The sequence below is a fragment of the Aegilops tauschii genome, chromosome 5, assembly GCF_002575655.3.
Source record: "Aegilops tauschii subsp. strangulata cultivar AL8/78 chromosome 5, Aet v6.0, whole genome shotgun sequence".
NCBI lineage: Eukaryota > Viridiplantae > Streptophyta > Magnoliopsida > Poales > Poaceae > Aegilops > Aegilops tauschii.
Genome location: NC_053039.3, coordinates 64,057,044 through 64,129,132, shown reverse-complemented (window position 1 = coordinate 64,129,132; position 72,089 = coordinate 64,057,044). Strand labels below are relative to the sequence as shown.

The 72,089-nt window shown below is 45.2% G+C and overlaps 2 protein-coding genes and 1 non-coding gene across 3 annotated transcripts; 1 reads left to right on the top strand and 2 right to left on the bottom strand.

Annotated features, from left to right (window-relative positions):
• The first annotated feature begins 30,719 nt into the window (after positions 1–30,719).
• LOC109774757 (methylcrotonoyl-CoA carboxylase subunit alpha, mitochondrial) lies at positions 30,720–37,048 on the top strand. Its single transcript, XM_020333519.4, has 16 exons — positions 30,720–31,281; positions 31,661–31,782; positions 31,958–32,105; positions 32,312–32,449; positions 32,854–32,949; positions 33,034–33,093; positions 33,327–33,419; positions 33,656–33,767; positions 34,450–34,554; positions 34,635–34,771; positions 35,008–35,233; positions 35,316–35,479; positions 35,631–35,747; positions 35,847–36,089; positions 36,177–36,272; positions 36,756–37,048. The coding sequence occupies exons 1-16, from the start codon at positions 30,931–30,933 to the stop codon at positions 36,771–36,773; spliced, it is 2,226 nt and encodes a 741-aa protein (XP_020189108.1). The 5' UTR covers positions 30,720–30,930; the 3' UTR covers positions 36,774–37,048.
• A 195-nt stretch (positions 37,049–37,243) lies between these two features.
• TRNAE-UUC (transfer RNA glutamic acid (anticodon UUC)) lies at positions 37,244–37,317 on the bottom strand. Its single transcript has one exon. It is a non-coding gene; the product is annotated as a tRNA-Glu (tRNA).
• A 2,602-nt stretch (positions 37,318–39,919) lies between these two features.
• Positions 39,920–41,822, bottom strand: LOC109774758 (epoxide hydrolase 3). The gene is given in 5 exon segments (XM_020333520.4): positions 39,920–40,090; positions 40,092–40,350; positions 40,428–40,666; positions 41,184–41,360; positions 41,429–41,822. Coding segments are annotated over 5 exon segments (987 nt in total). The 5' UTR covers positions 41,732–41,822; the 3' UTR covers positions 39,920–40,081.
• Between the last annotated feature and the right edge of the window lie 30,267 nt (positions 41,823–72,089).

The following is a 72,089-nucleotide window of genomic DNA, read 5'->3' as shown; positions in this document are numbered from 1 at the left end:
CGGTGGTCCCGGTACAATACCGGTAACCCCCGAAACTTTCCCGGTGGCCGAAACTTGACTTCCTATATATAATTCTTTACCTCCGGACCATTCCGGAACTCCTCGTGACGTCCGGGATCTCATCCGGGACTCCGAACAACTTTTGGGTTTTCGCATACACATATCTCTACAACCCTAGCGTCACCGAACCTTAAGTGTGTAGACCCTACGGGTTCGGGAGACATGCAGACATGACCGAGACGCCTCTCCGGTCAATAACCAACAGCGGGATCTGGATACCCATGTTGGCTCCCACATGTTCCACGATGATCTCATCGGATGAACCACGATGTCGAGGATTCAATCAATCCCGTATGCAATTCCCTTTGTCAATCGGTATGTTACTTGCCCGAGATTCGATCGTCGGTATCCCAATACCTTGTTCAATCTCGTTACTGGCAAGTCTCTTTACTCGTACCGCAATGCATGATCCCGTGACTAACGCCTTAGTCACATTGAGCTCATTATGATGATGCATTACCGAGTGGGCCCAGAGATACCTCTCCGTCACACGGAGTGACAAATCCCAGTCTCGATCCGTGCCAACCCAACAGACACTTTCGGAGATACCCGTAGTGCACCTTTATAGTCACCCAGTTACGTTGTGACGTTTGGCACACCCAAAGCACTCCTACAGTATCCGGGAGTTGCACGATCTCATGGTCTAAGGAAAAGATACTTGACATTGGAAAAGCTATAGCAAACGAAACTACACGATCTTTTATGCTATGCTTAGGATTGGGTCTTGTCCATCACATCATTCTCCTAATGATGTGATCCCGTTATCAATGACATCCAATGTCCATAGTCAGGAAACCATGACTATCTGTTGATCAACGAGCTAGTCAACTAGAGGCTTACTAGGGACACGTTGTGGTCTATGTATTCACGCATGTATTACAATTTCCGGACAATACAATTATAGCATGAACAATAGACAATTACCATGAACAAAGAAATATAATAATAACCATTTATTATTGCCTCTAGGGCATATTTCCAACATTGAGCCATCATGACAAACAAGCAATCCAACACACGAGCAAACAAAAAGCAAGCGAAAAAGAGGCAAACGGAAAAGAGAGGGCGAATAAAACAGCAAGGGTGAAGTGGGGGAGAGGAAAACGAGAGGCAAATGGCAAATAATGTAATGCGGGAGATAAGGGATTTGTGATGGGTACTTGGTATGTTGACTTTTGCGTAGACTCCCCAGCAACGGTGCCAGAAATCTTCTTGCTACCTCTTGAGCACTGCATTTGGTTTTTCCTTGAAGAGGAAAGGGTGATGCAGCAAAGTAGCATAAGTATTTCCCTCAGTTTTTTAGAACCAAGGTATCAATCCAGTAGGAGGCTACGCGCGAGTCCCTAGTACCTACACAAAACAAATAACTCCTCACAACCAACGCGATAAGGGGTTGTCAATCCCTTCACGGTCACTTACAAGAGTGAGATCTGATAGATATGATAGGATAATTTTTTTGGTATTTTTGTGATAAAGATGCAAAGTAAAATAAAAGCAAAGTAAAAAGCAAAGGAGATAACTAAGTATTGGAAGATTAATATGATGAAGATAGACCCGAGGGCCATAGGTTTCACTAGTGGCTTCTCTCAAGAGCATAAGTATTTTACGGTGGGTGAATGAATTACTGTTGAGCAATTGACAGAATTTCGCATAGTTATGAGAATATCTAGGTATGATCATGTATATAGGCATCACGTCCGAGACAAGTAGACCGACTCCTGCCTGCATCTACTACTATTACTCCACTCATCGACCGCTATCCAGCATACGTCTAGAGTATTGAGTTAAGGAAAACAGAGTAACGCCTTAAGCAAGATGACATGATGTAGAGGGATAAATTCATGCAATATGATAAAAAAAAACCATCTTGTTATCCTCGATGGCAACAATACAATACGTACCTTGTTGCCCCTACTGTCACTGGGAAAGGACACCGCAAGATTAAACCCAAAGCTAAGCACTTCTCCCATTGCAAGAAAGATCAATCTAGTAGGCCAAACCAAACTGATAATTCGAAGAGACTTGCAAAGATAACCAATCATACATAAAAGAATTCAGAGAAGATTCAAATATTGTTCATAGATAATCTTGATCATAAACCCACAATTCATCGGTCTCAACAAACACACCGCAAAAAGAAGATTACATCGAATAGATCTCCATGAGAGAGGGGGAGAACATTGTATTGAGATCCATAAAGAGAGAAGCCATCTAGCTACTAACTATGGACCCGAAGGTCTGAGGTAAACTACTCACACTTCATCGGAGAGGCTATGGTGTTGATGTAGAAGCCCTCCGTGATGGATGCCCCCTCCGGCAGAGCTCCGGAACAGGCCCCAAGATGGGATCTCGTGGGTACAGAAGGTTGCGGCGGTGGAATTAGGTTTTTGGCTCTGCATCTGATCGTTTGGGGGTACGTAGGTATATATAGGAGGAAGGAGTACGTCGGCAAAGCAACAGGGGGCCCACGAGGGTGGAGGGCGCGCCCTGGGGGGTGGGTGCGCCCCCTACCTCGTGGCCTCCTATTTTGTTTCTTGACGTAGGGTCCAAGTCTCCTGGATCATAATCTTCCTAAAAATCACGTTCCCGAAGGTTTCATTACGTTTGGACTCCGTTTGATATTCCTTTTCTGCGAAACTCTAAAATAGGCAAAAAATAGCAATTCTGGGCTGGGTCTCCGGTTAATAGGTTAGTCCCAAAAAATAATATAAAAGTGGATAATAAAGCCCAATAATGTCCAAAACAGTAGATAATATAGCATGGAGTAATCAAAAATTATAGATACGTTGGAGACGTATCATTGAGAAGCCGCCATATCTATGAAAAATTGGAAAACATTAGTTAGTAAGGACAAAAACAACATGAAAATAATATTGGGAGACATGAAAATAATTATGAAATGTAGCCACGTACAGAAATGGTCCATCTAGGTATCCAAACATTCCTCTAGCATTACCACGGCCTCTACCCATGAAACCTCCTCTACCACGGTATCCAAACATTCCTCTAGGTCATCCATATCATTCCTGTATCGCTTTGTTCTCCTTCTACCCTTGGGTTGTACCATCATCTCCGGATCGGACCTAATGTTAGGACCATGATACTCTGGCCACTGCGATGCGTCCAGAAAAGGGTGGAATCTAGACGCCCATGTTAACTTATGAGTTTGCATGTTGAATTCATGCAACCTCACAACTACTCCATCGGAGATATCCACATTCCTGATGCGGGCCGCCGACATCATGTGTGAGCATGGCCAGTGGTACTTACTAGGCCGCTCACAAGTGCAATGTCTTGTCCTAAGAGCCACCTTAAATGAGCGACCACCATATGATTATCCATATCTAGTTGTCCCACCTGGCTCATCCACTTGGTATTTCATTTCTACATTATCGAAGCAAGTGACTCGCTGGATGGCTGACTTGTCTCTCTCAAACTCCAGCCACTCGGCAACCTTCTTCGGATAAATTTCATTGGGAGGCTTCTCACTATCAGCAATCAACTTGTCGATTTCATCGGAGTGCTTCAAAAAATACTCATTTAGCTTGTAAAAGGTATATTCCGCTATTGCCGTCACCGACAACTGACGGTCACCCTTCAAGACAAAGTTGAAGCACTCAACAAGATTGCTTGTCATGTCACCATATCTCATGCCTCCTTCGTCACATGCCCGTGACCACTTGTGTCTCTCATCAATATTCCTTTCTAAGAAATCTTTCCCACCTTCGTTTGCCTTCTCATAGATTTGTTCAAGCGTGTCGTGAATGACTTAACGGAGAAGGCTACACATGTGGAGTTAAGATCCTTGCAAAGATCCTTGTTCTTACAAGCCCTGTAAAAGTTTGCAACGAAGTGCCTCATACACCATCGGTGGTGAAGCCTCGCATGCCCTGGAATATGAATATCCACGGCCTTCAATATGCCTTGGTGCCGATCGGATATGATGCATACCTCCCTATTCGGAGGAATGACCGTGCTCCTAACAAGTCTCACGAACCATTCCCAGTTGTCTTGGTTCTCCACGGAGACCAAAGCAAATGCCACAGGCAACACCTGATCGTTAGCATCATGTGCCATTGCTATCATGAGTGTGCCCTTGTATTTCCCTGTCAAGAATGTCCCATCTATAGATAGAACCGGTCGACAATGCTCAAAAGCTGCAATGAATGGGCCAAACGTCCAAAAGGCACGACGGAACACTCCTTCAATATCTTGGACATAGTGGTACATTCCTAGGTTTCTATACGACATCGCTCCCAGCAACCTGGGTAGCATGTTGTAAGCCTCTTCCCATCCACCGTACAACATTCTGAGAGCGACTTGCTTGGCCTTCCATGTCTTCCCGTACTTGACCTTATATCCGAACTTATCTTCAATCCAACTCATCAACAACTTCACTTTAATGGTTGGATCTGTTGGGGAACATAGTAATTTCAAAAAAATTCCTACGCACACGCAAGATCATGGTGATGCATAGCAACGAGAGGGGAGAGTGTTGTCCACGTACCCTCGTAGACCAAAAGCGGAAGTGTTAGCACAACACGGTTGATGTAGTCGTACGTCTTCACGATCCGACCGATCAAGTACCGAACGCACGGCACCTCCGAGTTCAGCACACGTTCAGCCCGATGACATCCCTCGAACTCCGATCCAGCCGAGTGTTGAGGGAGAGTTTTGTCAGCACGACGGCGTGGTGACGATGATGATGTTCTACCGACGCAGGGCTTCGCCTAAGCACCGCTACAGTATTATCGAGGTGGACTATGGTGGAGGGGGGCACCGCACACGGCTAAAAGATCAAATCAATTATTGTGTCTCTGGGGTGCCCCCCTGTCCTCGTATATAAAGGAGCAAGGGGGGAAGTGCGGCCGGCCAGGAGGAGGCGCGCCAGGAGGAGTCCTACTCCCACCGAGAGTAGGATTCCCTCCCTTCCTTGTTGGATTAGGAGAAGGGGGGAAAGAGGAGGGAGAGAGGAAGGAAAGGGGGGCGCCGCCCCCTTCTCCTTGTCCTATTCGGACTAGAGGGGGGGCGCGGCCCTGCCCTAGCCGCCTCTCCTCTTCTCCACTAAGGCCCACTATGGCCCATTAAATCCCCCCGGGGGAGGGGGTTCCGGTAACCCCCGGTACTCCGGTAAAATCCCGATTTCACCCGGAACACTTCCGATATCCAAATATAGGCTTCCAATATATCAATCTTCATTTCTCGACCATTTCGAGACTCCTCATCATGTCCGTGATCACATCCGGGACTCCGAACAACCTTCGGTACATCAAAACATATAAACTCATAATATAACCGTCATCGAAACTTTAAGCGTGCGGACCCTACGGGTTCGAGAACTACGTAGACATCACCGAGACACATCTCCGGTCAATAACCAATAGCAGAACCTGGATGCTCATATTGGCTCCCACATATTCTACGAAGATCTTTATCGGTCAGACCGCATAACAACATACGATGTTCCCTTTGTCATTGGTATGTTACTTGCCTAGTTCAATCTCGTTACCGGCAAGTCTCTTTACTTGTTTCGTAATATATCATCCAGCAACTAACTCATCAGTAGCAATGCTTGCAACGCTTAAGTGATGTGCATTACCGAGTGGGCCCAGAGATACCTCTCCGACAATCGGAGTGACAAATCCTAATCTCGAAATACGCCAACCCAACAAGTACCTTCGGAGACACCTGTAGAGCACCTTTATAATCACCCAGTTACGTTGTGATGTTTGGTAGCACACAAAGTGTTCCTCTGGTAAACGGGAGTTGCATAATCTCATAGTCATAGGAACATGTATAAGTCATGAAGAAAGCAATAGCAACATACTAAACGAACGAGTGCTAAGCTAACGGAATGGGTCAAGTCAATCACATCATTCTCCTAATGATGTGATCCCGTTAATCAAATGACAACTCATGTCAATGGCTAGGAAACATAACCATCTTCGATCAACGAGCTAGTCAAGTAGAGGCATACTAGTGACACTCTGTTTGTCTATGTATTCACATAAGTATTATGTTTCCGGTTAATACAATTCTAGCATGAATAATAAACATTTATCATGATATAAGGAAATAAATAATAACTTTATTATTGCCTCTAGGGCATATTTCCTTCAGTCTCCCACTTGCACTAGAGTCAATAATCTAGATTACACAGTAATGATTCTAACACCCATGGAGCCTTGGTGCCGATCATGTTTTGCTCGTGGAAGAGGCTTAGTCAACGGGTCTGCAACATTCAGATCCGTATGTATCTTGCAAATTTCTATCTCTCCCACCTGGACTAAATCTCGGATGGAATTGAAGCGTCTCTTGATGTGCTTGGTTCTGTTGTGAAATATGGATTCCTTCGCCAAGGCAATTGCACCAGTATTGTCACAAAAGATTTTCATTGGACCCGATGCACTAGGTATGACACCTAGATCGGATAGGAACTCCTTCATCCAGACTCCTTCATTTGCTACTTCCGAAGTAGCTATGTACTCCGCTTCACACGTAGATCCCGCCACGACGCTTTGTTTAGAACTACACCAACTGACAGCTCCACCGTTCAATGTAAACACGTATCCGGTTTGCGATTTAGAATCGTCCGGATCAGTGTCAAAGCTTGCATCGACGTAACCATTTACGACTAGCTCTTTGTCACCTCCATAAACGAGAAACATATCCTTCGTCCTTTTCAGGTATTTCAGGATGTTCTTGACCGCTGTCCAGTGATCCACTCCTGGATTACTTTGGTACCTCCCTGCTAAACTTATAGCAAGGCACACATCAGGTCTGGTACACATCATTGCATACATGATAGAGCCTATGGCTGAAGCATAGGGAACATCTTTCATCTTCTCTCTATCTTCTGCAGTGGTCGGGCATTGAGTCTTACTCAACTTCACACCTTGTAACACAGGCAAGAACCCTTTCTTTTCTTGATCCATTTTGAACTTCTTCAAATCTTTGTCAAGGTATGTGCTTTGTGAAAGTCCAATCAAGCGTCTTGATCTCTCTCTATAGATCTTGATGCCCAATATATAAGCAGCTTCACCGAGGTCTTTCATTGAAAAACTCTTATTCAAGTATCCCTTTATGCTATCCAGAAATTCTATATCATTTCCAATCAACAATATGTCATCCACATATAATATCAGAAATGCTACAGAGCTCCCACTCACTTTCTGTAAATACAGGCTTCTCCAAAAGTCTGTACAAAACCAAATGCTTTGATCACACTATCAAAGTGTTTATTCCAACTCCGAGAGGCCTGCACCAGTCCATAAATGGATCGCTGGAGCTTGCACACTTTGTTAGCTCCCTTTGGATCGACAAAACCTTCCGGTTGCATCATATACAACTCTTCTTCCAGAAATCCATTCAGGAATGCAGTTTTTACATCCATTTGCCAAATTTCATAATCATAAAATGCGGCAATTGCTAACATGATTCGGACAGACTTAAGCATCGCTACGGGTGAGTAGGTCTCATCGTAGTCAATCCCTTGAACTTGTCGAAAACCTTTCGCAACAAGTCGAGCTTTATAGACAGTAACATTACCGTCAGCGTCAGTCTTCTTCTTGAAGATCCATTTATTCTCAATGGCTTGCCGATCATCGGGCAAGTCAACCAAAGTCCACACTTTGTTCTCATACTGTAACGCCCACGATGCGGCTATATCTCCCACGTGTCGAGGCACGACTTAGAGGCATAACCGCATTGTGGTTTTGTCGCAAGAAGGGTCATCTTCACACAATCCCATGTAATGAACAAGAATGGGATAAAGAGTTGGCTTACAATCGCCACTTCACACAAAACATAAATAAATCATACATCATACAAACATACACACATAGGTCCGACTACGGAACCAAAATAAAAGAAGACAACCCAACTGCTAGATCCCTGATCGTCCCAACTGGGCACCACTACTGATCAAAATGAAAAGAAACAACACAACGAACAAGATCTTCATCGAGCTCCCACTTGAGCTCAGTTGCGTCACCTGCACTGGTATCATCGGCACCTGCAACTGTTTTGGAAGTATTTGTGAGTCACGAGGACTCAGCAATCTCACACCCGCGAGATCAAGACTATTTAAGCTTATAGGAAAGGATGGTGTAATGATGTGGAGCTGCAGTAAGCACTAAGCATATATGGTGGCTAGCATACGCAAATAAGAGCGAGAAGAGAAGCAACGGAACGGTCGTGAACTAGCAATGATCAAGAAGTGATCCTGAACTCCTACTTAAGTCAAACATAACCCAGAAACCGTGTTCACTTCCCGGACTCCGCCGAGAAGAGACCATCACGGCTACACACGTGGTTGATGCGTTTTAATTAAGGTCAAGTGTCAAGTTCTCTACAACCGGATATTAACAAATTCCCATCTGCCACATAACCGCGGGCACGGCTTTCGAAAGATAATACCCTGCAGGGGTGTCCCAACTTAGCCCATTATAAGCTCTCACGGTCAACGAAGGATATTCCTTCTCCCGGGAAGACCCGATCAGTCTCGGAATCCCGGTTACAAGACATTTCGACAATGGTAAAACAAGACCAGCAAAGCCGCCCGATGTGCCGACAAATCCCGATAGGAGCTGCACATATCTCGTTCTCAGGGCAACACCGGATGAGACATCCTACGAGTAAAACCAGACCTCGAGTTTCCACGAGGTGGCCCCGCAGTCTACTCAGTTCGGACCAACACTCGAAGGAGCACTGGCGCGGGGGGGTCTAAAATAAAGATGACCCTTGAGTCTGCAGAACCCAAGGGAAAAGGGGATAGGTGGTAGCAAATGGTAAAACCAAGGTTGGGCCTTGCTGGAGGAGTTTTATTCAAAGCGAACTGTCAAGGGGGTCCCATAAATCACCCAACCGCGTAAGGAACGCAAAATCAAGGAACATAACACCGGTAAGACAGAAACTAGGGCGGCAAGAGTGGAACAAAACACCAGACATAAGGCTGAGCCTTCCACCCTTTACCAAGTATATAGATGCATTAATTAAATAAGAGCTATTGTGATATCCCAACATAAACATAATCCAACATGGAGCAATCTTCATCTTCACCTGCAACTAGCAACGCTATAAGAGGGGCTGAGCAAAGCGGTAACATAGCCAAACAACGGTTTGCTAGGAAGGTGACAAAGGTTAGAGGTTCATGGCAATTTGGGAGGCTTGAAGAGCAAGTGGTAGGTAGCGCGGCATAGCGATAGAGCGAACAGCTAGCAAGCAAAGATAGAAGTGATTTCGAGGGTATGGTCATCTTGCCTGAGATCCCGCAAGGAAGAAGAACGAGTCCATGAAGAAGACAAACGGACGTAGTCGAACGAATCCTCACAACTCCGGAACGAAACCGAAGCTAACGGGAGAAGCAAACCGGAAAGAAACAAACAACATAGTAAACAACCACCACAGAAACATGGCATGATGCACAAACAAGTATGATGCATGTCCGGTTTAATGAGGCATGGCATGGCAAAGTGCAACAAACAACACTACAAATTAAGTGGAGCTCAATATGCAACGAGTTGCATATTGACGAAACACCACATTCGAGTTATTTAGTTCGCTCTCATTATGAACCCAACAATATTAAATGTTGATTAACATGGCAAGAGCTGAAGCATATGAAGACTACCTAGCTAGGCAAGTTTAAATGAGGCCGGAACAACAAATAACAATTCCGGAAAATCCTCATATGCATATTTTAGATTGGTACTGTTCTGCCATAAACACCATTTTAATGTTGTTAAACAGCACAATAAAGTGCACCAAGCTAAACTAGTCATTTTTCTACCCCATTTGCATATAAAGTTTATTAAAATCCGAGCTACGGTTATTTAGTTATGAAATAAATCATTTTAACATGGCATTTATGCAAAATTAAATAAACAGCATTTTAAACATTTTAACATGGGATGAAAGTGGCAAATTATTAATCTACACAAAATTCTAAGCATTTTACATATATAAATTATTTTAAACCGATGCACAGTTGTGAAGTTATTAAATGCATGAAGTGCAAGGGTTTTTCTGTAAACATGCAGTTTCTCTGGAAATTAGATAAATCGCAGACATGGGAAAAAATACACTGGGCCGAATCTAAAACCGGAGCAGGCCCAACAGAAGAATAATCAAAGGGGCACTAGGGGGCCTCACCATGGGCCAAGGCCCAGTCGATGGAGAGGCTGGCTGGAGCCGGTGGCCGCTGGCCCAGGCGCTGGGGTGGAACGGACAACAAAGACGAGCGGCCGGGGATCGGCTCGAGATGACCGTGCTCTCGGTCAACAGGCAAGGGGTGGCGTCCCAGGCGCGCGGACGCGCGAGGCAGAGGGCGCGCTGGAGGTCTCCGGTGGCGTGGAGCTTGGCGGCGCGCGGGGCAGCACAAGGAGCGGGACGAGGCAATGGTCGTCGTCATCGGGCTCGATCCCGCCTGGATCAAGACGATGGCTGCAGCGGGCGATGGCGCTCAGCGACGCAGGGGAGGCAGAGGAGACTTCGCGTGGCCGACGTGGCTGGCGACGTGGTCAACGCGCAGGCAGAGGAGGCGCATGGGGCAGCAGCGACGGGGTAGAGCACTCGAACTCGAGCTCCCGAACGAAGACGAACACGGTGGCGGGCGCATGCGAGATCCGGCGACGCGGATTCTTTCCAGGACAGGCGCGGGAGACGAGATCCGACGCGAGGAAGTGGATTCGGCCGGGGACGACACCTTGGCGAAGCAGGGGAGGTCCGGGACAAGCTGTACGCGGCCTCCGGCAGCGGGGACGGGGCCCTGCCGGTGGGATCCGGCCGGGAACGGGCAAGGGAGACGAAGGTCGGCCGGGTCTGGTGGTGGAGATGAGGCCCCGACGCTAGCGCGATGCAGTAGCGGGGTTCGGACGGCCATGGCAGGACTCCTGCTGCTGTTGGACCATGAGAGGGAAAACGAGGTCAGGAGGGGGAGAGAGAGCGGAGGTGTGGCAAGAAGGGAAGGAGGGCGACGTAGCTTAGCTGCTAGTGGTACTCTTCGGCGGAGGGAGCTCTGGAGGTCGGCCGGCGACGGGTGAGACGAGGTGAGGAGGAGGCGCTCGGGACAGGAGCTGGCTGCGGGAGGAGCGGGACGAGGAGGAGCTCCTCTGGTTGGCCGGGTGGATCGAGGGGAGGCCTCAGGTGCCAGTTGGTTAGGAGAGAGGATCGGGAGGGATCCCGAGGAGGAAGATTGGACAGAGTGGCGGCGGCGGGCACGAAATGGAAGGATGGGACAGGATCCCTAGTTTCTAGGGTTGCCCACTATTTATATAGGTAGGGGATAGCTTAGGGGTATCCGGTCCCTCCGTTCATCATCGGACGGTCCGGGAAAATTAGGTTAGGGAGCCCAATTAAGAAAACGGAGATGTTTTGTAGATGTTTGGGGATGATCTGGACCCAACGGTAACAACAAACCGGGTCGGGTACGGGACAACTTTCGGACGCGCGGGAGGGGATCGCGGGCTGACGAGAGAGGTTAGTTGGTTTGACAAGAGGGAACCGAAAACACGGTTGGTCTCGGAACGGTGAATGAAGACAAGGGGGGAATGCGGCAACTACGAACGAATGCAAATTTTAAAACATGACGGCAACGAAGTACCGATGCAATGCAAATGATGCGATGATGAATGCAACACACAAATAAAACACAGCTGACTCGCAAAACAAGGAAGGCAATCGGAGCGTCGGTCTCGGGGCGTTACACATACATGGATCCCATCTCAAATTTCATGGCCTCAAGCCATTTTGCGGAATCTGGGCTTACCATCGCTTCTTCATAGTTCGTAGGTTCGTCATGGTCTAGTAACATAACCTCCAGAATATGATTACCGTACCACTCTGGTGCGGATCTTACTCTGGTTGACCTATGAGGTTCAGTAACAACTTGATCTGAAGTTCCATGATCATCATCATTAACTTCCTCACTAATTGGTATAGACGTCACAGGAACCGGTTTCTGTGATGAACTACTTTCCAATAAGGGAGCAGGTACGGTTACCTCATCAAGTTCTACTTTCCTCCCACTCACTTCTTTCGAGAGAAACTCCTTCTCTAGAAAGGATCCATTCTTAGCAACGAATGTCTTGCCTTCAGATCTGTGATAGAAGGTGTACCCAACAGTCTCCTTTGGGTATCCTATGAAGACACATTTCTCCGATTTGGGTTCGAGCTTATCAGGTTCAAGCTTTTTCACATAAGCATCGCAGTCCCAAACTTTAAGAAACGACAACTTTGGTTTCTTTGCCAAACCACAGTTCATAAGGCATCATCTCAACGGATTTCGATGGTGCCCTATTTAATGTGAATGCAGCCGTCTCTAAAGCATAACCCCAAAATGATAGCGGTAAATCAGTAAGAGACATCATAGATCGCACCATATCTAGTAAAGTACGATTACGACGTTCGGACACACCATTACGCTGTGGTGTTCCGGGTGGCGTGAGTTGCGAAACTATTCCGCATTGTTTCAAATGTAGACCAAACTCGTAACTCAAATATTCTCCTCCACAATCAGATCGTAGAAACTTTATTTTCTTGTTACGATGATTTTCAACTTCACTCTGAAATTCTTTGAATTTTTTCAAATGTTTCAGACTTATGTTTCATTAAGTAGATATACCCATGCTACCTCTTGAGCACTGCGTTGGCTTTTCCTTGAAGAGGAAAGGATGATGCAGCAAAGTAGCATAAGTATTTCCCATAGTTTTTGAGAACCAAGGTATCAATCCAGTAGGAGGCTACGCATGAGTCCCTCGTACCTACACAAAACAAATAACTCCTCGCAACCAACGCGATAAGGGGTTGTGAATCCCTTCACGGTCACTTACGAGAGTGAGATCTGATAGATAGGATAGGATAATATTTTTGGTATTTTTGTGATAAAGATGCAAAGTAAAATAAAAGCAAAGTAAAAAGCAAAAGGAAATAACTAAGTATTGGAAGATTAATATGATGAAGATAGACCCGGGGGCCATAGGTTTCACTAGTGGCTTCTCTCAAGAGCATAAGTATTTTGCGGTGGGTGAACGAATTACCGTTGAGAAATTGACAGAATTGAGCATAGTTATGAGAATATCTAGGTATGATCATGTATATAGGCATCACGTCCGAGACAAGTAGACTGACTCCTGCCTGCATCTACTACTATTACTCCACTCATCGACCGCTATCCAGCATGCATCTAGAGTATTAAGTTCATGAAAATAGAGTAACGCCTTAAGCAAGATGACATGATGTAGAGGGATAATTCATGCAATATGATTAAAAAAACCATCTTGTTATCCTCGATGGCAACAATACAATACGTGCCTTGCTGCCCCTACTGTCACTGGGAAAGGACACCGCAAGATTGAACCCAAAGCTAAGCACTTCTCCCATTGCAAGAAAGATCAATCTAGTAGGCCAAACCAAACTGATAATTCGAAGAGACTTGCAAAGATAACCAATCATACATAAAAGAATTCAGAGAAGATTCAAATATTGTTCATAGATAATCTTGATCATAAACCCACAATTCATCGGTCTCAACAAACACACCGCAAAAAGAAGATTACATCGAATAGATCTCCACGAGAGAGGGGGAGAACATTGTATTGCGATCCAAAAAGAGAGAAGAAGCCATCTAGCTACTAACTATGGACCCGAAGGTCTGAGGTAAACTACTCACACTTCATCGGAGAGGCTATGGTGTTGATGTAGAAGCCCTCCATGATCGATGCCCCCTCCGGCAGAGCTCCGGAACAGGCCCCAAGATGGGATCTCGAGGGTACAGAAGGTTGCGGTGGTGGAATTAGGTCTTTGGCTCTGTATCTGATCGTTTGGGGGTACGTAGGTATATATAGGAGGAAGGAGTACGTCGGTGGAGCAACAGGGGGCCCACGAGGGTGGAAGGCGCGCCCTGGGGGGGTGGGCGCACCCCCCTACCTCATGGCCTCCTCTTTTGTTTCTTGACGTAGGGTCCAAGTCTCCTGGATCATAATCTTCCTAACAATCACGTTCCCGAAGGTTTCATTCCGTTTGGACTCCGTTTGATATTCCTTTTCTGCGAAACTCTGAAATAGGCAAAAAACAGCAATTCTGGGCTGGGCCTCCGGTTAATAGGTTAGTCCCAAAAATAATATAAAAGTGGATAATAAAGCCCAATAATGTCCAAAACAGTAGATAATATAGCATGGAGCAATCAAAAATTATAGATACGTTCGACACATATCAGGCATCCCCAAGCTTAATTCCTGCTCGTCCTCGAGTAGGTAAATGATAAAAACAGAATTTTTGATGCGGAGTGCTACTTGGCATAATTTCAATGTAATTCTTCTTAATTGTGGTATGAATATTCAGATCCGAAAGATTCAAGACAAAAGCTTAATATTGACATAAAAATAATAATACTTCAAGCATACTAACAAAGCAATCATGTCTTCTCAAAATAACATGGCCAAAGAAAGTTATCCCTACAAAATCATATAGTCTGGCTATGCTCTATCTTCATCACACAAAGTATTTAAATCATGCACAACCCCGATGACAAGCCAAGCAATTGCTTCATACTTTTGAGATTCTCAAACTTTTTCAATCTTCACGTAATACATGAGCGTGAGCCATGGATATAGCACTATATGTGGAATAGAATGGTGGTTGTGGAGAAGACAAAAAGGGAGAAGATAGTCTCACATCAACTAGGCGTATCAATGGGCTATGGAGATGCCCATCAATAGATATCAATGTGAGTGAGTAGGGATTGCCATGCAACGGATGCACTAGAGCTATAAGCATATGAAAGCTCAACAAAAGAAACTAAGTGGGTGTGCATCCAACTCGCTTGCTCACGAAGACCTAGGGCATTTTGAGGAAGCCCATCATTGGAATATACAAGCCAAGTTCTATAATGAAAAATTCCCACTAGTATATGAAAGTGACAAAATGAGAGACTCTCTATCATTAAGATCATGGTGCTACTTTGAAGCACAAGTGTGGTAAAAGGATAGTAACATTGTCCCTTCTCTCTTTTTCTCTCATTTTTTTTATTTGGGCATTTTCTCTTTTTTTATGGCCTCTTTTCCTTTTTTTTATTTTTCGTCCGGAGTCTCATCCCGACTTGTGGGGGAATCATAGTCTCCATCATCCTTTTCCTCACTTGGGACAATGCTCTAAAAAATGAAGATCATCACACTTTTATTTTCTTACTACTCAACAATTACAACTCGATACTTAGAACAAAATATGACTCTATATGAATGCCTCTGGCGGTGTACCGGGATATGGGAATCAAGAGTGACATGTATGAAAGAATTATGAAAGGTGGCTTTGCCACAAATACGATGTCAACTACATGATCATGCTAAGCAATATGACAATGATGGAGCGTGTCATAATAAACGGAACGGTGGAAAGTTGCATGGCAATATATCTCGGAATGGCTATGGAAATGCCATGATAGGTAGGTATGGTGGCTGTTTTGAGGAAGTTATATGGTGGGTGTATGATACCGGCGAAAAGTGTGTGGTATTAGAGAGGCTAGCAATGGTGGGAGGAAGAAAGTGTGTATTTCTTAAATTCACAACTACTCAACTAGCATGACTCTAATATCACCATCTTCACATCTCAAAACAATTATCAAGCATCAAACTTCTCATAGTATTCAACACACTCATAAGAAAGTTTTACAAATCTTGAATATCAAGCATATTAGGATTATTTAAGAAAATTACCATGCTATTTAAGACTCTCAAAATAATCTAAGTGAAGCATGAGAGATCAATAGTTTCTATAAAACAAAGCCACCACCATGCTCTAAAAGATATAAGTGAAGTACTAGAGCAAAACTATATAACTCAAAAGATATAAGCGAAGCACATAGAGTATTCTAACAAATTCCAAATCATGTATGGCTCTCTCAAATGGTGTGTACAGCAAGGAAGATTGTGGTAAACTAAAAGGCAAAGACTCAAATCATACAAGACGCTCCAAGCAAAACACATATCATGTGGTGAATAAAAATATAGCTCCAAGTAAAGTTACCGATGGAAGTAGACGAAAGAGGGGATGCCTTCCGGGGCATCCCCAAGCTTTGGCTTTATGGTGTCCTTAGATTATCTTCGGGGTGCCATGGGCATCCCTAATCTGAGGCTCTTGCCACTCCTTGTTCCATAATCCATCAAAATCTTTCACCCAAAACTTGAAAACTTCACAACACAAAACTCAACAGAAATCTCGTGAGCTCCGTTAGCGAAAGAAAACAAAAGACCACTTCAAGGTACTGTAATGAACTCATTCTTTATTTATATTGGTGCTAAACCTACTGTATTCCAACTTCTCTATGGTTTATAAACTATTTTACTAGCCATAGATTCATCAAAATAAGCAAACAACACACGAAAAACAGAGTCTGTCAAAAACAGAACAGTCTGTAGTTATCTTTGTTGGGGAACGTAGTAATTTCAAAAAAATTCTACGCACACGCAAGATCATGGTGATGCATAGCAACGAGAGGGGAGAGTGTTGTCCACGTACCCTCGTAGACCGAAAGCGGAAGCGTTAACACAACGCGGTTGATGTAGTCGTACGTCTTCACGATCCGACCGATCAAGTACCGAACGCACGGCACCTCCGAGTTCAGCACACGTTCAGCTCGATGACGTCCCTCGAACTCTGATCCAGCCGAGTGTTGAGGGAGAGTTTCGTCAGCACGACGGCGTGGTGACGATGATGATGTTCTACCGACGCAGGGCTTCGCCTAAGCTCCGCTACGATATTATCGAGGTGTAATATGGTGGAGGGGGGCACCGCACACGGCTAAAAGATCGTTGATCAATTGTGTGTCGAGAGGTTCCCCCCTGCCCCCGTATATAAAGGAGCAAGGGGGAGGCCGGCGGCCAAGGGAGGAGAGGCTCGCCAGGAGGAGTCCTACTCCTACCGGGAGTAGGACTCCCCCCTTTCCATGTTGGACTAGGAGAGGAAGGGGGAAGAGGTGGAGGGGAGGAAGGAAGGGGGGGCGCCGCCCCCCTCTCCTTGTCCTATTCGGACTTGGGGGGAGGGGCGCGTGGCCCTGCCCTGGCCTCCTCTCCTCTCTTCCACCTAGGCCCACTAAGGCCCATTAAGTTACCGGGGGGGTTCCGGTAACCTCCCGGTACTCCAGAAAAATCCCGATTTCACCCGGAACACTTCCGATGTCCAAACATAGGCTTCCAATATATCAATCTTTATGTCTCGACCATTTCGAGACTCCTCGTCATGTCCGTGATCACATCCGGGACTCCGAACAACCTTCGGTACATAAAAACATATAAACTCATAATATAACTGTTATCGTAACGTTAAGCGTGCGGACCCTACGGGTTCGAGAACTATGTAGACATGACCGAGACACCTCTCCGGTCAATAACCAATAGCGGAACCTGAATGCTCATATTGGTTCCTACATATTCTACAAAGATCTTTATCGGTCAGACCGCATAACAACATACGTTGTTCCCTTTGTCATCGGTATGTTACTTGCCCGAGATTCGATCGTCGGTATCTCTATACCTAGTTCAATCTCGTTACCGGCAAGTCTCTTTACTCGTTCCGTAATACATCATCCCGCAACTAACTCATTAGTCACAATGCTTGCAAGGCTTATAGTGATGTGTATTACTGAGTGGGTCCAGAGATACCTCTCCGACAATCAGAGTGACAAATCCTAATCTCAAAATACGCCAACCCAACAAGTACCTTTGGAGACACCTGTAGAGCACCTTTATAATCACCCAGTTATGTTGTGACATTTGGTAGCACACAAAGTGTTCCTCCGGTAAACGGGAGTTGCATAATCTCATAGTCATAGGAACATGTATAAGTCATGAAGAAAGCAATAGCAACATACTAAACGATCGAGTGCTAAGCTAACGGAATGGGTCAAGTCAATCACATCATTCTCCTAATGATGTGATCCCGTTAATCAAATGACAACTCATGTCTATGGCTAGGAAACATAACCATCTTTGATCAACGAGCTAGTCGTAGAGGCATACTAGTGACACTCTGTTTGTCTATGTATTCACACATGTATTATGTTTCCGGTTAATACAATTCTAGCATGAATAATAAACATTTATCATGATATAAGGAAATAAATAATACTTTATTATTGCCTCTAGGGCATATTTCCTTCAGTCTCCCACTTGCACTAGAGTCAATAATCTAGATTACACAGTAATGATTCTTACACCCATGGAGTCTTGGTGCTGATCATGTTTTGCTCGTGGAATAGGCTTAGTCAACGGATCTGCAACATTCAGATCCGTATGTATATTGCAAATTTCTATGTCTCCCACCTGGACTAAATCCTGGATGGAATTGAAGCGTCTTTTGATGTGCTTGGTTCTCTTGTGAAATCTGGATTCCTTTGCTAAGGCAATTGCACCAGTATTGTCACAAAAGATTTTCATTGGTCCCGATGCACTAGGTATGACACCTAGATCGGATATGAACTCCTTCATCCAGACTCCTTCATTTGCTGCTTCCGAAGCAGCTATGTACTCCGCTTCACACGTAGATCCCGCCACGACACTTTGCTTAGAACTGCACCAACTGACAGCTCCACCGTTCAATGTAAACACGTATCCGGTTTGCGATTTAGAATCGTCCGGATCAGTGTCAAAGCTTGCATCAACGTAACCATTTACGATGAGCTCTTTGTCACATAAACGAGAAACATATCCTTAGTCCTTTTCAGGTATTTCAGGATGTTCTTGACCGCTGTCCAGTGATCCACTCCTGGATTACTTTGGTACCTCCCTGCTAAACTTATAGCAAGGCACACATCAGGTCTGGTACACAGCATTGCATACATGATAGAGCCTATGGCTGAAGCATAGGGAACATCTTTCATCTTCTCTCTATCTTCTGCAGTGGTCGGGCATTGAGTCTTACTCAATCTCACACCTTGTAGTACAGGCAAGAACCCTTTCTTTGCTTGATCCATTTTGAACTTCTTCAAAACTTTGTCAAGGTATGTGCTTTGTGAAAGTCCAATTAAGCGTTTTGAACTATCTCTATAGATCTTGATGCCTAATATATATGCAGCTTCACCGAGGTCTTTCATTGAAAAACTCTTATTCAAGTATCCCTTTATGCTATCCAGAAATTCCATATCATTTCCAATCAGCAATATGTCATCCACATATAATATCAGAAATGCTACTGAGCTCCCACTCACTTTCTTGTAAATACATGCTTCTCCAAAAGTCTGTATAAAACCAAATGCTTTGGTCACACTATCAAAGTGTTTATTCCAACTCCGAGAGGCTTGCACCAGTCCATAAATGGATCGCTGGAGCTTGCACACTTTGTTAGCTCCCTTTGGATCGACAAAACCTTCCGGTTGCATCATATACAACTCTTCTTCCAGAAATCCATTCAGGAATGCAGTTTTGACATCCATTTGCCAAATTTCATAATCATAAAATGCGGCAATTGCTAACATGATTCGGACAGACTTAAGCATCGCTACGGGTGAGAAGGTCTCATCGTAGTCAATCCCATGAACTTGTTGAAAACCTTTCGCAACAAGTCGAGCTTTATAGACAGTAACATTACCGTCAGCCTCAGTCTTCTTCTTGAAGATCCATTTATTTTCAATGGCTTGCCGATCATCGGGCAAGTCAACCAAAGTCCATACTTTGTTCTCATACATGGATCCCATCTCGGATTTCATGGCCTCAAGCCATTTTGCGGAATCTGGGCTCACCATCGCTTCTTCATAGTTCGTAGGTTCGTCATGGTCTAGTAACATAACCTCCAGAACAGGATTACCGTACCACTCTGTTGCGGATCTTAATCTGGTTGACCTCCGAGGTTCAGTAATAACTTGATCTGAAGTTTCATGATCATTATCATTAACTTCCCCACTAATTGGCGTAGGTGTCGCAGAAACTGGTTTCTGTGATGATCTACTTTCCAATAAGGGAGCAGGTACAGTTACCTCATCAAGTTCTACTTTCCTCCCACTCACTTATTTCGAGAGAAACTCCTTCTCTAGAAAGGATCCATTCTTAGCAACGAATGTCTTGCCTTCGGATCTGTGATAGAAGGTGTACCCAACAGTCTCCTTTGGGTATCCTATGAAGACACATTTCTCCGATTTAGGTTCGAGCTTATCAGGTTGAATTTTCTTCACATAAGCATCGCAACCCCAAACTTTAAGATACGACAACTTTGGTTTCTTGCCAAACCATAGTTCATAAGGTGTCATTTCAACGGATTTTGATGGTGCCCTATTTAGAGTGAATGTAGCCGTCTCTAAAGCATAACCCCAAAACGACAGCGGTAAATCAGTAAGAGACATCATAGATCGCACCATATCTAGTAAAGTACGATTACGACGTTCGGACACACCATTACGCTGTGGTGTTCCGGGTGGCGTGAGTTGCGAAACTATTCCGCATTGTTTCAAATGAAGACCAAACTCATAACTCAAATATTCTCCTCCACGATCAGATCGTAGAAATTTTATTTTCTTGTTACGATGATTTTCAACTTCACTCTGAAATTCTTTGAACTTTTCAAATGTTTCAGACTTATGTTTCATTAAGTAGATATACCCATATCTGCTCAAATCATCTGTGAAGGTGAGAAAATAACGATATCCGCCACGAGCCTCAATATTCATCAGACCACATACATCTGTATGTATGATTTCCAATAAATCTGTTGCTCTCTCCATAGTTCCGGAGAACGGTGTTTTAGTCATCTTGCCCATGAGGCACGGTTCGCAGGTACCAAGTGATTCATAATCAAGTGATTCCAAAAGTCCATCAGTATGGAGTTTCTTCATGCGCTTTACATCGATATGACCTAAACGGCAGTGCCACAAATAAGTTGCACTATCATTATCAACTCTGCATCTTTTGGTTTCAACATTATGAATATGTGTATCACTACTATCGAGATTCAACAAAAATAGACCACTCTTCAAGGGTGCATGACCATAAAAGATATTGTTCATATAAATAGAACAACCATTATTCTCTGATTTAAATGAATAACCGTCTCGCATCAAACAAGATCCAGATATAACGTTCATGCTCAACGCTGGCACCAAATAACAATTATTTAGGTCTAATACTAATCCCGAAGGTAGATGTAGAGGTAGCGTGCCGACCACGATCACATCGACTTTGGAACCATTTCCCACGTGCATCGTCACCTCGTCCTTAGCCAATCTTCGCTTAATCCGTAGCCCCTGTTTCGAGTTGCAAATATTAGCAACAGAACCAGTATCAAATACCCAGGTGCTACTGCGAGCATTAGTAAGGTACACATCAATAACATGTATATCACATATACCTTTGTTAACCTTTCCATCCTTCTTATCCGCCAAATACTTGGGGCAGTTCCGCTTCCAGTGACCAGTCTGCTTGCACTAGAAGCACTCAGTTTCAGGCTTAGGTCCAGACTTGGGTTTCTTCTCCTGAACAGCAACTTGCTTGCTGTTCTTCTTGAAGTTCCCCTTCTTCTTCCCTTTGCCCTTTTTCTTGAAACTAGTGGACTTACTGACCATCAACACTTGATGCTCCTTTTTGATTTCTACCTCCGCTGCCTTTAGCATTGCGAAGAGCTCGGGAATTGTCTTATTCATCCCTTGCATGTTATAGTTCATCACGAAGCTCTTGTAGCTTGGTGGCAGTGATTGAAGAATTCTGTCAATGACGCTATCATCCGGAAGATTAACTCCCAGTTGAATCAAGTGATTATTATACCCCAGACATTTTGAGTATATGCTCACTGACAGAACTATTCTCTTCCATCTTGCAGCTGTAGAACTTATTGGAGACTTCATATCTCTCAATCCGGGCATTTGCTTGAAATATTAACTTCAACTACTGGAACATCTCATATGCTCCATGACGTTCAAAACATCGTTGAAGACCCGGTTCTAAGCCGTAAAGCATGGCACACTGAACTATCGAGTAGTCATCAGCTTTGCTCTGCCAGACGTTCATAACTTCTGGTGTGGAGGCCTGGCACCTAGCGGTGCTTCCAGGACGTAATTCTTCTGTGCAGCAATGAGGATAATCCTCAAGTTACGGACCCAGTCCGTGTAATTGCTACCATCATCTTTCAACTTTGCTTTCTCAAGGAACGCATTAAAATTCAACGGAACAACAACACGGGCCATTTATCTACAATTAACATAGACAAGCAAGATACTATCAGGTACTAAGTTCATGATAAATTTAAGTTCTATTAATCATATTACTTAAGAACTCCCACTTAGATAGACATCCCTCTAATCATCTAAGTGATTACGTGATCCAAATCAACTAAACCATGTCCGATCATCACGTGAGATGGAGTAGTTTCAATGGTGAACATCACTATGTTGATCATATCTACTATATGATTCACGCTCGACCTTTCGGTCTCCGTGTTCCGAGGCCATATCTGCATATGCTAGGCTCGTCAAGTTTAACCTGAGTATTCCGCGTGTGCAACTGTTTTGCACCCGTTGTATTTGAACGTAGAGCCTATCACACCCGATCATCACGTGGTGTCTCAGCACGAAGAACTTTCGCAACGGTGCATACTCAGGGAGAACACTTTATCTTGAAATTTTAGTGAGAGATCATCTTATAATACTACCGTCAATCAAAGCAAGATAAGATGCATAAAAGATAAACATCACATGCAATCAATATCAGTGATATGATATGGCCATCATCATCTTGTGCTTGTGATCTCCATCTCTGAAGCACCGTCATGATCACCATCGTCACCGGCTCGACACCTTGATCTCCATCGTAGCATCGTTGTCGTCTCGCCAACTATTGCTTTTACGACTATCGCTACCGCTTAGTGATAAAGTAAAACAATTACATGGCGATTGCATTGCATACAATAAAGCGACAACCATATGGCTCCTGCCAGTTGCCGATAACTCAGTTACAAAACATGATCATCTCATACAATAAAATATAGCATCATGTCTTGACCATATCACATCACAACATGCCCTGCAAAACAAGTTAGACGTCCTCTACTTTGTTGTTGCAAGTTTTACGTGGCTGCTACGGGCTTAGCAAGAACCGTTCTTACCTACGCATCAAAACCACAACGATAGTTTGTCAAGTTAGTGTTGTTTTAACCTTCGCAAGGACCGGGCGTAGCCACACTCGGTTCAACTAAAGTGAGAGACAGACACCCGCCAGTCACCTTTAAGCAACGAGTGCTCGCAACGGTGAAACCAGTCTCGCGTAAGCGTACGCGTAATGTCGGTCCGGGCCGCTTCATCTCACAATACCGCTGGACCAAAGTATGACATGCTGGTAAGCAGTATAACTTATATCGCCCACAACTCACTTGTGTTCTACTCGTGCATAACATCAACGCATAAAACCTGGCTCTGATACCACTTTGGGGAACGTAGTAATTTCAAAAAAATTCTACGCACACGCAAGATCATAGTGATGCATAGCAACGAGAGGGGAGAGTGTTGTCCACGTACCCTCGTAGACCGAAAGCGGAAGCGTTAACACAACGCGGTTGATGTAGTCGTACGTCTTCAAGATCCGACCGATCAAGTACCGAACGCACGGCACCTCCAAGTTCAGCACACGTTCAGCTCGATGACGTCCCTCGAACTTCGATCCAGCCGAGTGTTGAGGGAGAGTTTCGTCAGCACGACGGCGTGGTGACGATGATGATGTTCTACCGACGCAGGGCTTCGTCTAAGCTCCGCTACGATATTATCGAGGTGTAATATGGTGGAGGGGGCACCGCACACGGCTAAAAGATCGTTGATCAATTGTGTGTCGAGAGGTGCCCCTACCCCCGTATATAAAGGAGCAAGGGGGAGGCCGGCGGCCAAGGGAGGAGAGGCTCGCCAGGAGGAGTCCTACTCCTACCGGGAGTAGGACTCCCCCCCTTTCCATGTTGGACTAGGAGAGGAAGGGGAAGAGGTGGAGGGGAGGAAGGAAGGGGGGGTGCCGCCCCCCTCTCCTTGTCCTATTCGGACTGGGGGGGAGGGGCGCGCGGCCCTGCCCTGGCCTCCTCTCCTCTCTTCCACCTAGGCCCACTAAGGCCCATTAAGTTACCGGGGGGGGTTCCGGTAACCTCCCGGTACTCCGGAAAAATCCCGATTTCACCCGGAACACTTCCGATGTCCAAACATAGGCTTCCAATATATCAATCTTTATGTCTCGACCATTTCGAGACTCCTCGTCATGTCCGTGATCACATCCGGGACTCCGAACAACCTTCGGTACATAAAAACATATAAACTCATAATATAACTGTCATTGTAACGTTAAGCGTGCGGACCCTACGGGTTCGAGAACTATGTAGACATGACCGAGACACCTCTCCGGTCAATAACCAATAGCGGAACCTGGATGCTCATATTGGTTCCTACATATTCTACGAAGATCTTTATCGGTCAGACTGCATAACAACATACGTTGTTCCCTTTGTCATCGGTATGTTACTTGCCCGAGATTCGATCGTCGGTATCTCTATACCTAGTTCAATCTCGTTACCGGCAAGTCTCTTTACTCGTTCCGTAATACATCATCCCGCAACTAACTCATTAGTCACAATGCTTGCAAGGCTTATAGTGATGTGTATTACTGAGTGGGCCCAGAGATACCTCTCCGACAATCGGAGTGACAAATCCTAGTCTCGAAATATGCCAACCCAACAAGTACCTTTGGAGACACCTGTAGAGCACCTTTATAATCACCCAGTTACATTGTGACGTTTGGTAGCACACAAAGTGTTCCTCCGGTAAATGGGAGTTGCATAATCTCATAGTCATAGGAACATGTATAAGTCATGAAGAAAGCAATAGCAACATACTAAACGATCGAGTGCTAAGCTAACGAAATGGGTCAAGTCAATCACATCATTCTCCTAATGATGTGATCCCGTTAATCAAATGACAACTCATGTCTATGGCTAGGAAACATAACCATCTTTGATCAACGAGCTAGTCAAGTAGAGGCATACTAGTGACACTCTGTTTGTCTATGTATTCACACATGTATTATGTTTCTGGTTAATACAATTCTAGCATGAATAATAAACATTTATCATGATATAAGGAAATAAATAATACTTTATTATTGCCTCTAGGGCATATTTCCTTCAATCTTATAGGCAAACAAATTATCAAGGCAAGCAAAAACTAGCATATGCAAGGAAGCGGAAAGAAACAATAGCAATCTCAACATAAAGAGAGGTAATTTAGTAACATGAAAATTTCAACAACCATATTTTCCTCTCTCATAATAATTACATGTAGGATCATAAGAAAATTCAACAATATAGCTATCACAAAACATATTCTCAACACGATCCACATGCATGCAAAGTTGACACTCTTCCAAGATAGTGGGATTAACATTAACTAAAGTCATGACCTCTCCAAACCCACTTTTATCAAAAATTTCATAAGATTGAACGTTCTCCAAATATGTGGGATCTAAAGTTGACACTCTTCCAAACCCACTTTCAATATTATTGCAAACACTATTATTAATCTCATATTCATCATGGGGCTTAAATAAATTTTCAAGATCAAAAGAATAATCACCCCAATCATGATCATTGCAACAAGTAGTAGACATGGGAAAACTAGCATCCCCAAGCTTAGGGTTTTGCATATTATTAGCACAATTGACATCAAGAGAATTTATAGTAGCATCATTGCAATCATGCTTTTTATTCAAAGACCTATCGTGAATCACTTCATAAAGCACTTCATCACAATTTTCAGATTCATGGATTTCAACCAAAACCTTATAAAGATAATCTAGTGCACCCAAATCACTAGGAATTGGTTCATCATAATTGGATCTCTTAAAAAGATTGGCAAGCGGATGAGGATCCATAGATCTTAGCTTCTCTGTTTAGGAATAAATACTCAACTATTTCAACCAAACGAGCAAACGAGCAAAGTAAGACATCAAGGCAAACGAAAAGACGAACGAAAAAAGGGCGAATAAAACGGCAAGGGTGAAGTGGGGGAGAGGAAAACGAGAGGCAAATGGCAAATAATGTAGTGCGGGAGATAAGGGATTTGTGATGGGTACTTGGTATGTTGACTTTTGCGTAGACTCCCCGGCAACGGCGCCAGAAATCTTCTTGCTACCTCTTGAGCACTGCGTTGGCTTTTCCTTGAAGAGGAAAGGATGATGCAGCAAAGTAGCGTAAGTATTTCCCTCAGTTTTTGAGAACCAAGGTATCAATCGAGTAGGAGGCTACGCACGAGTCCCTCGTACCTACACAAAACAAATAACTCCTCGCAACCAACGCGATAAGGGGTTGTCAATCCCTTCACGGTCACTTACGAGAGTGAGATCTGATAGATAGGATAATATTTTTGGTATTTTTGTGATAAAGATGCAAAGTAAAATAAAAGCAAAGAAAAAGCAAAAGGAAATAACTAAGTATTGGAAGATTAATATGATGAAGATAGACCCGGGGGCCATAGGTTTCACTAGTGGCTTCTCTCAAGAGCATAAGTATTTTACGGTGGGTGAACGAATTACCGTTGAGCAATTGACAGAATTGAGCATAGTTATGAGAATATCTAGGTATGATCATGTATATAGGCATCACGTCCGAGACAAGTAGACCGACTCCTGCCTGCATCTACTACTATTACTCCACTCATCGACCGCTATCCAGCATGCATCTAGAGTATTAAGTTCATGAAAACAGAGTAACGCCTTAAGCAAGATGACATGATGTAGAGGGATAAATTCATGCAATATGATAAAAAACCCATCTTGTTATCCTCGATGGCAACAATACAATACGTGCCTTACTTCCCCGACTGTCACTGGGAAAGGACACCGCAAGATTGAACCCAAAGCTAAGCACTTCTCCCATTGCAAGAAAGATCAATCTAGTAGGCCAAACCAAACTGATAATTCGAAGAGACTTGCAAAGATAACCAATCATACATAAAAGAATTCAGAGAAGATTCAAATATTGTTCATAGATAATCTTGATCATAAACCCACAATTCATCGGTCTCAACAAACACACCGCAAAAAGAAGATTACAACGAATAGATCTCCACGAGAGAGGGGGAGAACATTGTATTGAGATCCAAAAAGAGAGAAGAAGCCATCTAGCTACTAACTATGGACCCGAAGGTCTGAGGTAAACTACTCACACTTCATCGGAGAGGCTATGGTGTTGATGTAGAAGCCCTCCGTGATCGATGCCCCCTCCAGCGGAGCTCCGGAACAAGCCCCAAGATGGGATCTCGTGGGTACAGAAGGTTGCGGTGGTGGAATTAGGTTTTTGGCTCCGTATCTGATCGTTTGGGGGTACGTAGGTATATATAGGAGGAAGGAGTACGTCGGTGGAGCAACAGGGGGCCCATGAGGGTGGAGGGCGCGCCCTGGGGGGGTGGGCGCGCCCCCTACCTCGTGGCCTCCTCTTTTGTTTCTTGACGTAGGGTCCAAGTCTCCTGGATCATAATCTTCCTAAAAATCACGTTCCCGAAGGTTTCATTCCGTTTGGACTCTGTTTGATATTCCTTTTCTGCGAAACTCTGAAATAGGCAAAAAAACAGCAATTCTGGGCTGGGCCTCCGGTTAATAGGTTAGTCCCAAAATAATATAAAAGTGGATAATAAAGCCCAATAATGTCCAAAATAGTAGATAATATAGCATGGAGCAATCAAAAATTATAGATACGTTGGAGACGTATCAACCCATATCTGCTTAAATCATCTGTGAAGGTGAGAAAATAACGATACCCGCTGCGAGCCTCAACATTCATCGGACCACATACATCTGTATGTATGATTTCCAACAAATCTATTGCTCGCTCCATAGTTCCGGAGAACGGCGTTTTAGTCATCTTGCCCATGAGGCACGGTTCGCAAGTACCAAGTGATTCATAATCAAGTGGTTCCAAAAGTCCATCAGTATGGAGTTTCTTCATGCGCTTTACATCGATATGACCTAAACGGCAGTGCCACAAATAAGTTGCACTATCATTATCAACTCTGCATCTTTTGGCTTCAACATTATGAATATGTGTATCACTACTATCGAGATTCATCAAAAATAGACCACTCTTTAAGGGTGCATGACCATAAAAGATATTACTTATATAAATAGAACAACCATTATTCTCTGATTTAAATGAATAACCGTCTCGCATCAAACAAGATCCAGATATAATGTTCATGCTCAACGCTGGCACCAAATAACAATTATTTAGGTCTAATACTAATCCCGAAGGTAGATGTAGAGGTAGCGTGCCGACGGCGATCACATCGATTTTGGAACCGTTTCCCACGCGCATCGTCACCTTGTCCTTGGCCAGTGTTCGCTTAATCCGTAGTCCCTGTTTTGAGTTGCAAATATTAGCAACAGAACCACTATCAAATACCCAGGTGCTACTGCGAGCTCTGGTAAGGTACCCATCAATAACATGTATATCACATATACCTTTGTTCACCTTGCCATCCTTCTTATTCGCCAAATACTTGGGGCAGTTCCGCTTCCAGTGACCAGTCTGCTTGCAGTAGAAGCACTCAGTCTCAGGCTTGGGTCCAGACTTGGGTTTCTTCTCTTGAGCAGCAACTTGCTTGTTGTTCTTATTGAAGTTCCCTCTTCCCTTTGCCCTTTTTCTTGAAACTGGTAGTCTTATTAACCATCAACACTTGATGCTCCTTCTTGATTTCTACCTCCGCAGCTTTTAGCATTGCGAAGAGCTCAGGAATCGTCTTATCCATCCCTTGCATATTATAGTTCATCACGAAGCTCACATCATCTACTAACGTTTGGTTCAAGTCAACATGAAAGAGAGGAGCCTTGACCACCTTACTTGCAAAGACTTCGAGTGACTTGACTGCCGAGGATGCAACAACCTCCTTATATGCAACCCAATGCAAATTGGACTTGATAGGCATTGTCTTCATTCGACACTTGTGTGCCGACCCAACATCATATCTTCCTACTAATTCAACTTGGTCACTTGCATCCACCCACTTTAATCTTATTCGTGTTTCTTCCACAACCTCTTCATAACTAGGAGTCTCAAGAAATATCAACACTTCCTCATACTTGTCAACAATATCCACATTCATGAATGCCTCTTTGTCAACATAATGAATATTCACAATCTTGTCCATCTAAAAAATGGTAACATAAGTATAAGAAATGTACAATGCTAAATATACCACATTGCTAACAAAACCCCTAACCCTAACCCTAAATCTTAACATTAGCCATAACCCAAACAATAAGGTATGCTCAACAACATCACAATGCAACACTATTGGAACAACAATACTCAAAACATCACATTATAGATTCATGTTGAAAACTAGGGTTAGGAACAACAAGAACAAATCAATCCAAATGGACAAATCCAACCAATAAAAATTTGTGAAATGAAGGAGGTTACCTCAACGAACGGAAATGACACCGGATCAACGGACCAACCCAATCGATTTGCAAGGATTTGAGAGGGGCTAAGTGAGGGACACAAAGGGGGAAAAGGGCAAGAGCTCGGGATAGGCCAATGGGGGAGAAGAGAGTGAAAGGTGAGTGGTGGGTGAAAGCCCCACAACCACCTAAAATATCTGCACCAGAAATGCTAAGGACGGTGGCGTTTCTAGAAACGCTAGCTTCCTAGGCGTTTCCACCACGCCACGTCAACAAACAACGCGTCCTCGGCCTGGCAGCGGGCCAGGTCAGAAACGCTAGCTGCCTCGGCGTTTCGTAGTTGACCAGAAACGCCGCGGGTCTTGGCGTTTCTAAAAAGGGTCAAATCGTGAAATACTTTCACGTCGGGTTCAGTTTATATAGGACGTCGATAACTGCCACACGTGTGGCAGGAAGGGAGACGCATCACACGTCTCTAATGCAAACAAATTGCCACGTCATCGCATGCATGCATGTAGGAATCTTTTTGGATTTTCAGTTTTTAAAATATTTTATATCTTAAACGAAAAATCCGATTGAAGATCCGTTTTCACCATTAAATCTCTCGCGACGAGATCTTCGAAACTAGATCCCATATTGATATGTTTTGATGAATTTTTTATATTAAAAGTTGCCATGTCTATTGCATATGAATTGCCATGGTGTTTACACTGAAGTTGCCATGATATGTTTCAGCTATTTTCTTCTACATTTAAAAGTAAATTTTGACATTTATAAAACGGGGAATTAAGAAAACTGGACTTGCCATGATCCATGCACGTAAAATTGCCATGGTTCATAAAAAAATAATTTTCATGGTCAAAGTACTGGAGTTGCCATCATCAAAATACTAAAATTGCCATGATCTACAAACTAGAAATGTCACATGACAACTTTAGTTTAAGCCCTATGGCAACTACAGTGTAAACATCATGGCAACTTCTGGGAAAAAAAATTTCGTCGAAACATATCAACATGGGGTCTAGTTTTGAAGATCTCGTCGAGACGGATTTAATGGTGAAAACGACTTTTTAGTTCGCTTTTTTATTTAGGAGATACAACATTTTTAAGCCGAAAATCAAAAAAATTCCTGCTGATGTCATCTATTCATACGTGGCAAAATAAGTAGTGATGGAGGCGTGTGAGCGATGTGCAAACACCCACACGTGTGGGCGTTAGCTTTTTCCTTTATATATATGAGAATAAACTACAAGGTCAGACAGTGATTTCGTCCCCTCCGACATCGCTGGAAGAGGAAGAAACGTCGGGGACTCGTCGTCTCGTCCGACCCCAGTCACCACGCTTATCCAGCCCAGCCACCGCACCAAACCAAACATATCCCCGACCAGACCCATCGCCCCGCCACTCCGCCTCGCCCACTCCCCAGTCCCCACCCCACCACACCACTCCGCCGCGCTCGGCTCACACGCCACCGGCGATGGCCTCCCGCCTCCTCCGCCTGCACCACCAGCTCCGGCGCCGGCGCCACCACGGCACGAGCCCCGTCCCCTGCAGGCTCCTCTCCTCCTCCTCTGCCCCGGAGCCGCCGCTGCCGTCCCCGACGGTGGAGAAGGTGCTGGTGGCCAACCGGGGGGAGATCGCGTGCCGGGTGATGCGGACGGCGCGCCGGCTCGGGATCGCCACCGTGGCCGTGTACAGCGACGCTGACCGCGCCGCGCTGCACGTGCGCGCCGCCGACGAGGCCGTCCGGCTCGGCCTGCCCCCCGCGCGGGAGAGCTACCTCAACGCCGCCGCCATCGTCGACGCCGCCCTCCGCACCGGCGCCAAGGTACTACGACTCCTACCTGCAGCGGCAGCTTGTTACCCTTTGGTGAATGTGGTACCCGGATCAGCTAGCACCGCCTTGCTGCTCTGTACGCTTAGGTAGTCTGTTGCTTGGAGTTCTGCCTCCTGACGCGCCCGCTGGGTTGTGCTGATTGCCGATCACGTTTTTGCTTTGCGATGCGGTCCTGCATTCAGTCCCGTCACAATTGTCCAATGCTCGTTCTTCGTTAGGATTAACAGCATAACTGAAGCTACTGATTATTACTTCTGGACTAATGCATTCTTGGTTTTGGTGTACAGTTGCCAATTTATGTGCTTCGTTGAGGTGTGTCATGATGGGATACTATTTTTTTCTGAAGCCTGACATATATATGTTCTTGTAGGCTATCCACCCTGGATATGGGTTTCTCTCAGAGAGCGCAGATTTCGCGCAGCTCTGTGAATCCGAGGGGCTAACGTTTATTGGGCCTCCGCCATCTGCAATCCGAGATATGGGTGATAAGAGGTAAATATTCTTGCCATGTAGTTTGCATAAATGTTACACCCTCTGTTGCTAAATATAAGACGTTTTAGCAGTTCAATTTAAACTGCCAAAACGTCTTACATTTAGAAACAGTGGTAGTACTTTTTTTTCTGTATACATCGGACAATATGTTCTAAGGACATTCTGTAAAAAATAGCGCGTCAAAGAGGATCATGGGTGCTGCTGGTGTACCGCTTGTTCCAGGCTACCATGGGGCTGACCAAGACATTGAGTTGTTAAAACTTGAAGCTGATAAGATTGGATATCCAGTTTTGATTAAACCCACACACGGTGGAGGGGGCAAGGTACACTGGGAAGGCTTTGTTACAATGTTATTTTAACTTTCCAATTTTATGCAGAGTGGAACACATTTGTGTACGCAGTCGTAGGTTCTCTTGTGTGTGAGTCACGTGATCAAATTTAAGAGCGTGTTTATTCATAACGTCGCTCATCTCAATTAAGTCTTCTGTTCTCTATGTTCTTCTTTTGATCTTTGATCTTTGCGTTCAAGGGGATGAGAATAGTTCAAGGGCCTGATGACTTTGTGGATTCTGTACGGAGTGCTCAACGTGAAGCTGCAGCATCATTTGGTATAGACACACTGTTGATTGAGAAGTATATTACTCAACCCAGACATATAGAAGTCCAGGTAACATTCTGATTTCATTCATTCCACAATCCTTTTCTCAATGCGCGCAGGTCCTTAGTTGATGTGATATAAACTACTATTTGTGTACTCTCTGAACAGTCAAACAAGTATTTATATATGCAGTTTCAGTCTGATATCTACTGATTTGTTTGCTCCTTCTTGTTAGTTGTCACTCCATCAGACTCGAATGATATTTGCATTCACTATTCTGAATAATGAATTATAGTGAACTTATACTTGCCATTTTGTTTTAATTTATGCCCTGTGTTATTAATGGGTACCACTTCTTTTGATTACTTTTTCTTATGATTGTACAAACTTATTGCAACAGCTTGCCTAAATTGATCTACTCAGACGATCAAAAGAAACATGAATGGTTAATGTGGCACAATTTCAATATGTAGGTATTTTGTGACAAACATGGAAATGCTATTCACCTTTACGAGAGAGACTGCAGTCTACAAAGAAGGCATCAGAAGATCATCGAGGAAGCACCAGCTGTAAGGCTTCATTACCTATCAATGCCACTGTTTCCCTTTAAACAAAGTAACATTTAACGTTTACGGTTTATGTATTGACTGCAGCCAAATGTGACAACTGAGTTTCGGGCTCATATTGGTGAAGCTGCTGTGTCAGCTGCGAAGGTGACATACTTGATGTTTCTACACAATATTGCATGCTGTGATTGAAGATATTGATCTGATGCTCTTATGTTTTCAGTTCATTACACTGCTTAGTTCATTCACTATTTATGAAACAGTACCTGATTTAACACTTTCAAGCTACCAAACCCTCCACCCTATGTTCTGCAATAGTTATTCTGTTTAATCTTTATATTTTATACACAGGGTCACTTATTGGATTCTTTGTGTTGAAGGCAGTTGGTTACTACAGTGCTGGAACAGTGGAGTTTATTGTGGATACTCTTTCAGGAGAATTCTATTTCATGGAGATGAATACTCGACTCCAGGTACTATGTTTATGACAGTTGATCATGTAGATGCTTTAGTACCTTGTAAAACCCAAAACTGCAAAAAGGTGGAATAACATGTTCAAAACTAGCAGACGAGCCTGAGTGATCACATATGTTATTCCATCTGTATATGGAATTACGGATAGCCTTGTAACCACGCTTAGCTTAAATGCAAAAAAGTATGTGCCAGCTTCCATACTCTCCCTCTCTCAAATTCACCTTGATCTTTGAAGGTTGAACACCCAGTAACAGAGATGATCGTTGGTCAAGATCTTGTGGAGTGGCAAATACGTGTTGCAAATGGAGAGTGCCTGCCATTATCTCAGGAGCAGGTCCCATTAAACGGTAAGCCCTGCAGAGCATTCATGTTCTCATCCTCAACGCTAATATATGATTAAGCTTCATCACATAACCATCTCTTGTAGCCGTATTTGTGTTATGCTTTGAAGATCCAATCTCTATCAGTTAGCCTGATAGTACTGCACATCATGCTGTTGATGAAAGCATTGTTTTATGCTTTATTTGTGGTTAAACTCATTAAACAGGTCTATTAGTGAGTAAGCAAAATCCACTTGCTTATTGCTGTTCACTTCTCTAGCTTATTGGATCTATTTATCATCCAGAAGAGAAAAGGAATCCAAACATTCTCTAGAAGCAGACCAGAACCTTTTATGCATTTAACAGATACGCACATAATCTGAATAAAAAATATGAGATCCGTGGGCACTAGCACCCAGGACATATTTTTATAGACGGAGCCCACCCGGGTGAGGCTCCAGAAATTCGCTCGGAGTCGAACCCTGGGCGCAGGGTGCACATAATCTGAATGTCTTCTCTTGATACTTGAGCTAATATTTGTTAACCTTAATTTATGTAAAATGAATAATATTAGTTATTCTAATGTACTTACTCAAATTATGTGGGTGATCTTAGGTTCTATATTTATGTTGGTACCATTAACAGTTAAAAATCATAATGCCAGTTAAAGTAAGAACTATTTGTTAACCATCAGTGTACCTTGATCCAGGACATGCATTTGAAGCGCGAATATACGCCGAAAATGTTCCAAGAGGATTTCTTCCTGCAACAGGAACCTTACATCACTATCGACCAGTCCTGTCTTCCCCAACAGGTAATTTTTGGAGATATCCATTGACATAATTTTTTACCAGTTATTTTTCGGTGTGGTATTGGTAACATATTCTTGATCAGTAAGAGTTGAAACTGGAGTCGAAGAAGGAGATGCTGTCAGCATGCATTATGATCCCATGATAGCCAAACTTGTAGTTTGGGGTGAAAGTCGCAATGCTGCACTAGTCAAGCTAAAGAACTGTTTGTCAAACTTTCAGGTATATATGCCCATCACCTTAATTTACACTTCTATTTAGAAGTCTTGTCTCTTAGATTTTCTTATTATCCTTTAGTTTCCTCTATCTGCTGATTAATTATTAATTTTTCCACGAGCCCCTAGTTACTTAGAAATTTACTACTCATTATCGTTCGCGAAGAACTGCCAACTTAAGGATTCTGATGTGGTACTTCTGATCATTCCGTCCCTATCATGCTGTAGTTAATGAATAGACAGATTGCAGGTTTGCCTACAAATGTTGCTTTCCTTCAAGAACTCGCAGGCCATAATGCCTTCGAAAGAGGCCTAGTTGATACACATTTCATTGAGCGGTACAAAGATGATTTTCAAAGTACTTCTGCTAAGGCCTCCGGTGAAGCACATGATGCAGCTAAGCTTGGTGCAATTTTGGCTGCTGCCTGCATTTGTAAAAAGGATCACATTAGCTCCGAAGAATCCCTTCGTATGTCATGTGCCTGTCCTTTTGTTTTGTCACTCAAACAACATTGGCAATATACTTGATATTGACATATGTTTGTTCGTAGGTGACAAGACGCTTTCAGTATGGTATACCCGTCCACCTTTCAGGATGCATCACTCTGCGAAGCGTTTGATGGAATTTGAGTTAGATGAAGAACTTGAGGGGTTGAGTGATGAGCTCCTTAAATTATTGGTTACATATGGATCTGATGGAGGCTACTTCATTGAGGTGATTAATTAACACACAGAACCTCTTATACTTTTGGTTTTTCGAATTGTAAAACCTTGGAAGCTTCTTTGCTGAGGTGTGAATACTAACACAAGTTTGTAACACTTGACCAATACCTTCACTCATTGTTCCCCTTGTGACCTGTGACCAGACTGAAGATGGCTCTTCTCCTGGTTTTGATGTCAAAGTAGATGGTAGGAGCGAACATGATTTCCGGGTTGAAGTTGGTGGTGTGCAAACAGACGTGACATTAGCATTTTATTCAAAGGTTACACCCTGATACCTTCTATGGAGGTTGTGAGCTTTTTCATTAGTTTCTTCTGACTGTTATTTCATCACTAAATTTTCCTTCCGCTGCTGTTTTCAGGACAATAGCAAACATATACACATCTGGCATGGGAAGCATCACCATCATTACAGGCAGACGATGAGAGCTGAGCATTTACTTGATGATAGTTCTCAACCTAGCCAGGCTTCCGAGGGAAGATCACATCCAAAAGGAAGTGTTTTGGCACCAATGGCTGGTTTGGTCGTTAAGGTTTTGCTTAAGGATGGGGTACACGTGGAAAATGGTCAGCCTGTCATGGTTATCGAAGCAATGAAGATGGAGGTCTGAAAAAACTTGCTGATGGTGTCTTGTAAAATTTTGATCAAATTAATCAATGCTGACACAACTCTCTTGTATTCCTTTTCTCAGCATGTTGTGAAGGCGCCTCGGGCAGGTTATATAGAAGGACTGAAGGCTACCGCTGGACAACAAGTTTTTGACTCCAGTGCCCTTTTCACTGTCAAGGTATGTATTAATAATTGACAATATCTTTGAATTTTACACTTTGTTTCCCATTTTGTCACAACAAAGTGTATGCCATGTCTACATTTGAGAATATATTTTGTCCCATACCATTGGAAGTCTTGAGAAGTATTCACACCTAGAAGATTGGAGTAATTTGTTGCCATTTATGTAAAATTTCTCCGTCTCTGAGGAGCTGAACTAAACAGTAGTGTTCGACAATGTGAATATCTTGAGTTAAAAGAAACAGTGGTGGTAGGGGTACACCTTATTTTCTCCTGGAGGCTGGAGTTCCAAACCCACCTAGAGAGCCCTAATGGTTTTCTGGTAAACCAGGATCCCATATTGAATTAAATAAAATCAAACGTCTCAGGAGTAGATAATGTTCGCATTTTCCAACACCGGAAAATGTGCTGGCATTCAGTATACAACTATAATCGCTTCTCAGGTGATTCCCCATCAACTTGTGTTTTTTCCTTTCTCCAGGATAAGAGCACAAGCTGATGAACCCAGAAATTGGAGCCACATATCAGAATTCTAGTGGCGGCTCCGCCCTTGGGAAAGAAGAATAAGCAAACAAGCAGCTGGAGATCATTCTGTGACTAAATAATGCTAGGTGATCTCTCTAGTATAGCTGGAGATCATATCTTCCGGCACCCATTTCCTGTATAGCGTGTACATCAATGTCAGTGGCATTGTGCGATGTAAAAAATCATGTGAGTATGTAACGCAACTTGCCTGCCTTGCGTTGTCCAACGTGAATCTTCTTGATTGAGAAATTCGATGATCCAACAACAACAAAGCCTTTAATCTCAAACAAGTTGGGGTAGGCTAGAGTTGAAAGCCTAACACCCATAAGATTTCGTAACCAAGCTCATGGTTCTGGAACATGGATAGCTAGCTTTCAGAAGTTTCAACTTAGGTAGCTAGAGCTGCAATTTAGGTATGGTGAAAAGAATAGGCAAAAAAAAGGGCTCCATTGCCGGGATTTGAACCCGGGTCGCCTGGGTGAAAGCCAGGTATCCTAACCGGGCTGGACGACAATGGATTAGTGAAATTGTAGGATTAGGTTCGAACTTGACAAACTCGATGATCCAGAATGTTGTTTTTATATCTAACTGTTAGAAAAGAACACAGTTCAAATAACAATGAATTTTGTAATTTGATAATTTTCTTGGAAATGCGAACTGTCTGGTTGCATTTTTTTTTCTTTTTGGAAAATGAGGATCAAACAAGATGACTAAACACAAGCTAATCACAGTAGGCCTATAACACATAAATCACTCGAATATAATCTTGGACTGTTGGGACTAAAATTGCAAGAAAAGAACTCCACAATTGCGTCGAAGTTTGCCGAAAACCACTGATTTTCGGTTAGTTTTTTTTCTGAAAGCACTAAAATCTCATTGAGAGCGTTTTGAAAGGAAAATTGACAATGGGGCCCGGCCGTCAGGCCTGCGTGGCAGGGGAAGGGGCGGCTGTTCTGGAAGAGCTTCTGGAGTATTATCTCCAGAAATCCGTGTGAGGGAACTTTATTCTTGTGGCTGGCTGGCTGCATGGTTTATTTGGTGGGAAAGACGCGAGTTGACACCTGCGGAAGATGTCCATCCGGTTAGCAGGGCAATCATGCGCCGACTGACGTTGAACTATACAAGAAGCTGTGGGAGGCAAATTCAGAGAACCAATGTTCGTTGGAAGCGGCCCCAGGAGGGCACATATATATATTTTGAAACGGTGACAAACGATTGCCTCATCAATTAATAAAGAAGAGAAATTGCTCAGTTAATTAACGAAAAATCAGGCGAAAACCGATATATATAGACCACATGTGGACTAACTCGCTAAGAAACTCCACGACTGGGCACTGAGCGCCGACTGGCGTTGAACTATACAATAAGAGCACAGATTTTACTGGCGGATTTATTGTGCTCAAGTTATTGAAACTTTACAAGATAGTGGATTCTCATCAACAACAAGTTCTGCAATATTTGAAGAATGTGCACTGATAGCTAACTTTTGACGATGTTAGTTTCAAATTCTGTCCAAGGGAAGCCAATTCGGATGCCCATCTGATAGCTAGGTCTTTTGGTAATTCTGTAAATTATGTATTCTGGGTCGATGAATCCCCTGGTTTTCTTTTGCCCTACCTTCTGAACCATGTAACTATTATTGCCAATCAATAAAGCTAGCCAATGGCTTCCCCTAAAAAAGAAGACAATGTCGAGGTGTTTATTATTGTTTTCATAACAATATATGCAATGTTAAGTTGGCATTTTTCTTCCATACTATCTCCATGTTCAGTACAAGATTCTCAACACAGGCTGCTCAACAACTAGAATCTTAGAATCTAGTACATCCCAACACAATCTTATCCCCCCCACCCCCCGCGGGCGACCCGGGAGGGCGCCGCCGCCGCCTAGGGGTTCCCTTCCCCGCTGCCCTTCCCCTCACCGCTGCCGATGGGCGCCACCGGGCAAAGCCCTCGTGGCGTTGGCGGCGGCGGGGCTGCTCGTCACCTGTTCTGCGAGGTGGGATGCGGGGCTCCTTCTCCTCAACAGCGTCGTAGACCAGCAGGTCAGTTCCGTCCCCAGCGCCTTCCCCTGACGCCCTGCTAGCTCGATGGCGTGGCATCCCTCCGGTGGTGCGGCGTCCCTGGCTTGGGCGCTGCCTCCTGGCGGCGGATCAAGGTACTCCCAGATTGGATCGGGGATGGAGGCTTTGGAGATGGGAGTGGCCGGTGGCCCTGCGGGATGGCGGCGGTGGTGCATCTGGTGGCCAGGCTCCGCCGGTGACTTCGATCGTGGAGGTGCCGGCGGCGGCGTGTGCTCAGCCTGGTGGTGGCGGCGGCTGTGCATGGGAGTTGGATTCCTTCGAACAGATCTGGGTGAAAACTTGCTTTCGGCTACTGCCAAGGCCGGCGGTGGCAGCGCTATCTGCATTGTTCCCTTCTTGAAGGCATCGTCGTGGAGAAGTTCAAGGCCACTCTCTGCTACCTCCGGGGGAAACCCTAGATCGGATGATCGGATGACGGCGGCGCTCTGGTGTCGTTCCCCCTTTGGGGGCGTCTTTCTTGGAGGTACACACGTGATCGAGGGACCAGAGGACGGATTCTTTGGTGAAGCAGTGCGTCATCTCACTCATTGATGGCGGCGGGTCTCAGCGGCATGGCGCTGTGTTGACTCGGGGTCCGATGCGCGAAGATGAACTCGCGCAGGAGGGTGACGCGGTCTGGCGTCGTGGTGGCGTCGACGCCAGCTAGACCGGGCAAGGTAGATGCAGCAGTGCAACTCTGAAGATGGATTGGTGACAGGTGGCTGCGACGGCCTCATACCTAGCAGGCATCCTGGTTGAGGAGTGCGCCGGACCGGTGGGTGACCCATACCCGGCAGGCGTCCTGGATGGGACCTCGGGTCTTAGATGTTAGGTTTGGCTGCAAGGTCTGTTTGGTATTAGGCCCAGACTATCAGCATCCCTTCATCAATTGAATAGAAGTAGTGACAGATGTTGCCTAGACGGTGACTTTAATCTTACTGTTGTATTACTTTGTAAGGTCTTGTGTGAACAATTAATAAAGTGGCTGCATGCATCGTCCAGATGCAGAGGCCGGGGGTCTTCCTCCTTTTCTAAAAAAAAAAATACCACATTAGAAAGACAACAACAGTGCATTTTATTGAAGCCTATCTCTGACATTTATTTGAGTGGATAGGTCCACCAGCTTTATATTTCAGTTTAGAAAAGACAACTTTCACATCTAAAACCAGCTCATACACTACCCTTTTACTCGGTTCTTAGTTATGCGCCTCCTCGCAGACTTAGTTCTTAATTATGTGCTTCCTCGCCAGAAAGCTTGTCCAGGAAGGACAGTATCTCAGAGTTCACCCTCTCGGCCTGCTCTTGCTGGAGGAAATGGTGGCCTTCAATGATGGAAACCTCAAGGTCTGGAACATTGGACTTGAAACCCCCGCTCTCGATGTAGCGCTTGACTCCAAAGGACTCGACACCGACGTCCTTCTCACCCCCGATGAACTTCGCAGGCACCGTGATCTTTGCACCGTGCCAGGGCGCAGTAAGCCTCCAGTTCCTGAGTTTGACATGAATTGTTGTGTATGAGCTACATAAAATGGAAAGCATATGAAGAATGTAAGTAATGAAGTTTACGTGTCCATGGCGCGGTAGTAGTTGAGGGGTCCGGTGAAGCCAGACTTCTGGAACTTCTCGGCATACTGCCCCAGTTCTTCCTCGGTCATCCAAGGAAGTGGGGATGATGACGCCTCGAAAAAATCTATGATCTCTACTCCAGGAGGAGCAGCAAGGTCATCTAATTGAAGGGAGTAGAACTTCTTTAGGACAGTCGCGACGTCGTACCGAGCAAATGCCTTTTCAGCTCTTCCAGGCTCCTGCAGGCATGAACTTTATAAATAAGACGAAGTTGGTAGTTTTGCAACATCTACAGAGTTATATAGAGATCATGACTACATCTACAAGGCAAAGATATGCCCATCTTGGTGCCATCCTGGGCCTTAGACTTTAGTTTTGGACCCACAAAAATAATCTTAGTGTTTGTGTCCTGATTATAGAATCTTACTTTTGCGAAATGTTAGCAAATGATGTATTTGCTCTAATTTTCAGGAAACAGTTTGGATCATATCTTAGATACATATACTAGCAGTTAATAAATCTACGCTTCTTCAGCATAGAAGTTCAAAGATTCATCAATCAATTAGCCCCTTCGAATCATCATCCGCTTTATTTTTTTCCTTTGAACATTTGCTTCAGTTTTTATGTGATTAATTTCCATTTCACACAACCAATTCACTGCTTCCATGCTGTATCAGGTCCCCCATGGCATTAGCAAGAAGAAGAATGAATGCCGAAATCAAGTCAGAATACACCTGGAACCAAGAATCACAGCACCTGGAACTGCGTGATGTAGAACCCGTCGCCGCGCGCCGCGAACATCTCCGCCATCGGACGAGGGGAGCGGGGGAAGAACGGGATCCCCAGCGCGACGACGGCGCGCACCCGGTCCGGCCGGAACAGGCAGAAATGCCACGCCACCTGCGCACCCCAGTCGTGACCCACCACCACCACCTGCGCCGGCGCCGGCGTCAGTGCGTCACTCTCGGCGGCCAAGGAAGAAGAAACCAAGAGCTACGCACCTTGGGGAGGCGGAGGTGGTCGAGGAGCGCGACCACGTCGCCGACGACGTGGAGCATGGTGTAGGCGGCGGGGTCCGCGGGGGCGTCGGAGTCGCCGTAGCCGCGGAGGTCGGGGGCGAGGGCGCGGAAGCCGCGGGCGGCGAGAGCGGCCATCTGGTGGCGCCAGGAGAGCCAGAGCTCCGGGAAGCCGTGGAGGAGGAGCACCGCCGGGCCGGCGGCGGGGCCCTGCTCGGCGACGTGGAGGGAGACGCCGTTGACGTCGGCGTTCCAGTGCCGCACCTCGCCTGCACCGCCGGACTCCATGGTCGAGTTGACTCTCTCACTCGCCTCGCCGGCCGAGCGTGCTTTGTCGGACTCGGTTTCAGTGTTTTTTCCGAAACACTAACACCCACAAGTGTGGGCGTTTGCATCTCGCCTACACACATGGATCCGCGTCCGTTTGTGGGTGCACGAATCTTGACATGTTTATGGTGCCACGTAGGACTAAGCTGGTGTGTGGGCATTCATCCGGTCGTCCACACGTCCGTTTCATCACACGAAGGTGCCGGTCTGTGGGCGTTTAGCAGTTCGCCTACACGCCAATTTTCATTCACGCACAAGGGCTGGTGTGTGGGCATTTGCCATCTCACCCACACGCCCGTCTCCTCTTTCCACACCCAAGCTGCCAGTTGCCATATGTTTTGCAGTGTACATGGCAACTGCCCTAGCGTGCTTGTAAGCAGATGACAACTCTCTCTTTTTTTACCCGAACATGTTAGTTGCCATGTGTTTTGCAGGGTACACGGCAACTGTCCTAGTGTGCTTGTAAGCAGATGGCAACTCTTTCTTTTTACCCGAACATGTTGTTTTGCCATGTCTCTTTGTAGCGCTAGACGGCAACTGCCTAGTGTTACTAGGTGGCCACTCCTAAGGTTTTTAAATCATGGCAACTATAGTAAACCAGACCATACATAGCAACTGCTTAGTGTTAGTAGGTGGCAACCTACAAAGTTTTTAAATTATGGCAACTATTGTAAACCAGACCATACATGGCAACAGCTGCAGTTGTCTAAAATGGCATCTGGCACTTGACCTGAGATGGCAACTGCAGTTGAGCAACCATGGCAACTGTAGTTGTCCGACATGGCAACTGTAGTTCAACGACATGGCAACTGCAGTTAAACGGACATTGAAGAGGGTCCGGACCATGACAACTGCGGGGACGCATGGTGACTGTCACGCGGGGGCGTGCGAGACCGTGAGGTAGGTGGCTGAGAGAGGTCGTGTGAGCGTTACGCATTTTGCCCACACGTAGGCGTGTGAAAGGAACCGCAAGAAAAAAAAGCATGTGAGCCCTAGTTATTTTGTCCACACGTAGACATATAGGCTGGTCCTCTTAAACACCACACAAAACGTGTTGGCAGATCCTTTATCGTCCACCCGTGTGACAGTTATCGTCGTCTTTTTTTTGGGGACAGCTTCACTGGTTTTGAAGAGCAAAGTCACCGAGCGATCTGTCATTTGTGGAGTCAGCAATGAGGTCAGCTTCAGCGACTTTGAGAGCACAGCCACCGAGCAAATCTGCCGTTCATTCTACATCAAACGCACATGACCCACTCAAGGAAAAAAGAAAAAGGAAAACGCCGAGACTTGCAGTCTCGAGCTTTCCGGCGACATGAATACCAGAATCGTTGCACAGGACACTCTCCAGTTTGAAGGTTTCACAATAATTTTTCGAAAATGATAAATCCTGAACATTCGGATTTTAAGCATGACAATCGAACGTTTTTCATGGTAATTTTAGTTCACGCGAGATTGATAAAACATGACAATTTTCTGACAGAAAAACAAACCGAGGCAAAGTTGCCATATTTTAACTACTAAAGTTGTCACCTCGTTTCAACTAAAGTTACCATGAAAAAACGTTCAGGATGACATGCTTAAAATCCGAACTTTGGGATCTATCGGGGTCCTAATTTTTTTTGATCTCTTACTGAATAAAGAAGGCAACAATTGAACTTTGATTACAAAAGGCAAAAACTGATCCCATCAAGTATGTTGCATAAATAACCTTAAAAACAACTTTGAACATCTCAAGGGTATTCTAGACATTTTACTCAAAAGCCACACATCACATATCTGGTTTACCAAACGGTAACTATTCACAACAACTTTTCGATAGCACAATCGCTTTCGCACGGTTGACAACCTATGTTTGCTTTTTTGAAAACCACGACCCAATCAAACACCCCCTTAGGCACAAAATATTAGGTGTTTTTACAGAAAGATTGTAAAGCCCCTTACAGTATAATTATTGCAACAAACCCAAATTGCAAGTACATGTCTTGAACCTGAGTAGGTGGGAAGGCATCAACCCATTTCCACCACTAGGTTATGCCTTTTTTAAATGAAAGTTAGATCACGTTCTACTTTATATATTTCAAAACAGGTCGGAGCCCAAAGACCATAGGTCAATTACATGAAGCTCATATTACGCACCTAAGCATAGGCCATGAGCTGCCTAGAGAGGAAGAAGAACAAAAGAAAGAAGGAGAAAAGACCTATGCTAGGCTAGCCAACCAATTTTTACACCCATGAAAACAACAACGCTTTATCCACATCACGTTGTGCTGTGTGTCTCCAAACCGATAACAGCTCAACTGCGTACAACCTAGTGTAGGACGGCGTCCACACTTATGATTAAACACAAGATCATTCCTGGAGTGCCAAAGAGTGATGGCACACACAACAACCAGAATGTGCAACTTACTTGACGAGGGCCATCTTAGATGAGCACGTTGCATGAAATCCAGCAAATCGGAGGTAACACAAGCATAATCAGTTAGGTTGAGCCTGTCCAAAATAGCAGAAGCATGGATGCAATGCAGAACCAAATGGTTGATTGACTCAACTGCTGGGCGAATATCACAGTCAGCGCGGCACTGGAAAAGAGCCAGTTACCGATGAAGAATCTGGCCCAGGCTAGGATCTTCTTGCACCGCCGCCTTTGCCGCCTCAAGCTCCAGGGAAACGACTTCCGAATCCGTGAAAGCCTGACTCAGGAATGTGGCCCGCCGCGTCCGAATAGTTGAGCGCCATGCCTTGGCCAAGCCAACCTTCTCTGGATGGGCCGAGAGATAAGGCACCAGTTCCCTCCTTGGGGACAGGGAAGGAGAGGAAGCGAGTCGTGCCACTGGGCGGTATATGGTGCTTGGAGGAGCGGAAGCATCCGCTGTTGGAAATATGCCCTAGAGGCAATAATAAAATGGTTATTATTATATTTCCTTGGTCATGATAATTGTCTATTGTTCATGCTATAATTGTATTAACCGGAAACCGTAATACATGTGTGAATGCATAGACTACAACATGTCCCTAGTGAGCCTCTAGTTGACTAGCTCGTTGATCAATAGATGGTTGTGGTTTCCTGACCATGGACATTGGATATCATTGATAACGGGATCACATCATTAGGAGAATGATGTGATGGGCAAGACCCAATCCTAAGCATAGCACAAGATCGTGTAGTTCGTTTGCTAGAGCTTTTCTAATGTCAAGTATCATTTCCTTAGACCATGAGATTGTGCAACTCCCGGATACCGTAGGGCTTTGGGTGTATCAAACGTCACAACATAACTGGGTGGCTATAAAGGTGTACTACAGGTATCTCCGAAAGTGTCTGTTGGGTTGGCACAAATCGAGACTGGGATTTGTCACTCCGTATGACGGATAGGTATCTGTGGGCCCACTCGGTAATGCATCATCATAATGAGCTCAATGTGACTAAGGAGTTAGCCACGAGATCATCCGTTACGGAACGAGTAAAGAGACTTGCCGGTAACGAGATTGAACAAGGTATAGGGATATCGACGACCGAATCTCGGGCAAGTAACATACCGATGGACAAAGGGAATTGTATACAAGATTGATTGAATCCCCGACATCGTGGTTCATTCGATGAGATCATCGTGGAACATGTGGGAGCCAATATGGGTATCCAGATCCAGCAATTGGTTATTGGCCGGAGAGGCATCTCGGTCATGTCTGCATGGTTCCCGAACCCATAGGGTCTACACACTCAAGGTTCGGTGACGCTAGAGTTGTAATGGGAATTGTATGTGATTACCGAAAGTTGTTCGGAGTCTGGGATGAGATCCTGGACGTCACGAGGAGTTCCGGAATGGTCCGGAGGTAAAGATTTATATACGGAAGTCCTATTTTGGCCACCGGAAAATGTTTGGGATTTTTCGGTATTATACCGGGAAGTTTCTAGAAGGTTCTGGAGTGGGGCCCACCTGCATGGGGGGACCCACATGAACGTGGGTAGTGGGGGCAAGGCCCCACACCCCTGGTCAAGGCGCACCAAGATACCCCCTTAGAAGGAATAAGATCATATCCGGAAGGGATAAGATCAAGATCCCTAAAAAGGGGGATAACAATCGGTGGGGAAGGGAAAGGATGGGATTTCTTTCCTCCCACCTTTGCCAATGCCCCAATGTACTTGGAGGGCAAGAAACCAGCCCCCTCCACCCCTATATATAGTGGGGAGGCGCATGGGAGATACACCCTTGCCCCTGGCGCAGCCCTCCCCCTCCAACTCCTCCTCCTCCACCGTTGAGCGTAACGAAGCTCTGTCGGAGAACCACGAGCTCCACCACCACGCAGTCGTGCTGCCGGAGTTCTCCCTCAACTTTTCCTCTCCCCTTGCTGGATCAAGAAGGAGGAGACGTCCCCGTGTTGTACGTGTGTTGAACACGGAGGCGCCGTCAGTTCGGCGCTTGGATCGGATCTTCCGCGATTTGAATCGCCGCGAGTACGACTCCATCAACCGCGGTCTTGTAACGCTTTCGCTTAGTGATCTTCAAGGGTATGAAGATGCACTCCCTCTCTCTCGTTGCTAGCATCTCCTAGATTGATCTTCGTGACACGTAGGATTTTTTTTGAATTATTACTACGTTCCCCAATAGTGGAATCAGACCTAGGTCTATGCGTAGATTCTATGCACGAGTAGAACACAAGTAGTTGTGGGCGATGATTTGTTCAATTTGCTTACCGTTACTAGTCCTATCTTGATTCGGCGGCATTGTGGGATGAAGCGGCTCGGACCGACCTTACACGTACGCTTACGTGAGACAGGTTCCACCGACTGACATGCACTCGTTGCATAAGGTGGCTAGCGGGTGTCTGTCTCTCCCACTTTAGTCGGATCGGATTCGATGAAGAGGGTCCTTATGAAGGATAAACAGCAATTGGCATATCACCGTTGTGGCTTTTGCGTAGGTAAGAAACGTTCTTGCTAGAAACCCATAGCAGCCACATAAAACATGCAACAACAATTAGAGGACGTCTAACTTGTTTTTGCAGGGTATGCTATGTGATGTGATATGCCCAAAAGGATGCGATGAATTATATATGTGATGTATGAGATTGATCATGTTCTTGTAATATGAATCACGACTTGCATGTCGATGAGTATGACAACCGACAGGAGCCATAGGAGTTGTCTTAATTTATTGTATGACCTGCGAGTCAATATAAATGCCATGTAATTACTTTACTTTTTGCTAACCATTAGCCATAGTAGTAGAAGTAATAGTTGGCGAGACAACTTCATGAAGACACGATGATGGATATCATGGTGTCATGCCGGTGACGATGGTGATCATGCTGCGCCTCGAAGATGGAGATCAAAGGCGCAAGATGATATTGGCCATATCATGTCACTTTATGATTTGCATGTGATGTTTATCTTGTTTACATCTTATTTGCTTAGAACGACGGCAGCATAAATAAGATAATCCCTCACTAAAATTTCAAGAAATGTGTTCCCCCTAAGTGTGCACCGTTGCGAAGGTTCGTTGTTTCGAAGCACCACGTGATGATTGGGTGTGATAGATTCTAATGTTCGAATACAACGGGTGTAAGCCAGATTTACACATGCAAAACACTTAGGTTGACTTGACGAGCCTAGAATGTACAGACATGGCCTCGGAACACGAGAGACCGAAAGGTCGAACATGAGTCGTATAGTAGATGCGATCAACATGGAGATGTTCACCGTTGATGACTAGTCCGTCTCACGTGATGATCGAACATGGCCTTGTCGATTCAGATCATGTATCACTTAGATGACTAGAGGGATGTCTATCTGAGTGGGAGTTCATTAAATAATTTGATTAGATGAACTTAATTATCATGAACTTAGTCTAAAATTGTCTTTACAATCTATCCTGTAGATCCAATTGCCCACGCTAATGTTGCCCTCAACTTCAATGCGTTCCTAGAGAAAACCAAGCTAAAAGACGATGGTAGCAACTATACGGATTGGGTCCATAACTTTAGGACCATCCTCATAGCCGCCAAGAAAGCATATGTCCTTGAAGCACCGCTAGGTGACGCACCCATTTTCCCAGCAACTCAAGACGTTATGAACGCCTGGCAGTCGCATAGTGATGATTACTCCCTGGTTCAGTGCGGCATGCTTTCCAGCTTAGAATCGGGGCTCCAAAAGCATTTTGAGCAACACGGAGCATATGAGATGTTCAAGAGCTGAAAATGGTTTTCCAAGATCATGCCTGGGTCGAGAGATATGAAGTCTCCGACAAGTTCTACAGTTGTAAGATGGAGGAAAATAGTTCTGTCAGCGAGCATATACTCAAAATGTCTGGGTTGCACAACCGCTTGTCTCAGCTGGGAGTTAATCTTCCAGATGACTCGGTCATTGACAGAATCCTCCAGTCGCTTCCACCTAGCTACAAGAGCTTTGTGATGAACTACAATATGCAAGGGATGGAGAAGTCCATTCCTGAGTTATATTCAATGCTGAAATCAGTGGAGGTGGAAATCAAAAAGGAACATCAAGTGTTGATGGTGAATATGACCACTAGTTTCAAGAAAGGCAAGGGTAAGAAGAACTTCAAGAAGGATGGCATGGGAGTTGCCGCGCCCGGTAAGTCAGTTGCCGGGAAGAAGAAGCCAAAGAATGGACCCAAGCCTGAGACTAAGTGCTTTTATTGCAAGGGAAATGGTCACTGGAAGCGGAACTGCCCCAAGTACTTAGCGGATAAGAAGGCTGGCAACGCCAAAGGTATATATGATATACATGTTATTGATGTGTACCTTACCAGCGCTCGTAGTAGCTCCTAGGTATTTGATACCGGTGAGGTTGCTCACATTTCTAACTCAAAGCAGGAGCTGCGGAATAAGCGGAGACTAGCGAAGGACTGTTGGGGAACGCAGTAATTTCAAAAATTTCCTACGCACACGCAAGATCATGGTGATGCATAGCAACGAGCGAGAGAGTGTTGACCATATCACATCACAACATGCCCTGCAAAAACAAGTTAGACGTCCTGTACTTTGTTGTTGCAAGTTTTACGTGGCTGCTACGGGCTGAGCAAGAACCGTTCTTACCTACGCATCAAAAGCACAACGATTTTTCGTCAAGTATGTGCTGTTTTAACCTTCAACAAGGACCGGGCATAGCCACACTTGATTCAACTAAAGTTGGAGAAACCGACACCCGCCAGCCACCTGTGTGCGAAGCACGTCGGTAGAACCAGTCTCGCGTAAGCGTACGCGTAATGTCGGTCCGGGCCGCTTCATCCAACAATACCGCCGAATCAAAGTATGACATGCTGGTAAGCAGTATGACTATTATCGCCCACAACTCATTTGTGTTCTACTCGTGCATATAACATCTACGCATAAACCTGGCTCGGATGCCACTGTTGGGGAACACAGTAATTTCAAAATTTCCTACGCACACGCAAGATCATGGTGATGCATAGCAACGAGCGAGAGAGTGTTGTCTACGTACCCTCGTAGACCGTAAGCGGAAGCATTATGACAACGCGGTTGATGTAGTCGTACGTCTTCATGATCCGACCGATCCTAGTACCGAAAGTACGGCACCTCCGCGATCTGCACACGTTCGGCTCGGTGATGTCCCACGAACTCTCGATCCAGCTGAGTGTCGAGGGAGAGTTTCATCAGCACAACGGCGTGATGACGATGATGATGAAGCTACCGGTGCAGGGCTTCGCCTAAGCACTGCAAAGATATGACCGAGGTGGATTATGGTGGAGGGGGGCACCGCACACGGCTAAGACAATGTCTGTTGTGTTCTAGGGTGCCCCCTGCCCCCGTATATAAAGGAGCAAGGGGGGAGGCCGGCCGGCCCTTGGGCGCGCCAAGGAGGGGAGTCCTCCTCCTCCTAGTAGGACTCCCGCTTTCCTAGTCCAACTAGGAGGAGGAAGGGGAAAGGAAAGAGAGGGAGAGAGGGAGGGAAAGAGGGGGCGCCGCCCCCCTCCTTGTCCAATTCGGACTCCTCAAGGGGGGGGCGGCGGCGGCCAGCCCTAAGGCGCCCTCCTCTCTCTCTCACAAGGCCCATGATGGCCCATTAGTTCCCCCGAGGGTTCTGATAAGCCCCCGGCACTCCCATAATTATCCGGTGACCCCCGGAACTCATCCGGTGTCCGAATATAGTCATCCAATATATCAATCTTTATGTCTCGACCATTTCGAGACTCCTCGTCATGTCCGTGATCATATCCGGGACTCCGAACTACCTTGGGTACATCAAAACACATAAACTCATAATACCGATCGTCACCGAACGTTAAGCGTGCGGACCCTACGGGTTCGAGAACTATGTAGACATGACCGAGACACATCTCTGGCCAATAACCAATAGCGGAAACTGGATGCTCATATTGGTTCCTACATATTCTATGAAGATCTTTATCGGTCAAACCGCCTAACAACATACGTTGTTCCCTTGTCATCAGTATGTTACTTGGCCGAGATTCGATCGTCGGTATCTCAATACCTAGTTCAACCTCGTTACCGGCAAGTCTCTTTACTCGTTCCATAATGCATCATCCCACAACTAACTCATTAGTCACATTGCTTGCAATGCTTATAGTGATGTGCATTACCGAGAGGGCCCAGAGATACCTCTCCGACAATCGGAGTGAAAAATCCTAATCTCGATCTATGCCAACTCAACAAACACCATCGGAGACACTTGTAGATCACCTTTATAATCACCCAGTTACGTTGTGACGTTTGGTAGCACACAAAGTGTTCCTCCGGTATTCGGGAGTTGCATAGTCTCATAGTTATAGGAACATGTATAAGTCATGAAGAAAACAATAGCAACATACTAAACGATCAAGTGCTAAGCTAACGGAATGGGTCAAGTCAATCACATCATTCTCTAATGATGTGATCCCGTTCATCAAATGACAACTCATCTCTATGGCTAGGAAACTTAACCATCTTTGATTAACGAGCTAGTCAAGTAGAGACATACTAGTGACACTCTGTTTGTCTATGTATTCACACATGTACTAAGTTTCCGGTTAATACAATTCTAGCATGAATAATAAACATTTATCATGATATAAGGAAATATAAATAACAACTTCATTATTGCCTCTAGGGCATATTTCCTTCAGTCTCCCACTTGCACTAGAGTCAATAATCTAGATTACACAGTAATGATTATAACACCCATGGAGTCTTGTGCTTATCATGTTTTGTTCGTGAGAGAGGCTTAGTCAATGGATCTGCAACATTTAGATCCGTATGTATCTTGCAAATCTCTATGTCTCCCTCCTTGACTTGATCACGGATGGAATTGAAGCGTCTTTTGATGTGCTTGGTTCTCTTGTGAAATCTGGATTCCTTTACCAAGGCAATTGCACCAGTATTGTCACAAATGATTTCCATTGGACCCGATGCACTAGGTATGACACCTATATCAGATATGAACTCCTTCATCCAGACTCCTTCATTTGCTGCTTCCGAAGCAGCTATGTACTCCGCTTCACACGTAGATCCCGCCACGACACTTTGCTTAGAACTGCACCAACTGACAGCTCCACCGTTCAATATAAAGACGTATCCGGTTTGTGACTTAGAGTCATCCGGATCAGTGTCAAAGCTTGCATCAACGTAACCATTTACGACGAGCTCTTTGTCACCTCCATAAACGAGAAACATATCCTTAGTCCTTTTCAGGTATTTCAGGATGTCCTTGACCGATGTCCAGTGATCCACTCCTGGATTACTTTGGTACCTCCCTGCTAAACTAATAGCAAGGCACACATCAGGTCTGGTACACAACATTGCATAAATGATAGAGCCTATGGCTGAAGCATAGGGAACACCTTTCATTTTCTCTCTATCTTCTGCAGTGGTCGGGCATTGAGTCTGACTCAACTTCACACCTTGTAACACAGGCAAGAACCCTTTCTTTGCTTGATCCATTTTGAACTTCTTCAAAACTTTATCAAGGTATGTGCTTTGTGAAAGTCCAATTAAGCGTCTCGATCTATCTCTATAGATCTTGATGCCCAATATATAAGCAGCTTCACCGTGGTCTTTCATTGAAAAACTCTTGTTCAAGTATCCTTTTATGCTATCCATAAATTCTATATCATTTCCAATCAGCAATATGTCATCCACATATAATATTAGAAATGCTACACAGCTCCCACTCACTTTCTTGTAAATACAGGCTTCTCCAAAAGTCTGTATAAAACCATATGCTTTGATCACACTATCAAAACGTTTATTCCAACTCCGAGAGGCTTGCACCAGTCCATAAATGGATCGCTGGAGCTTGCACACTTTGTTAGAACCCTTTGGATCAATAAAACCTTCAGGTTGCATCATATACAACTCTTCTTCCAGGAATCCATTCAGGAATGCAGTCTTTACATCCATTTGCCAAATTTCATAATCATAAAATGCAGCAATTGCTAACATGATTCAGACGGACTTAAGCATCGCTACGGGTGAGAAGGTCTCATCGTAGTCAATTCCTTGAACTTGTGGAAAACCTTTCGCGACAAGTTGAGCTTTGTAGACAGTAACATTACCATCAGCGTCAGTCTTCTTCTTGAAGATCCATTTATTCTCGATGGCTTGCCGATCATCGGGCAAGTCAACCAAAGTCCACACTTTGTTCTCATACATGGATCCCATCTCAGATTTCATGGCCTCAAGCCATTTCGCGGAATCTGGGCTCATCATCGCTTCCTCATAGTTCGTAGGTTCGTCATGGCCAAGTAACATGACCTCCAGAACAGGATTACCATACCACTCTGGTGCGGATCTTACTCTGGTTGACCTACGAGGTTCGGTAGTAACTTGATCTAAAGCTTCATGATCATCATCATTAGCTTCCTCACTGATTGGTGCAGGGATCACAGGAATTGATTTCTGTGATGAACTACTTTCCAATAAGGGAGCAGGTATAGTTACCTCATCAAGTTCTACTTTCCTCCCACTCACTTCTTTCGAGAGAAACTCCTTCTCTAGAAAGGATCCATTCTTAGCAACGAATGTCTTGCCTTCGGATCTGTGATAGAAGGTGTACCCAACAGTCTCCTTTGGGTATCCTATGAAGACACATTTCTCCGATTTGGGTTCAAGCTTATCAGGTAGAAGTTTCTTCACATAAGCATCGCAGCCCCAAACTTTAAGAAACGACAACTTGGGTTTCTTGCCAAACCACAGTTCATAAGGTGTCATCTCAACGGATTTAGATGGTGCCCTATTTAACATGAATGCAACCGTCTCTAAAGCATAACCCAAAAATGATAGCGGTAAGTCAGTAAGAGACATCATAGATCGCACCATATCTAATAAAGTGCGGTTACGATGTTCGGACACACCATTACGCTGTGGTGTTCCGGGTGGCGTTAGTTGCCAAACTATTCCGCATTGTTTCAAATGAAGACCAAACTCGTAACTCAAATACTCTCCTCCACGATCAGATCATAGAAACTTTATTTTCTTGTTACGATGATTTTCCACTTCACTATGAAATTCTTTGAACTTTTCAAATGTTTCAGACTTATGTTTCATCAAGTAGATATACCCATATCTGCTCAAATCATCTGTGAAGGTGAGAAAATAACAATACCCTCCGCGAGCTTCAATATTCATCGGACCACATACATCAGTATGTATGATTTCCAATAAATCTGTTGCTCGCTCCATTGTTCCGGAGAACGGAGTTTTAGTCATCTTGCCCATGAGGCATGGTTCGCAAGTACCAAGTGATTCATAATCAAGTGATTCCAAAAGTCCATTAGAATGGAGTTTCTTCGTGCGCTTTACACCAATATGACCCAAACGACAATGCCACAAATAAGTCGCACTATCATTATCAACTCTGCATCTTTTGGCTTCAATATTATGAATATGTGTATCACTACTATCAAGATTCAACAAAAATAGACCACTCTTCAAGGGTGCATGACCATAAAAGATATTACTCATATAAATAGAACAACCATTATTCTCAGATTTAAATGAATAACCGTCTTGCATCAAACAAGATCCAGATATAATGTTCATGCTCAACGCTGGCACCAAATAACAATTATTCAGGTCTAAAACTAATCCCGAAGGTAGATGTAGAGGTAGCGTGCTGATGATGATCAAATCGACTTTGGAACCATTTCCGACGCGCATAGTCACCTCATCCTTAGCCAATCTTCGCTTAATCCGTAGTCCCTGTTTCGAGTTGCAAATATTAGCAACAGAACCAGTATCAAATACCTAGGTGCTACCGCAAGCATTAGTAAGGTACACATCAATAACATGTATATCACATATACCTTTGTTCAGCTTGACATCCTTCTTATCCGCCAAATACTTGGGGTAGTTCCGCTTCTAGTGACCAGTCCCTTTGCAGTAGAAGCACTCAGTCTTAGGCTTAGGTCCAGACTTGGGCTTCTTCACTTGAGCAACAACTTGCTTGCCGTTCTTCTTGAAGTTCCCCTTCTTCCCTTTACCCTTTTTCTTGAAACTGGTGGTCTTGTTGACCATCAACACTTGATGCTCCTTCTTGATTTCTACCTACGCAACCTTTAGCATCGCGAAGAGCTCGGGAATTGTCTTGTTCATCCCTTGCATCTTACAGTTCATCACGAAGCTCTTGTAGCTTGGTGGTAGTGATTGAAGAATTCTGTCAATGACACTATCATCAGGAAGATTAACTCCCAGTTGAATCAAGTGATTGTTATACCCAGACATTTTGAGTATATGCTCGCTGACAGAACTATTCTCCTCTATCTTGCAGCTGTAGAACTTATTGGAGACTTCATATCTCTCAATCCGGGCATTTGCTTGAAATATTAACTTCAACTCCTGAAACATCTCATATGCTCCATGACGTTTAAAACATCGTTGAAGTCCCGGTTCTAAGCTGTAAAGCATGGCACACTGAACTATCGAGTAGTCATCAGCTTTGCTCTGCCAGACATTCACAATGTCTGGTGTTGCTCCTGCAGCGGGTCTTGCACCTAGCGTGTGTAACGCCCACGATGCGGCTATATCTCCCACGTGTCGAGGCACGACTTAGAGGCATAACCACATTGTGGTTTTGTCGCAAGAAGGGTCACCTTCACACAATCCCATGTAATGAACAAGAATGGGATAATGAGAGTTGGCTTACAATCGCCACTTCACACAGTACATAAATATAATTCATACATCATCCAAAATACACACATAGACCGACTACGGTCAAGATCCAAATGAAAATAGGACAACCCCAAATGCTAGATCCCCGATCGTCCCAACTGGGCTCCACTACTGATCATCAGGAAAAGACACATAGTAACGACCACGTTCCTCGTCGAACTCTCACTTGAGGTCGATCCCATCATCTGCAATGGCATCGTCGGCACCTGCAACTGTTTTGGTAGAATCTGTGAGTCACGAGGACTCAGCAATCTCACACCTGCGAGATCAAGACTATTTAAGCTTATAGGAAAGGATGGTGTAATGAGGTGGAACTGCAGCAGGCACTAAGCATATATGGTGGCTAACATACGCAAATGAGAGCGAGAAGAGAAGCAACGGAACGGTCGTCAACTAGTAATGACCAAGAAGTGATCCTGAACTCCTACTTACGTCAATGCATAACTCAAACCGTGTTCACTTCCCGGACTCCGCCGAGAAGAGACCATCACGGCTACACACACAGTTGATGTATTTTAATTGGGTCAAGTGACAAGTTCTCTACAACCGGACATTAACAAATTCCCATCTGCCTCATAACCGCGGGCACGGCTTTCGAAAGATAATACCCTGCAGGGGTGTCCCAACTTAGCCCATCATAAGCTCTCATGGTCAACAAAGGATAAACCTTCTCCCGGAAAGACCCGATCAGTCTCGGAATCCCGGTTTACAAGACATTTCGACAATGGTAAAAGAAGACCAGCAAAGCCGCCCGAATGTGCCGATAAATCCCGATAGGAGCTGCACATATCTCGTTCTCAGGGCACACCGGATGAACACTACATACAACTAAAACCAATCCTCGAGTTTCCCCAAGGTGGCGCTACAAGTCGCTCTAGTTTGGACCAGCACGCAAAATCAAGGAACATAACACCGGTAAGACAGAAACTAGGGCGGCAAGAGTGGAACAAAACACCAGGCATAAGGCCGAGCCTTCCACCCTTTACCAAATATATAGATGCATTAATTAAATAAGAGATATTGTGATATCCCAACATATCCATGTTCCAACATGGAACCAACTTCAACTTCACCTACAACTAGCAACGCTATAAGAAGGGCTGAGCAAAAGCGGTAACTTAGCCAAACAACGGTTTGCTAGGAAAGGATGGTTAGAGGCTGACATGGAAATATGGGAGGCATGATATAGCAAGTGGTAGGTAGCAGCATGGCAATATAACGAACAACTAGCAAAGCAAAGATAGAAGTGATTTCGAGGGTATGGTCATCTTGCCTGCAAGGTTCTCAGAGTTGTCGAAAGCTTGATCCTCGTAAGCGTACTCAACAGGTTCCTCGTTCACGAACTCGTCTCCCGGCTCTACCCAACACAAGATCACAAGCAAAGGAACCACAATCAATCACGAGAAATGCACAAGCAACATGATGCAAAACATGAATGATATGCAAGATATGATATGCGATGCATATGCGTGCTCCGGAAGGAAAATGATGAACAAGGCAGTAACTTGGCAAACCAAGCATGCCACTGGAAAGATGAGATGATTTCGGTCGAAATCGATATAAATATCACCGGAAACGGATGCACGGTTTGCAAATGGCAAGCAAAACAAGAATGACACGAATCTGCAATTAACAGCATGATAGCACTTAGAATGCAACAAGTAACAATGCTACGGCACTCCAACATAGCAACAAAGCATATGACAGTAATCTACAGGAGATGCTTGACAAAAGATGAACACTGAGCTACGGCTAGATCACAACATAACAAGCTCAAACAAGCATGGCAAAAGTGCAAAAGATAACAGGTTCACAGACTTGGTGAAATTACTGGACATGCCTGAAACAGCATCAGGTAGCAATGTTCAGAGCACGAAAACAACATGCTACAGGAATTTAACATGGCAAAACAAGGCATGACAGTATTCTGCTAAATTCATATGACAAAAGTCCCTTACTGACCATAAGCCAAAAAGGACCAGAAGATATGATGGCAACCATGTAAACATAGCAAGTTTCGTTAACAGGTTTCAGACTTGGCAGAAAACAGAGCATGGCAGAAACAATAATATGAAGGCAACTTGGTGAGCTTGATGCACTCACCACAAGGCAATGCATGACAAAACAAGCATACCTACAGTAATAAGGCATGTTTATGAAGCTATCCATGGCAAGAGCAATGTACATAGCATGAATGGATCAACTACAACAACCTTGGCAAGATTGAATAACACATAAACAATCTGCCAGAAATATTTTTATAGCAAAAGTAGAGCAAGATTGAGTCATACTATGGCACTCCATAATTTCCAACAAGGGCATGAATGGATCAATGACAACCATATCTACAAAACATCCTTACTGAACATCACCAAAATAAGCATGGATCTCTCTGTAGCCACATGGATACATAGCAACAAAATAACAGCAGACAAAGACTTGGTAAATTTACTGTCCCTGAAATCAGAAACATTATGGAGCCTAGTTTGCATGCTTGTGCTAGTCACCACTGAGATCACAAAATACATGGCATACACCTCTGTAAAGATGGCATGGCATACAACAAAACACATGTAGAGCTCATGCCCATAAGATGAACAGATTAAATGCAACAAAAATAACAAATCACCAAGTTCTGCTAAGTAACAGAAGATAACAGCAACTAGCACTCTTGCACCAGAGATTTGGGCATCAAGATGGACTCAAATGAACATGGCGCAATAGAACAAAATGGAGAGCATCACGAGATGAACATTTCGAGATATCACACGCGTGAAACGGAGCTATATGCAGAGAGTTACGATGCTATGAACATGGGCACATACTGTAAAATAAAATGACTTGGAGAATTTCGGGATACGGGAAAAGTCAACCTCCAGCGATTTTGGATCGAGATCTGGTGGTTGCTCGCCGGAGAAAAGCTGCTCGAGCTCGGGCCGGCCGGAGATCGGGGGGGGGGGGGGGGGGGGGGGAGACGGCGGCCGGCGACGTGGAGAGGAGGAGGCGGCGGCGCGGCAGAGGACGGTGGCGGCCGGCGACGAGGAGCCGCGGCGGCGAGGGTGGATGACGGCGGCGGCCGGCGGAGCTCGGGCTCCCGGCGGACGGCGGCGGGGGCGATGGCGGCGCGGGGCCCGGCGGGCGAGAAGGCGGGCGCGCGCGCGGGATCTGGGCACGCGGGGGCCGGCGGCGGGCCTGGCGGGCCGCGGCGCGGAGGGGAGAGAGAGCGCCGGCGGAGCTGACGTGGCGCCCTCTGGTTGGTCGGGCACGGCGGCGGATTTCGTCCGGCCGGACCGGACACGTCCGGCGGTGGAGAGGGAGCGGGGCTAGGGTTGATCTGTGCGAGAATTTTTAGGAGAGACACATATTTATAGGTAGAGGGAGCTAGGAGAGTCCAAATGGAGTGCGATTTTCGCCCACACGATCGTGATCGAACGAACTAAAGAATGGAAGAGAGTTTGGTGGGTTTTGGCCTATTTAGAGAGGGGTTTTTTGCTGCAATACACAAACGAACATTGCGGTTACCCGGTTAACCGTTGGAGTACCAAACGACCTCCAAATGGAACGAAACTTGACCGGTGGTCTCCTGGTGGTATACCAAGGCCACTTGACAAGCCTCGGTCCATTCCGAGAACGTTCAACACCCGCTCATGAAAAGAAACAAGAGGGGTGCACCGGAGGAGGTGGGAGCGCCGGATTGCAGAACGGACAACGGGGAAAATGCTCGGAAGCAAGAGACGAACACGTATGCAAATGCAATGCACATGATGAGATGATATGAGATGCATGACATGAAAAAAATACAAAACCCGACCACGGAGGGAATATCATAAAACATAGCCGAAAATGGCAAGAGTTGGAGTTACAAATATGGAAAGTTACATCCGGGGTGTTACACGGTGCTACCAGGACGTAATTCTTCTGTGCAGCAATGAGGATAATCCTCAAGTTACGGACCCAGTCCGTGTAATTGCTACCATCATCTTTCAACTTAGCTTTCTCAAGGAACGCATTAAAATTCAAAGGAACAGTAGCACGGGCCATTGATCAACAACAACATAGACATGCAAAATACTATCAGGTACTAAGTTCATGATAAATTAAAGTTCAATTAATCATATTACTTAAGAACTCCCACTTAGATAGACATCTCTCTAATCATCTAAGTGATCACGTGATCCAAATCAACTAAACCATGTCCGATCATCACGTGAGATGGAGTAGTTTTCAATGGTGAACATCACTATGTTGATCATATCTACTATATGATTCACACTCGACCTTTCGGTCTTAGTGTTCCAAGGCCATATCTGCATATGCTTGGCTCGTGAAGTTTAACCCGAGTATTCTGCGTGTGCAAAACTAGCTTGCAGCCGTTGTATGTGACCGTAGAGCTTATCACACCCGATCATCATGTGGTGTCTCGGCACGACGAACTTTCGCAATGGTGCATACTCAGGGAGAACGCTTGTACCTTGAAATTTAGTGAGAGATCATCTTATAATGCTACCGTCAATCAAAGCAAAATAAGATGCATAAAAGATAAACATCACATGCAATCAATATAAGTGATATGATATGGCCATCATCATCTTGTGCCTTTGATCTCCATCTCCAAAGCACTGTCATGATCACCATCATCACCGGCGTGACACCTTGATCTCCATCGTAGCATCGTTGTCGTCTCGCCAACTATTGTTTCTACGACTATCGCTACCGCTTAGTGATAAAGTAAAAACAATTACAGGGCGATTGCATTGCATACAATAAAGTGACAACCATATGGCTCCTGCCAGTTGCCGATAACTCTGTTACAAAACATGATCATCTCATACAATAAAATTTAGCATCATGTCTTGACCATATCACATCACAACATGCCCTGCAAAAACAAGTTAGACGTCCTCTACTTTGTTGTTGCAAGTTTTACGTGGCTGCTACGGGCTGAGCAAGAACCATTCTTACCTACGCATCAAAACCACAATGATTTTTCGTCAAGTATGTGCTGTTTTAACCTTCAACAAGGACCGGGCATAGCCACACTTGATTCAACTAAAGTTGGAGAAACTGACACCCGCCAGCCACCTGTGTGCGAAACACGTCGGTAGAACCAGTCTCGCGTAAGCGTACGCGTAATGTCGGTCCGGGCCGCTTCATCCAACAATACCGCCAAATCAAAGTATGACATGCTGGTAAGCAGTATGACTATTATCGCCCACAACTCATTTGTGTTCTACTTGTGCATATAACATCTACGCATAAACCTAGCTCGGATGCCACTTTTGGGGAACACAGTAATTTCAAAATTTCCTACGCACACGCAAGATCATGGTGATGCATAGCAACGAGCGAGAGAGTGTTGTCTACGTACCCTCGTAGACCGTAAGTGGAAGCGTTATGACAACGCGGTTGATGTAGTCGTACGTCTTCATGATCCGACCGATCCTAGTACCGAAAGTATGGCACCTCCGCGATCTGCACACGTTCGACTCGGTGACATCCCACAAACTCTCGATCCAGCTGAGTGTCGAGGGAGAGCTTCGTCAGCACGACGGCGTGATGACGATGATGATGAAGCTAACGGCGTAGGGCTTTGCCTAAGCACTGCAACGATATGACCGAGGTGGATTATGGTGGAGGGGGGCACCGCACACGGCTTAGACAATGTATGTTGTGTTCTAGGGTGCCCCCTACCCCTGTATATAAAGGAGCAAGGGGCGAGGCCGGCCGGCCCTTGGGCGCGCCAAGGAGGGGAGGAGTCCTCCTCCTAGTAGGAGTAGGACTCCCCCTTTCCTAGTCCAACTAGGAGGAGGAAGGGGAAAGGAAAGAGAGGGAGAGAGGGAGGTAAAGAGGGGGCGCCGCCCCCCTCCTTGTCCAATTCGGACTCCTCAAGGGGGGGGGGGGGCGGCGGCCAGCCCTAAGGCCCCCTCCTCTCTCTCTCACACAAGGCCCATGATGGCCCATTAGTTCCCCCGGGGATTCCGATAACCCCCGGCACTCCGATAATTATCTGGTGACCCCCGGAACTCATCCGGTGTCCGAATATAGTCTTCCAATATATCAATCTTTATGTCTCGACCATTTCAAAACTCCTCGTCATGTCCGTGATCATATCCGGGACTCTGAATTACCTTCGGTACATCAAAACACATAAACTCATAATACCGATCGTCACCGAACGTTAAGCGTGCGGACCCTACGGGTTTGAGAACTATGTGGACTTGACCGAGACACGTCTCCGGCCAATAACCAATAGCGGAACCTGGATGCTCATATTGGTTCCTACATATTCTACGAAGATCTTTATCGGTCAAACCGCATAACAACATACGTTGTTCCCTTTGTTATCGGTATGTTACTTGGCCGAGATTCGATCGTCGGTATCTCAATACCTAGTTCAATCTCGTTACCGGCAAGTCTCTTTACTTGTTCCGTAATGCATCATCCTGCAACTAACTCATTAGTCACATTGCTTGCAAGGCTTATAGTGATGTGCATTACCGAGAGGGCCTAGAGATACCTATCCGACAATCGGAGTGACAAATCCTAATCTCGATCTATGCCAAGTCAACAAACACCATCGGAGACACCTGTAGAGCACCTTTATAATCACCCAGTTACGTTGTGACGTTTGGTAGCACACAAAGTGTTCCTCCGGTATTCGGGAGTTGCATAATCTCATAGTTATATGAACATGTATAAGTCATGAAGAAAGCAATAGCAACATACTAAACGATCAAGTGCTAAGCTAACGGAATGGGTCAAGTCAATCACATCATTCTCTGATGATGTGATCCTGTTCATCAAATGACAACTCATGTCTATGGCTAGGAAACTTAACCATCTTTGATTAACGAGCTAGTCAAGCAGAGGCATACTAGTGACACTCTGTTTGTCTATGTATTCACACATGTACTAAGTTTCCGGTTAATACAATTCTAGCATGAATAATAAACATTTATCATGATATAAGGAAATACAAATAACAACTTTATTATTGCCTCTAGGGCATATTTCCTTCAAGGACGAGGTGACGGTGCGCGTCGGGAATGGTTCCAAGGTCGATGTGATCGCCGTCGGCACGCTACATCTGCATCTACCTTCAGGATTAGTTTTAAACCTCAATAATTTTTATTTAGTGCCAGCTTTGAGCATGAACATTGTATCTGGATCTCGTTTAATGCGAGATGGCTACTCATTTAAATCTGAGAATAATGGTTGTTCTATTTATATGAGAGATATGTTTTATGGTCATGCCCCGCTGGTCAATGGTTTATTTTTATTGAATCTCGAACATGATGTTACACATACTCATAGTGTGAATGCCAAAAGATGTAAGGTTGATAATGATAGTCCCACATACTTGTGGCACTGCCGCCTTGGTCACATTGGTGTCAAACGCATGAAGAAACTCCATGCAGATGGACTTTTGGAGTCTCTTGATTATGAATCATTTGACACGTGCGAACCATGCATCATGTGAAAATGACCAAGACTTCATTCTCCGGAACAATGGAGCGAGCAACCAACTTGTTGGAAATCATACATACTGATGTGTGCGGTCCAATGAGCGTTGAGGCTCGTGGTGGCTATCGTTATGTTCTCACCCTAACTGATGACTTAAGTAGATATGGGTATGTCTACTTAATGAAACACTAGTCTGAGACCATTGAAAAGTTCAAGGAATTTCAGAGCGAGGTAGAGAATCAACGTGACAGGAAAATAAAGTTCTTATGATCAGATCGTGGAGGAGAATACTTGAGTCACGAGTTTGGCACACACTTATGGAAATGTGGAATTGTTTCACAACTCACGCCGCCTGGAACACCTCAGCGTAATGGTGTGTCCGAACATCATAATCGCACTCTATTGGATATGGTGCAATCTATGATGTCTCTTACCGATATACCGCTATCATTTTGGCGTTATGCTTTAGAGACAGCCGCATTCACTTTAAATAGGGCACCGTCTAAATCCATTGAGATGACACTGTATGAATTATGGTTTGGGAAGAAACCTAAGCTGTCGTTTCTGAAAGTTTGGGGATGCGATGCTTATGTCAAGAAACTTCAACCTGAAAAGCTCAAACCCAAATCGGAAAAATGCATCTTCATAGGATACCCTAGGAAAACTATTGGGTATACCTTCTACCTCAGATCCGAAGGCAAGATCTTTGTTGCCAAGAATGGATCCTTTCTGGAGAAAGAGTTTCTCTCGAAAGAAGTAAGTGGGAGGAAAGTAGAACTTGACGAGGTACCCCCTCTTGAACCGGAGAGTAGCGCAGCTCAGGAAGATGTTTCTGTGGTGCCTGCACCGACTAGAGAGGAATTTAATGATGATGATCATGAAACTTCGGGTCAAGTTGATACTGAACTTCGTAGGTCCACGAGGTCACGTTCCACACTAGAGTGGTACGGCAACCCTGTCCTGGAAATCATGTTGTTAGACAACGGTGAACCTTCTAACTATGAAGAAGCGATGGCGGGCCCGGATTCCAACAAATGGCTTGAAGCCATGAAATCTGAGATAGGATCCATGTATGAAAACAAAGTATGGACTTTGACGGACTTGCCTGATGATCGGCAAGCCATAGAGAATAAGTGGATCTTTAAGAAGAAAATTGACGCGGATGGTAATGTGACCGTCTATAAGGCTCGGCTTGTCGCTAAGGGTTATCGACAAGTTCAAGGGGTTGACTGCGATGAGACCTTCTCACCCGTAGCGAAGCTGAAGTCCGTCCGAATCATGTTAGCAATTGCCGCATTCTATGATTATGAGATCTGGCAAATGGACGTCAAAACGGCATTCCTTAACGGTTTCCTTAAGGAAGAATTGTATATGATGCAACCGGAAGGTTTTGTCGATCCTAAGAATGCTGACAAAGTATGCAAGCTCCAGCGCTCCATCTATGGGCTGGTCAAGCATCTCAGAGTTGGAACATTCGCTTTGATGAAATGATCAAAGCGTTTGGGTTTATACAGACTTATGGAGAAGCCTGTATTTACAAGAAAGTGAGTGGGAGCTCTGTAGCATTTCTCATATTATATGTGGATGACATACTATTGATGGGAAATGATATAGAACTTTTTGAAAGCGTAAAGGCCTACTTGAATAAGTGTTTTTCAATGAAGGACCTTGGAGAAGCTGCTTACATATTAGGCATCAAGATCTATAGAGATAGATCGAGATGCCTCATTGGTCTTTCACAAAGCACATACCTTGACAAGATATTGAAGAAGTTCAATATGGATCAGTCCAAGAAGGGGTCCTTGCCTGTATTGCCAGGTGTGAGATTGAGCACGACTCAATGCCCGACCTCGGCAGAAGATAGAGAAAAGATGAGCGTCACCCCCTATGCCTCAGCCATAGGCTCTATTATGTATGCCATGCTATGTACCAGACCTGATGTGAACCTTGCCATAAGTTTGGTAGGGAGGTACCAAAGTGATCCCGGTATGGAACACTGGACAACGGTCAAGGATATCCTGAAGTACCTGAAAAGGACTAAGGATATGTTTCTCATTTATGGAGGTGAGAAAGAGCTCGTCGTAAAGGGTTACGTCGATGCTAGCTTCGACACAGATCTAGATGACTCCAAGTCACAAACCGGATACATGTACATTTTGAATGGTGGGGCAGTCAGCTGGAGCAGTTGCAAGAAAATCATCGTGGCATGAGCTACATGTGAAGTGGAGTACATAGCTGCCTCGGAGGCAGCACAAGAAGCAGTCAGGATGAAGGAGTTTATCACCGACCTAGGAGTGATTCCCAATGCATCGGGCCCGATGACTCTCTTCTGTGACAACACTGGAGCTATTGCCCTTGCCAAGGAGCCCAGGTTTCACAAGAAGACCAGGCACATCAAGCGTCGCTTCAACTCCATTCGTGAATATGTTCAAGATGGAGACAAATATATTTGTAAAGTGCATAAGGATCTAAATGTCGCAGATCCGTTGACTAAACCTCTTCCACGAGCAAAACATGATCAGCACCAGAACTCTATGGGTGTTCGATTCATCACAATGTAACTAGATTATTGACTCTAGTGCAAGTGGGAGACTGTTGGAAATATGCCCTAGATGCAATAATAAAATGGTTATTATTATATTTCCTTGTTCATGATAATTGTCTATTGTTCATGCTATAATTGTATTAACCGGAAACCGTAATACATGTGTGAATGCATAGACTACAACATGTCCCTAGTGAGCCTCTAGTTGACTAGCTCATTGATCAATAGATGGTTGTGGTTTCCTGACCATGGACATTGGATGTCGTTGATAAGGGGATCTCATCATTAGGAGAATGATGTGATGGACAAGACCCAATCCTAAGCATAGCACAAGATCACGTAGTTCGTTTGCTAGAGCTTTTCTAATGTCAAGTATCATTTCCTTAGACCATGAGATTCTGCAACTCCCGGATACCATAGGAATGCTTTGGGTGTATCAAACAACACAACGTAACTGGGTGGCTATAAAGGTGCACTACATGTATCTCCGAAAGTGTCTGTTGGGTTGGCATGAATCGAGACTGGGATTTGTCACTCCGTATGACGGAGAGGTATCCGTGGGCCCACTCGGTAATGCATCATCATAATGAGCTCAATGTGACTAAGGAGTTAGCCACGGGATCATGCGTTACGGAACGAGTAAAGAGACTTGCCGGTAATGAGATTGAACAAGGTATAGGGATACCGATGATCGAATCTCGGGCAAGTAACATACCGATGGACAAAGGGAATTGTATATGGGATTGATTGAATCCCCGACATCGTGGTTCATCCGATAGATCATTGTGGAACATGTGGGTGACAATATGGGTATCCAGATCCCGATATTGGTTATTGGTCGGAGAGGCATCTCGGTCATGTCTGCATGGTTCCCGAACCTGTAGGGTCTACACACTTAAGGTTCAGTGACGCTAGAGTTGTAATGGGAATTGTATGTGGTTACCGAAAGTTGTTCGGAGTCTCGGATGAGATCACGGACATCACGAGGAGTTCCGGAATGGTCCGGAGGTAAGGATTTATATATGGGAAGTCCTATTTTGGCCACCGGAAAATGTTCGGGATTTTTCGGTATTGTACCGGGAAGTTTCTAGAAGGTTCCGGAGTGGGGCCCACCTGCATGGGGGGACCCACATTAACGTGGGTGATGTCTACTACGCAACTTTATTCTTGTAGACTCGTGTTGGGCCTCCAAGCGCAGAATTTTGTAGGACAGTAGCAATTTTCCCTCAAGTGGATGACCTAAGGTTTATCAATCCGTGGGAGGTGTAGGATGAAGATGGTCTCTCTCGAACAACCCTGCAACCAAATACCAGAAATCTCTTGTGTCCCCAACACACCCAATACAATGGCAAATTGTGTAGGTGCACTAGTTCGGCGAAGAGATGGTGATAAAAGTGTAACATTGATGGTAGAAATATATTTTTATAACATGAATAAATAAAAACAGCAAGGTAGCAAATAGTAAACGGGCACAAAAACGGTATTGCAACGCTTAAAAACAAGGCCTAGGGTCCGTACTTTCACTAGTGAAACCTCTCAACAATGCTAACATAGTTGGATCATATGATTATCCCTCAAAGTGCGATAAAGAATCACTCCCGAGTTCCTATTAGCGGATAACAAAAGATAGGAATTGTTTGTAGGGAACGAAACCACCTCAAAGCTATTCTTTCCGTTCGATCTATTCAAGAGTTCGTACTAAAATAACACAAAGCTATTTTTTCCGTTCGATCTATTCTAGAGTTCGTACTAGAATAACACCAAAGCAAATTCATATTCATAATACTCAATCCACACAAAGAACTATAAAGAGACCCCAAAGTTTCCATCGGAGAAAAGATAATAAAAACGTGCATCGACCCCTATGCATAGATTACCCCAAATATCACCGCGGGAATCCGCGAGTTGAATGCCATAACACATATCAAGTGAATCAATAGGATACCTCATTGTCACCTCAAGTATTCATATTGCAAGACATATATCATGTGTTCTCATATCCGAATATTCAATCCGACAAGAGAAAACTTCAAAGTGTAAAGATTCAATTCATCACAACAAGGGTATAGAGGGGAGAAACATCATATGATCCGACTATATTAACAAATCCCATGATATAGATCACGAGAGAGAGATATCAAACACATAGCTACTGGTACAAACCCTCAGCCCCGAGGGTGGACTACTCCCTCCTCATCGTGGTGGCCGTCGGGATGATGAAGATGGACACCGGAGATGATTCCCCCCTCCGGCACGGTGCCGGAACGGGGTCTAGATTGGTTTTCGGTGGCTACAGAGCCTTGCGGCGGCGAAACTTCTGATCTAGGGCTACCTCGAAGGGTTTCGGAATAATTGGGAATTTATAGTGCAAAGAGGGGGTGCGGGAGGCCACCGAGGCACTACTAGAAAAAGGGCTATAGATGGGATTGACACTAATGGCGCACCAGACAAGCGGTGCTCCATTAGTATATACTAATGGCGCACCACCTTCTGATACGCCATTAGAGTTGAAACTACTAATGGCGCACCTGGCCCAGGGTGCGCCATTAGTATCAATTTTTTTTAACTAGTGCGCCTGTCCAAACATACTAATGGCGCATCCAGACACAGTGCGCTATTACTAGTTGTAACTAGTAATGGCGCACCTGCCGGAAAGTGCGCCACTAATGTTGTTTTTTCTATTATATTTTTTATTCCCTTTTTTGCAAAACTACTAATGGCGCACTTTTCCACCGTGCGCCATTACTAGTTTAAACTAGTAATGGCGCACTGTGGAACAATGCGCCATTAGTATGTTTTTTTTGCAAAACTACTAATGGCGCACCACCAGAAGGTGCGCCATTAGTAACCTGGATTACTAATGGCGCATTTAGAGTTGGTGCGCCATTAGTAAGTGGGCAGCAACAAGATATTTTGGACAGCCTCTCCTACCCACACTCACTTTCTCCCCACTTCATTTTCTCCACCTCCTCCTTGTCTTGGGTGCCTCCTCTTTTTCACCTCATTTCCACCATAGATTCATTCAATTTAAGTGGTTAAATTACCTTGTTTTGATAGGTAAGTAAGGGGGGAAGCTATATTTATGTTGTTCTCCCTACAACAATGTGCACATGCACTTTTTATGGCCTAGCTAGATCTATGTATGTTCGTGGTGTTGCATATGTTTGTGGTGTTGCATATGTGTTTGTGTTTGGAGGTGTACCGGTATTTGAAATGCGATAGTTGCCAATATTTTGCCGGAATGTTGATTCATTTCCGTTTCGGCGAGAATTTTGGCATTAAGCATTCTTTTTGGTCCTATTTTTAGGGAAAGTCATGCCAAATTTTTTCTTGGTTCTAAAATATCGTTTTGCTCTACCCCGCAGGCGACCATGGTCCGCATGATGACCGAAGGCATCGTGAATAGGTTTTTGAGGTCCGCGAAGGCCGAGATGCTTCAAAAGAACGAGACGGAGATAAGATGTCCGTGTCGAAGATGCAAGCTGAAGAGCCTTATTGCGGACCCGGAATCCGGGCAGGTGCGGGACCACCTGCTCTTGCGTGGTTTCATGGATGGCTATCGGTGGCAAGGTGATGAAGATGACTACGAAGTCGTCCGTGGGGGCCGGGCAAGAAATGAGGAAGTGCAGCAAGACAACCACCGCGGCTCGGGCGGGCGAGAAGACGAAGAATCCCCAGGAGATGATCACGACGGTGATGCTGTACACAGTCATCATGTAGAAGATGCAGGACATGATGATGAGGAAGATGCCGGAGCAGACGACGGGCATGATCATGAAGATGATGATGCCGGCGGAGCAGACGACGCTGGACCATCGATGGGCTGGGTGCAGGACCCTCATATTCAAGAGCTGCTTCTCAAGCAGACGGATAACTCAAGAGCTGCCGCCCGAGAGAAAGCCAAGATGGATCAACTTGAGTTAGACGCGGTTACTCCATTGTATGAAGGATGCAGGCCCGAGGATACCCGCCTGAAAGTAACGCTCATGGCTCTGGAGATGAAGGTAAAACACAAAATGACCGACGCATGCTTCGACGAGAACATGTCATTCTGGCACGAACGTCTTCCCAAGGGGAACAAGTGTCCGACCAGTTTGGAGGAGGCGAAGAAAATCGTGTGTCCTCTGGATTTACCGCACGTGAAATACCATGTGTGCATGAACAATTGCATCATTTATCGGGATGAGCACGCGGAGTCTACCATATGTCCGGTGTGCGGCGTCACTCGATACAAGAAGAGGAAGAAAGCTCCTCGAAAAGTGGTGTGGTACTTTCCGATCACTCCTCGTCTGCAGCGGTATTTCGCGGACCCTAAGGTAGCAAAGCCTCTGCGTTGGCACGCGGATAGGGAGGAGAAGAAGCGAGAAGATGACGCAAATGATCCAGAGATAGATAAAAAAGACAAGATGCTAAGTCACCCTAAGGATGCGAGCCAGTGGCAAGCGTTGAACTTCGAAGACCTAGAATTTGGGAACGATCCAAGGAACATCGTGCTGGGCGCGAGCACCGATGGAGTCAATCCGTTTGGCAGCCAGAGAAGCACACATAGCACCTGGCCTGTGTTTGTGTGGATGTACAACCTTCTCCCCTGGTTGTGCATGAAGAGGAAGTACATTCACATGAGTATGCTAATTGAAGGACCGAAACAACCAGGGAACGACATCAATCTGTATCTGGGGCTGCTGAAAGAGGAGCTTGACACGCTGTGGAAAACGCCAGCCAATACGTGGGACGCCGCAGAGAAAGAATATTTCCCTATGAGAGCCGCGCTGCTCACGACGGTGCACGACTATCTCGGTTACGGATATGTCGCGGGGCAGGTGGTCCACGGATTTTCTGGATGCGTCAGGTGCATGGATGACACAACGTATCGCCAGCTAGATAGAGATCCCGGGTCTTCGAAAACCGTGTTCATGGGACATCGAAGGTGGCTTCGCGACGATGACCCGTGGAGAAAACGCAAGGATCTATTCGATGGTGAAACCGAACCCCGAGGACGCCCGCGTACGAGGAGCGGCGAGGAAATAGACGAGCTGTTGAAAAATTGGAAAGACTGCCCACTACCGGGAAAGAAGCAAAAGGCGCCAGAGCCGGGAAAGAAGCGAAAGGCGCCAGAGCCGCTGCTGAAGGTATGGAAAACGAGGTCTGTTTTCTGGGACTTGCCGTACTGGAAGATCCACCGTGTGCCTCAGAGCCTTGATGTCATGCATATCACGAAGAACGTGTGCGAGAGTCTGCTTGGTACCCTGCTCAACATGCCAGAGAGGACCAAAGATGGGTCGAAAGCAAGGGCAGACTTGAAATCAATGGGCATCAGGCAGGAGCTTCACGCTATATATGATGATGATGATGATGATGATGATGATGATGAGGCGAAGCAGGACACGGAAAGTCGTCGCAAAGGCAAAAAGGCCAAGAAGACCGGAAATGACTACCCTCCCGCGTGCTTCACTCTAAGTCAGGAGGAGATCGAGCAGTTTTTCACCTGTCTCGTAGGAGTAAAACTTCCTTACAGTTACGCGGGGAAGATAAGCAGATACCTAGACCTAGCGAAGCTGAAGTTCAGCGGGATGAAGTCTCACGACTGTCACGTGCTGATGATGCAGATACTTCCAGTTGCAATCCGTGGGATCATGGACGCGCACGTCCGTGAAACGCTATTTGGCCTATGCAACTTTTTCGACGTCATCTCTCGGAAGTCTGTTGGCGTGAGGCAACTCAGAAGGCTACAGGAAGAGATCGTGGTGATACTATGCGAGCTTGAGATGTACTTCCTGCCCGCATTCTTCGACGTTATGGTGCATCTGCTGGTCCATATCATGGACGATATCATCCAACTCGGGCCGACGTTCCTGCACAGCATGATGCCGTTCGAAAGGATGAATGGTGTCATCAAAGGATACGTTCGCAACATGTCACGTCCAGAGGGAAGCATAGCCAGGGGCTTTCTGACCGAAGAGTGCATCTCCTACTGCACGAATTATCTAGGCATCGAGAACCCCGTTGGTCTGCCCGTCAACAGGCACCTCGGCAGGCTCGCTGGATGGGGTCACCGTGAGGGTCGCCGCGAAATGCATGTCGACTTCGAGGGTCGACTCGCCGACTTTGAAAGAGCAAACCTAGTCGCGCTACAACACATAGACGTGGTCGATCCTTGGGTGGTAGAGCACAAAACCTTTATTAAGAAGACGTACAATGACCGAGGCCAACAGAGGACGGACGGAGATATACTCAAAGAGCACAACTCATGTTTCACGCGTTGGTTCAAGCAGAAGGTTCTGTCGTACCCTTTACATGAGGATTCTTCCGCGGAAGAACAACTCATATTCGCCTTGTCAAAGGGCGCCGAGCACAACCTGATGACCTATGAGGCGTACGATATCAACGGCTACACATTCTACACCGAGGCCAAGGACATAAAGAGCGATGGTTATCAGAACTCCGGGGTAACGATGGAATCCTACACCGGTAATGACAAGGACAGATACTACGGAAGGATCGAGGAGATCTGGGAGCTGAGCTACGCTGGAGAGAAGGTCCCGATGTTCCGTGTCAGATGGGCCAAGAGCGTCCTAAAAGAAGACCGGTATTTCACCACCATGGTTATACCCGAAGCCAAATCCAAGACCGCAGGCGCAAACGTCACCGCGAAAAATGAGCCATGGGTACTGGCTTCCCAAGTGGACCAATGCTTCTTCATTACCGACCCGTCAAAGCCCAGTCGTGTTGCCGTGAGGAGAGGCAAAAGGAAGATCATCGGAATGGATGGAGTAGCCAATGAGCAAGACTTCGACAAGTACGGCGACCCGAGAATCGAACATGACGACGATGATGAAGTAGCAGCATACACCACAAGAAGAAGCAGGACCACCCTACCTAAAGGACGTCCGTTCCACAGAAGAACTCCATTTGCGAAAAAGAAGGGCAAGAAGATTGTGAAGAGATAGCTAGCTAAGATCGATTGTATTTAAATCGTAGCCTTCATTTCTCGATTGTATTTCATGGGCACTTTTTGAACTATCATGAATATTTTTAAATTTCATGGACACTCGATCTCGATCCCCCTCCATCTCGATCGCTATCCCACCTCGCCAGATCCGGTCCCCCTCGCCGCCGAGCACCCCCCGGTCCACCGGCCCCCCGCACCCCGCGCACCCTCCCCCACTC

What these genes read in the sequence shown, in the direction of transcription:
- LOC109774757 (XM_020333519.4), top strand. Translation starts at nt 30,931, where the DNA reads ATGGCCTCCCGCCTCCTCCGCCTGCACCACCAGCTCCGGCGCCGGCGC. An exon ending in CTGCTGTGTCAGCTGCGAAG is followed by an intron (nt 33,094 to 33,326) that starts GTGACATACTTG and finishes TTTGTGTTGAAG; the next exon opens with GCAGTTGGTTACTACAGTGC. An exon ending in AGTCCTGTCTTCCCCAACAG is followed by an intron (nt 34,555 to 34,634) that starts GTAATTTTTGGA and finishes ATTCTTGATCAG; the next exon opens with TAAGAGTTGAAACTGGAGTC.